The sequence below is a fragment of the Tenrec ecaudatus genome, chromosome 9 (assembly GCF_050624435.1).
Source record: "Tenrec ecaudatus isolate mTenEca1 chromosome 9, mTenEca1.hap1, whole genome shotgun sequence".
Taxonomy (NCBI): domain Eukaryota; kingdom Metazoa; phylum Chordata; class Mammalia; order Afrosoricida; family Tenrecidae; genus Tenrec; species Tenrec ecaudatus.
Window position 1 is genome coordinate 60,538,847 of NC_134538.1, and position 72,089 is coordinate 60,610,935.

The window sequence follows — 72,089 nt, forward strand, 5'->3', positions numbered from 1 at the left end:
GAGGTATAACTCCAGCTCCAGAGAGATCTAACATCCCCCACTCCCAAACAATTTTATCTATATAATTTGGATCCTACTTGGGAAAAAAAATGTTTTATGTTCACGAGGTCATGATAGTGTAAGGAGTGTCAAAGACTTAATTACTTCTGAGTTTTAGAAAGATGCTAAACACTGACTCAGGCAATTACTTGGAAATACATTTATTATTTGAAGACCGTCAAGAACAAGGAACTCAGAATGATCACAAGTTAAGATTTGGCATAGCCCAGGTCCTACAAGGAAATAAATGTGTGCCCCTTAAAGCCTCCTGATTTTGATATTGTTCCTCTAGCACCAGCTAAGACAAGGAATCTGTTATGCAGAGAGCATTATTTCCCTGTATTATGTAAAACAAATATAAAGAGTGTCTGTATCTTCTTAGGTACTCCGCTAGTTTATAAGCATCAATATCAGTATGGATTTATACACATTTAATTTATCCGTGCCTTCTAATACAAAACCATTAATAGTAGTAGTAATATTCTAGTGAATTTACTTTCGTTATAATTATTGATAAATATTTCAGATTGACCCTAATGTCCTTTATCCAGTGGTTTTCAAACTTCCTAATGCTGCAACCCTTTAATACAGTTCTTATTGTGGTGACTCTCCAACCATAAAATTATTTTCATTGCTACTTCTTAACTAATTTTGCTACTGTTATCTACCACGAGACTCCAGTGAAAGGGTAGTTTGACCCCCAAAGGGATCGGGACCCACAGGTTGAGAACCATTGCCTTTATCCTTTTTATCTATCTATTTATTTATTTTTACTCTTAGTGTCTTCCTATTTCTTACCATGACAAAATGACCTAGGATTTGGGGCTGCTAACCTTGAGGTTTGCAGCTTGAAACCACCTGCTAGTCCTCAGGAGAAAGATGAGGACTTCTACTCTTACAAAGAGTTAGGCTTGGAAACCCACAGGGTGAGTTCCACCCTGCCCTGTAAGACCTTTATGAGTCAAAATGGACTTGATTGCAGTGATTTTGGTTGGGAAAATCAGCCATTTTCCAAAGGTGCTTACTCTTCCTTATTGAAATACAACATTAGAAACCAAAATTAGGGTAATAGGTGTGTATATGCATTTCTTTAGAAGTATGGGTTACTATACATACATTGTGTTGTAGGTCACGGGTGTGCAACTGCTAGAATCAGCAGAGTAAAAGTTAAAACAGGTTGTATGAAAGCCGGGGTTTTAGGTTGGTCTAGATTTCAGTTTCGGTTTCGGTTTCAAGTTCCTGGTCACTGATGCAACACATCACCTGATTCACCTAACCAACTGGACATTGCCAGACATCACCTGATCCGACCTAACCAATGGGACACATCGCCTGATGACACCTTAGCCAATAGAGTTCGAGTGACAGCCCACCAGTGACCGACCAATCAAGAAAGCACGTGCGAACCTACTCACCAATCACCACTGGACAATGCTGGCGCCAGAAGTTTTCTCCAATAAGTTTAAAGAACAGCAGCCCTGGACTGCCCCTTGTCCCTGGCCCTATAAAAACCCGGAGAAAAAGGGCTCGGGGCTGATTCCCTTTTGGACGTTGGGTCCCCACTGCACCGAGCAGTAGAGGGAGGAGGCCCTAGCTAAAGCCACTTTTGCATCTCAACTGGTCGTATTCTTCCATGCGGCCAAGGTAAGCTCGCCTTCCTTCCCCGAATCTAACCGTGTTAGGCTAGGTTTTCTAGAGAAACAAATCCAGTGACATTCACAGAGGTATAAGAAAGAGCTTTTCTTATCAACAAGTGTAAGAAGGCATCTCAGCCAAGTTCAAGGCAAACCAAGGCTCTCTTCAGACTCATGCAGCTACAGGTGGTTGAAGTAGAATAGTGAAGCAGGGAGCAGGAAGGTCGCAATCTGTGGGTGCAGAGTCATGAGGATCCAAGTTCAGTGTAAAAATGATGGGTTACTACTGAGAGCTCTCAAGGTGGGCCAGGCCACATCCCAGGACGCAGCAGAATTCCTGCTGGCAAGAAGGCGGAGAGGCAGAGCTAGGGTGGTTCCAAGGTTCCCTAAGGATCGGAAGGCCACACCCCCAAGGAGGAATCATGAGGTTGTGACCTGATTGACAGGTGGGATTCCTGCCTTAGCTTTCACACATCTTCAAGTTGACAGAATATCATTTAACTACCACACACATATATTTTCTAGTAAATAAAACTAAGACATATATGTGTGTCCAGTAGCTCCTATAACAAGGTTAGTGGGAAAGTATCGCTACTAGGGTTTCAGTTCATACATGCACACTATTGTTCCAAACAAAATGTGTCCAAATGCATCTCTGTGATTGTGAATAAGTTCAGACAAGTCCATTTAGCATTCACTTGTGTTATTCTCAGTAGAGTGGGTTCAAAAAGAATTTCCAAGCTAACCAGGGTTTCTTGGATTTTCTGGAATCACTAAATCTGAGGGAAAGAGAGAAGTTCCGAGGTTTGGGTGACTGTTTTTCAAATTCCAAAGGGATAAAACTTAAATCTTTTCTGAAAAGATAGAATGATCACTAGGACTTACAATGAAAAAGTTGTTAGAGACTAGAACACTGAATTGGTGAGAAACAGGACAGGGAAGTTGCGCAGAGGATTGGTTCCCCATCACATTGATGCACATTTTCATTCTTTAAGGGTAGCAGAGAAAGCTATTCTAAAACACATCCCATCCCCCCTCCTGCCTTGACAGTGTCCCTTCAGATTTCCTTTTGTTCCCCAAATTCAATGGTCATTGAAAAAGAACACACTAGGAGTCCCCCCTACCCTCCCAGGAGAGCATCCAGGCCTTGTGTCGGAATATAACTTGGAGAGCTCAGAGTTTTTCTTTCAAGGCGTAGAGAAATAAGAATCCCATCTCCAAAACTATATACATCAGAATGGAGGACATGTCTGTGTTGTGTTCATGAATGTCCTCTAAGGAACCCTCTCATTTCTAATGTCCATTACAATGGCTAGACAGAAACAGTCAAAATTCATGAGTGCACGGTCGAGACGTTATGCTGCAATGCCAGTGAGAAATTCTCAGGGTAGTTGTTCATGAGGATATGTTACAAAGCTTCAGGTCTGCTAATGCACCATGGGGCATGCCATTCTGCCATAAATCTAATGGGAACACATTCAGTTCACACTCTGGTGGATTAGCAAGCTCACCTTCCTGAAGAAAGTGCCAGGTGGCATCCCACTCAAGTCAGCTTCAGTCCAAAGGCACCCAACTTCACTTCTGAGGGTTAGCAAGTTCAAATACCCTAATTGTGTGCCAAGAGGCTCTCCACCCAGCAAGCCAGCCCCCCTGCACAAAAGCACTCATCCTAACTCGCTCTGTGAATTGGGAAGTCTATCATTCTGTGCCAAGATTTGGCTCCTGGTTCTGCTGCTGCTCCCCTGATGATACACCTGCCCTTTGGTTCCAGGATGTCCACTGGTCAGGGGTCCTGGCTCCACAGTACATGCTCCACTCCTGACTTTTCCTGGTGATGAGATACACATCTTTTACATATACTTGGATGGAACGCCAAGGAATCCAATTAACAATTACCCACATGTGAATCCTATCAGTATTATCCCTACTTTCTTAAAAGACCTTTGCAGGGAAAGGTCGTTTGGTGGGAATTTGAAACTTTGGCTAGAAGAGCCACCTTAAATAAGTTAATGCCCTTGCAATGTTGTAAAACAAGAGCTTTACATTTTGCTATTTTCATTTAATAAAGCTTTCCTTGATTTTGTAGGAATATTTTTGATGTACTCTCGTACATATTTCCATTTTATGTATGTCTCTCAGTATTCATGTAAATATATATAAATGTTTATCAATATTTCTAAAGGTAACTTTATAGTACACACTTTAATCTCCTTTTATTTATTTATTTTTATTCTCTTATCATTTATTATGTTTTATCCATTTTTGATATATAATCCATGTACCATGCAATTCAATGGTTTGAATATATTTAAAAAATGTAAAACCATCACCAAATCACTTTTAGATCATTTTTTTAAAAAAGTATTCTCCATATTCTTTGAAGCACATCTCAGAAATTATATTTACTTATTTTTAAGTATTACTAATCCTGCACTTTTTTCTTTTATAAAAGTATATTTCTTTAAAAAAATCACTTTCCCGGGGCTCATACAACTCTTATCACAATCCATACATACATCAATTGTGTAAAGCATATTTTCACATTTGTTACCCTCATCATTCTCAAAACATTTCCTCTCCACTTTAAACCCTGGCATCAGCTCCTCATTTTTCACCCCTCCTCCTCAGGTACCCCCTCCCTCATTAACCCTTGATAATTTACAAATTATTATTTTGTCATATCTTACACTGTCCGACATCTCCCTTCATTTTCATCATTCTTGTATTTATTATTATTAGCTCCACCTGTTATCCCAAATGTCCCTGCTACAACTGTACGGATCAGTTAATAATTGTTTCTATAGATTTACCTATCCTAGATTTCACATAAAGGCAATAATACCAAAGTAAACAGACAAATACCCCACACCAATATAAAAATTAAAATACAGAAAAGTCTCAATACCAAAAAAAGAAATACACCCACAAACAGAAAATAATAAAAATTAGAACAAATTAAGAATGGGTCAAAAGGGAAAACCGATGGTAAAGTGTTGAATGTTAACTGGAATATAGATGCAGTAATCCAATTTCCAATGGATTCTGTCTAAGGACATGGCTATTTACACCTGCAAGGAATGGTACAAAGGAGTTCTGTGAAGATGGTATCCATGTACGATCTCTGCAAGTGGATTTGGACCTTTCACTGCCATCCCTAGACTTCTGGAACCGTGGTGTTCAGAATTTAAGCTCTTTATCAGTCCCTCCTCTGGATTTGGATTTTATTACTTATGCTTCTTGGATCCACTAACTGGTGGACTTTCTTTTCATTGAACTTAGTTCACACCTCACGTGGACAGCTACTTTCTTTACACGCAAGCCTGTTGGAACCTAGACATCATTCTTTCTGAAAGCTGGGCTCCATGTTTTCTTCACCACTCTTTGATAAAAGTCCCATATTTTAGTGTTCACTTCATGAAGGCATGCCCCAGCTTCTTGTCGATCACTAAGGCCATGTTTTCCAACTAAAGTCCCTTCCTCTTTGTTGCATTCTATTTGCCATTAATGATCAATGCATCTTGACTGTATATTTGATTAATTTCAGACCGAAGACATTGGTAGAATTCTTCAACTTCTCCACCATTAACTGTATTGGTTGGTGCATAAATTTGAATAATAGTTGAATTGATTGGGTTTTCTTGAGGGCAGAGAGATATAATCCTGTCACAGACAGCTTTGTATTTCAAGATATATCTTGATATGTCCATTTTGAGGATGAACACAAAGCCATTCCTCTTGATTGTTCCAATTCTAGCATATTAAACAGTATGTTTCTCTCATTCAAATGGGCAACACCAGTCAATTTAAGTTGAATAATGCCTAGAATGTCAGTTTGTGCTCCATTGTATTTTTTTTACAACTTCCACTTTTCCAGGACTTATAATTCATATATCTCAAGTTCCAGTTATTAAATGATGTTTGCAGTTGTTTCTTCTCATTTTGATTCACTCCCTATCAGCAAATGAAGGTCCTAAAGGCCTTACTGCAAGTATACTGGTCTTCTCTAATGTCAGAAGGCAGTTCGTCGTAAGTCATATCTTGCGTCCCTCCCAACATAAGGCACTTATCTTCTGACACTATCTCTGACAATGTTCTGCTTCTTTTCGTGAGCTTTTCATATTCTGACAAGATTTTTATTCTGTACTAAGGGATTTCAGGGGCTAATTCACAGAAGTGGACAACTTGTTCCTTAGTCATGGTCTGTGACGAACTGACAGACAGGCAGTGGGAATATAATAGTATTATTATTAATCTAGCCAATAATATAGAATTTAAAATAGTAGTGAGAAAAGTAACATACCTATATAGAAAAGTTTATTGGAATAAAATACGTGGAATATTCATTTATACAGAGTAAAATTAAATGCCTGAACACTGCTTACTGAAACAAAGTTAGACACAAGGCAACATTTTGATAATGCTCATTTATTCAGGCGAAACTATGACTGCACATCTAATACATGTAGCAAAAAGCAAAGAAAATATATAAATAGCAAATATATTTTGGTGTTTAGTTGTCAGTTATTGAACAGCTTTTAAAGAAAAGATTTCAAAAACCAAAGTTCAAAGATTTCCTAGTCCCTTCATTTGGGATAGTCGACATGCAGGTGTTGTCATGCCAGAGTACTCCAGCATAAGTCTTAGGAGTGTTTCCGCTCCTGCGCTTCAGTGCAATAGACCTGTGAAAGTTAAAGTCCAGTTATTTCAGAGGGGTTTTCATTTGGATCCTTCTGATGTGTGCTATGAAGGACACTGCACACCTCAACAAGCCACAATCGAAAGTCCTGAGCGCAAAGTCTGAGTCTTTAAGGGCAAAGTGAACATTAAATTAAAATGCATGATTAGCAACATACGACCAATGAGGTTCTATACAAATAATATTAAGCATTTTTCCCAAGGGCCAGGTTGCTCCTTCCCAGTTGACCCACTATCTGCAGGTAGAGATCCAATTTTAGCAATACCATTTGATGAAGAGACTCTTTCCCATTTAATGTTTTGGTTTTTTTTTGGCCCCATGTAGAAGATCAGGTACATGCAGGTAGACACATTAATTTCTAGGTTTTTCTGTTCTGTTCCATTGGCCTATATACCAATCATTATCAGTATCAACTGTTTTAAGTACAATGGCTGTGCAATAGATTTTGAGGTCTTTGAGCCTATTTTTTTCTTTTTTCTTGCATATAATCCCATGGTGGAAATGATTATAAAAGTTTAATTATAGGATTAAGTCACATTATTAACATTTACCAGCCGACTGAAGATAAATTATTTAAAAATGTTTGTCAGTTTTAAAAAACTAAAGAACTGAGATTATATTGATAGAAGTGAAATATTCAGAAAAATTATTAAAATGAGAAATTCATGTACTATTGATTTTAATATCAATAGATATTACATAATATAGGCCCTCTTCAAAAAGACCTCACTCTTTCCAAAACTTAGTTTATTTTATAATCACATTTCTAAATATTTTCACTAGATCGACAGTTCAGTGTTCTGTATTGCTATTTTCCTTCTTTCTGTTAATGGAAATATTATCCCGTAATAAGGCATCTTTACTGAGGGGCTTTGTTTATTTCAGCAGAATGTCTAATACTCTGTACACTCTTATCTTGGCATAATTTTAAGCAAATTCAAGTGATAGGCAAAGCTGATGTATTTAGTATGCTTAGTGCGGTAGGCTTACACTTTTGTAAGCACTTTAATTGCATATGAACCATTCTCAGACGCATACTTATTTTCAAGTAAGGTAGATGGATTTAGTGCCTTGAAAGAAGTGATGTTGTGATTCCAGTTTGTTCTTTTCCATCAAATAATTACTGATGTACAACTTAGACCTTGACAAAATGCGCTATATAAAAGCCACTTGCTTAATTCACCTGAATAGATAAAGTCATTACGGAACAGATGTCCCCTGTCTGTGTGAAGCAGTCCACTTAGCAGTTTAAATGTGTCTCTGAAAACAACATGATAGGTAATGGCCCCCTGACTACAACCAAGTACCTTTACAGCGTGTCCTGCTCTTCCATCACCCTGTGGCAGCCAGAGGTCTCGATGCTCATAATCGGAATTCAGCATAAGGAACGTGAAACACTAATTTTAGATAGAAATAGAGCCTTTGTCCTTCAACATCTTCACCGACCAAATGGTTCTCATTAGATAAAGAATTCAAAATTCTCTATGACTTATATCCTTACTCGTGAGATGAAATTATTCATTTCTGCCATTTTCTTTAACAATTATGAGAGTAGACATTCTTACTATTGGTGTTTTATTATCTTCCCCATGAGACTAGATAATGTCCTTGCTAGTGATTCTTAGTTACATTTATCTATTTATTTTTTACATCTGGAAAGAACTACTTAAACGCTGACTATGGATTGACCAGTGGCTGTGCCGTTGGACTCAAACAAGAATAACAAGCGCGAGGAGACGGCACAGGCCTGGGCAGTGTTTCATCTGCTGTGCACGGGGTTACTATGAATAGGAACATACTCAACGGCACCTAACAACAACAATGATATTATTGGATAATCTTATCTCTATACACACACGCACACACACACACTTCTTTACCTAACATTATCTCTATATGCACACACATACACCTGCATATGTATTATCTTTATATATAATCTAACATGAACAGGTGTATGGGAGTGGTCACTGACCTCCTAATTGACAAAGGGGGAGGAGACTCAAATTCCTCATTAGCCCAAGGTAATGGAATCTCTGACACAGTGTTTAGGGATGCCTCCATCCTATAACCTTACCAATTCTGACACCAACTACCTCTCACAAAATGATCTCTGCATTGTACCTGGCGATAAATGCCTAATGGTGAAATAAATCCACCATTAGCTTCAGCTCCAAGGTCATTTGTTCTAACTCCCTGGCCCAGGAACCTGAGCTCACAAGTAATACCAGGCGGCACAGTATGGAGTAAGGGACTCCAGTCTTTTATCTCTGGGACCCAGCAGCCCACCACGTTGTGTCATGCTCTTGCCCTTGGTTCCGCTGCTACTGCTCCTCTGACCCTCCTCTGCTGGTTCTCTGGCCTCGGTTTGAGGAGATTCAGTGGACTAGTATCTCTGCGTCCCAAAAATATGCTTCATTATCGCTGCTTCTTCTTTGACAGTAGTTAGCCATGTAGTGCTGATATGGCTCATTTTATACTCAGCAGGATAACGAAATTGACCAATCCCCACATTAGAGTTCCAAAGCTTTATAACCACAATTAGGTATAAATGATCACAATTGAATTATTTAATCCATATCAGCGTCTACCCCAGACCCATTAAGAACACGCCATCTGCATTAGGCCTCCACTCAAGCACTTACTCAATGCAAGAACACTTTGTTCTATTAAATTGGCATTCCAGGATGCACACCTTCCCAACATGATAGCTGAAGAAAAATGTGTGCATAAGCAAATGTGGTGAAGAAAGCTCACGGTGCCCAGCTATCAAAAGATATAGCATCTGGGGTCTTACAGGCTTGAAGATAAACAAGAGGCCATCTAGCTGAGAAGCATCAAGGCCCACGTGGAAGAAGCACACCAGCTTGGCTGACCGCGAGGTGTAGAAGGAACCAGTTCTCAGACATCAAAGAACTAAAAATCATATCAGTGGGTGCTCACCTTCCTGATATGACCAAAGAAGACAAATGTGTACATAAGCAAACGTGGTGAAGAAAGCTAATGGTGCCCGGCTATCAAAAGATATAGCATCTGGGGTCTAAAAAGCTTGAAGATAAACAAGCGGCCATCTAGCTGAGAAGCATCAAAGCCCACATGGAAGATGCAAACCAGCCTGTCTCACCACAAGGTGCAGAAGGGACCAGTTATCAGACATCAAAGAACTAAAAATCATATCAATGGGTGCCCACTTCCCTGATACGATCAATAAAGATAAATGGGTGCAAAAGCAAAGGTGGTGAAGAAAGCTGATGGTGCCCAGCTATCAAAAGATATAGTGTCTGGGGTCTTAAAGGCTCCAAGATAAACAAGTGGCCATTTAGCTCAGAAGCAACAAAGCCCACATGGAAGAAACACACCAGCCTGTCTGACCACAAGCTGCCAAAGGGATCAGATATAAAGCATCAAGGAACAAAAATCATATCATTGAAACTGGGTAAGTGCAGAGTGGAGACTCAAAGCTCAATGGTAGCCAACTGGACACCTCTTACTGAAGGGATGTGGAGAGGAGATGAACCAGGCAGGGTGCAGGTTAGCAACAATGAAACATGTAACTTTTCTCTAGTTCTTAAATAGTTCCTCTCCCCCACTATCATGATCCCAATTGTACCTTACAAATCTAGCTAGACCAGAGGATGTACATAGGCACAGATAGCAATGGGAAACACAGGGAATCCAGGACAGATGACTCCTTCAGGAGCAGTGGTGAGAGTGGCGATGCCTGGAGAGTGGAGAGAATGTGGGGTCGAAAGGGGGAACTGATTACAAGAATCTACTTATTGCCTTCTCCCTGGTGGAGGGACAGCAGAGAAGAAGGCGGGGGGAAGACATCAGACAGTGTAATATATGACAAAATAATAATTATTTATGAATGATGAAGGGTTCATGAGGTAGGAGGGAGGGGGAAAATGAGCAGCAGATATTAAGGGCTCAAGTAGAAGGCAAATGTTTTGAAAATGATGATGGCAACAAATGTACATATGTTCTTGACACAGTGGATGTATGAATGGATTGTGATAAGAATTGTACGAGCCCCCAATAAAATGATTTAAAAAAAAGGAATAAGTCATCTGACTAAAATTACAAAGACTATATGGTTAGAAGTAAGAGAATTAGTGCAGTGCATATAGATTACCTTTATATATCATATATTTATACAGTTAATACATTTGCATATACATATATAATTATATTACCTTTAGAAATATATAACATATTATTTTTCCTAATATATAGTACATTTACATATGAGGATAAGTCAAACATATTTGTAATAAGCAAAGTTCTCTAGGGAAGCAAAATCAGTGCATTCATGAATATATATATTCCACTTCTGTCTATATATCATCAATCTGTATCATCTCGATGTATATCTTATAGCTTCACTTTCTTTTTCACAAATAAAGAAACTCAATATTCCTGTCATCTAAAAATCATATTACATCAATATTAAATTTGAACTAAAGAAATAGTTGCAACTCTCCTGCTATTTTAATCATTTGTTGTGTTAGGTGCTGTTACATCACCTCAAATATATAGTAACCCTATATTAAACAGAAGGAATTACTGGCAATGAATATATCATCCTCAAAATTTGGTAATGCATAAATCGATTGTTGCAGATATTGTTTCAAATAATCTCATTGATAGCCTTCCTCTTTTTGCAGATCCTTCACTTTAGCAATGTTGCAGCCCCTCCCCCTGCCCTTTAGGGTCTAGTCCCTCCTAACAGCATGCCCAACGTGTGAGAGGGCAAGTCTCACCTTCCTTCGTTTTAAGCATCATTCTGGCTGTACTTCTTCCAACACGTTTGCTCTTTCTTTTGACAGTCCATGGTACTTCTCATATTCTACATCAGAAATATAAATCAAATGTATCCATTCTTCTCTGATATTCCAGTTCACAGGATAGACTGCACATGAATTGGAGGTGATTGAAAATATGATTTAGTTCAGGCAATCTTAGACCTTAAAATGATATTGTTGTTCATTAACACTTTAAAGAGTCCTTTTGCAAAAACTAAGCATTTGATTTCTTGACTACTATTTCCGTGAGCATTGATTGTGAATCTATGTCAAATGAAATTTTTTGACATACTCTTTATTGTTTCAGTTGAGAGGATATTGTCCCCTTTAAATTGATATTTAATTTGTACTGAAGGTTGTAGTGTTCGAACTTCATCAGTAAACTCTTCAAGTTTGACTACAATTCACCTTATGTTAAAGCATGCAGCATCCCCTTGTTCTATTGGAATGACTTTCTCTTTTTGGTTTAGATAAAATTTCTGCATGAACACAATTAGTGTTCTTGAATTCCCATTCTTCTCAACATTCCTAGTATTTTATGATCCACACATTTGAATGCCTTTTCCTATAAAACATAAAACATAAGAAAATATATTTATATTATTTTCTGTTTTCAACAATATGTCTGTAAGGTTATCCCTCTATTCAGGACTTCTTTTTAATGAAGCTTGAATTTATGGAAACTCCTTACTGGTGGACTGAGGGAACCATTTTTGAATTATTTCCAGGAATTTTTACTTGCAATCGATATTCATTATCCTGGTCAGTAATTTCTCCATTCTCTGGGATCAGCTTTATTTGGAATGGGTGCACACACAAATCTCTACATGGTGAACCAAGTTGCTGTCCCCCAAATTTCTTTTGCTAGATTAGAAAGTAATCTCAGCACTGTGTCAGATTAGAAACATCTCAGTTTGTATTCTGTCAATTCCTAGAACCTTGGTGTGGCAGTTACATAATCTGGTGGCAATCTGGGATTTCAGAAGTTTAAGAGTGAAGAGGTGGCGTCTACTCTGTCAATCGGGTCATAGCCAATGAGGCTTCTGTGCGGGTGTGGCCTTCCACTGAGAATTCTAGGAACTCTGATATTTCCTCCTTGGAGGCGTGGACACACTCTCTCTGCTAGCTTCCTGAGAGAAATCCCTGTGAAGAAGCCACAGGGACCTACCCTGATGCTGCCTTGGATGCTGGAGAAGCCTTGTGGTGACCCCTGCCAGTGCTGAGATGTTACACCACCACGGAACCCAAAGACTTTCTACCCACTTATGTGTGATCTTCCTGTGGTTGGCATCATTGCATGTGTTTCATGAGTCTGTAGAGGACTTTATCGATTGGTATTGGACATATGGACTAATATCGACTTATGGGCTTGGACTGCACTGGCATGCGATGCTTTCTTAAAGTATATTACTTTTTGTATAAAACTCTCTCTGATACACATATGAGCTTCTATGGATTTGCTTCTTTCGTCTACCCAGACTGACACACTTGGGTTTTGTTAATGCTGCTTGAACTTCTTCCTTCAATATCATTGGCTCTTTATCCTGTGACAACTCTTGAAAGAGTTGAATGTCTAGTAATTATTTTTGATGCAGTGACTTTGTATTTCTTCTTCCTATTTTGATGTTTTCTGCATTTTCAATATTTAGTCCATCTTGAAAATTTTAGCATCATTAAAAATTTTTTTATCTGCTTGAGAAAATCTGAGTGTGCTTTCCTTTGAAAACTTTCTAACTGAAACCCGAGTACGCTGTGAGGTGATACTGACAAGCAGTTCTGTCCCTGGGTTCCTGTCTCTGCCTTGGATCTGAATTTGTTGAAATGAACAGTCATAAGACAAAGAACAGCAACAATACCTGCAGAATGCCTTTCACAGGCACAAAGAACTTTACGTGAAAGATTTTGTCTTCAGAGTTCACATAGTAACCTATTCGGAGTACAATTACCATTCAATCACTTAATTGAGCTGCTCGAGAGAACTGCAATCCATGGAGAAAATAACTCAGTTCTCATTATTGGACCCCGAGGATCAGGAAAGACAGTGTTAGTAAATCCTGCTTTAAGGGAACTCATGGAAATAGAAGACAGGAGTGGAAATATGTTACAAGTTCACCTAAATGGACTGCTGCAGATCAATGATGAAATTGCTTTACAGGAAATCACAAGGCAGTTAAGTCTGGAAAATGTAGTCGAAGATAAAGTTTTTGGAAGCTTTGCTGAAAACCTTGTATTTCTTCTGGAAACTTTAAGAATGCCTTGTATTTCTTCTGGAAGCTTTAAGACTAGCAGTTACCTGGTGGTCTTCATTTTAGATGAATCTGATCATTTTGTCGATCATAAGAACCAAACACTCCTCTATAATCTTTTTATATGTTTCAGTCTGCACAGAATCCACTTGTAGTTATTGATCTTCCATGTAGATTGGATATTTTGGAGCTCCTAGAAAAAAGAGTGAAGTCACAATTTTCACATCGGCAGATACGCATAATGAATTCTTTTGATTTTCCACAATATCTTAAAATATTTAAAGAACAACTCTCTGTCCCTCTAGAATTTCCAGACAAGCTTTTTGCTGAGAAGCAGAATGAGAATATTCCCTGTCTCTCAGAAGATAGAAGGGTACGGGAAGTACTACAGAAACATTTCAACAAAAATCTACGGGCATTACCTGTGCTGTTGATGGTTGCTCTAACCGTGTTACAACATCCCACCCATCTGTACCGACAGCAGATCTGACGCAGGCAAGTCAGCTGTGTAGCAAGGACTCTAAAGGAATATTGTGCGCGGTTTGTCACTCTTGGAAATTTGTCTTATAGCAATGAAACATTTAAATGAGATCACGACGAGGAGCCCTTTACTTTTCAAATGGTCCACGATGAGTTCCACAAGTTTGTTCAAAGGAAGACTCATCATTTATTACATTGAGAAACGTGTTGTCAAGAAGGCTTTTGAACACTCCGAACAGCTAGAATTAGTGAAGTATATGGGAAGAACATCAGTAAATTTGCATAGTACCAGCTGATGAAACTGCTTTTAGACAGCACTCAAATTATGAGTGCTCTACAGAAATAGCCCAACTCTCCTACAGATGTTAGGCAGTGGGCAATGTCCTCACTGAGCTGGTTAGGAATATTCACCAAGAACGTAATGTTGGGGCTCAAAGCATACTTCTCTGAAGAACTAAAAGCCATTGTTGTTAAAAAGATACATCTATTTAATTTATGTATTTATGGACATCTATTTTTGTACTTTCGGGAGACTTTTACCATGTAGAATCTTTGTGTCTTGCCTTTCAATAGATATGCTGTTACATGATTTTTAACTCTTATGATTTAGATTGTGTTTTGAAAGAATACACTTAGAAATTGGACCATAAAAATAAACTTTCTACCTCTGGATCTTTGCATATTTCATTATAATAATTTATTTTGTCTTCTAAATTTGATCTTTGGAATTTTCTACTTAGTTCTTTTTTCTCCATAATTGGCTCCATTCACTTTAGCTACTTTATGTTCAAAAACAGTTTCCAGAATTTATTTGGACAGTCATTTTGGTGTTTTCTATTTTTTGTCATTTTTGGGGGGTAGGGTAATTTTGTAGTATTTATTTATAACTTTTAGTGAGAAATATACATATGCTTCTTCAATTTATTAACCCCTGAATAACAAGTGATATGATTGTCAGATTCAAAAGCTTCAATATCAACCCACTTTAATCCTCTAATGCCTATTATATCCATCATTATGTGTTACATTTTATTTCTGAAGATTTTTGATTACCCTAGATGTATATTTTGTGCATTCTAGTTTCTTGCTATTAATGGATGTTTATTCTGCATCAGTAAATGAAGGTGCCGTAAGCTTTGTTCCATTACAATCATTTCTTTCAGGAGATGGCTCTTCCTCAGTTCTATTTTGTGTTCCAAGTTAACAGGACTCATCTTCTAGTACTATATCAGACAATATTCCTCAGCCAATCATAAAATTTCCAGAGGATAATTCTTCAAAAGTGCATTTCTCTTTTTTTTCCCCCTTTCTAATCTTCTTTGTTTGGAATTTCAGCTGAAACTTATCCATCATGAATGATCCTGCAGCTAATTGATATACCATTGGCATAATTTTCAGTATTATGGCAACATAGTGGGACAAACCAACACATGAACGATGAGTTATTGATCTAGATTTATAAATTAATTTGAGTATTTTTCAAGAATATTCATGTTTAGAGATAGTTATATGTTAAATTTTAATGTATATATGAACATATAGTTTATAAATAAAACTAATACCTATAAATAAAACTAAGACCATCTCAAATTGAGTATATTCTTTCTTCCGGGTGGATGGAAATTCATCCAGAATTAGCAACTTATGTTTACATTCCAATTATTATTATAATGTACTTAATACATATTTTGAGCTCTTAGCTGCCTCCAAAACAATTTCATTTATAAAATGTACTTCTTTTTCTAAATCTTGAATTTATTGTCTCAAAGAACAGACCCTTCCTTCCCAGCTTTTACTGTCTGAGTAAAATGCTGAATATTCCAATTGAACATCACAATAAGACAGTTTCTTAAAATGGATATTAAGTGATTTTCCCTCAAAAGTTCATCTTTCCTTTCTGATTTATTAATATACTCAATTCCAATCAAATAGGGTGGTATAGTAATATTGTGTTATTGCTTTAAATATCATTCCCTTGAAAAAACAGTGACTCTCAATTAGACAACACCATATATAGAAGTCAGGTTATATTGTATGCAGTGAAGAAGGCTAATGAAAATAGATAGTATCAACTAAAGTAGTCACTGTTTTCTTTTTTCCTGATGAATGAAACATAAACGCAGTGCCAATCAAGCACATTTTGTTTTTTGGTGTTTTGTTTGTTTGTTAGTTTGTCTCTCTTATGTTTTTAGTGAGCAAAGTAAGAAGTACCTTAGAACTCACTTGTCAAGATAAATCAATGGAAAGGTGAGGGTGAAAGGTAAGTATCTGATCTAAAGTCTGCTTGTTTTCATTACCTAAGTTACATAAGTAACTTATCGAAAGTGCTCACTAAGAAATATTAATGGTTTGGAAGAGACAGCTTCAAATATTAGCTTATTATACTTTCCCAGTTTATCCCCAAAGGCGACAATCCAGCTGTACTATATTATAGTAGTGGCGCTTATCTCTAATTATAATTTGTATTTCACTCTGTTGAAGGAACAGCCCATCATTTAATATCAGAACCAAGCAAACACAATATCTGACATTACCACTTCCTAAGCAGGGATTACATGTGTATGCAGGCAGAATGGTTTTGAACAAATCAATACTCTGATTTATATAGAGTTTTAGGAAACGTGGTGTTCGATAATCGATTTACTTTCAGAATGAAGTGAAATGCCATAGACATCATTTGTGAATATATAGTCCAAGGATAATATAATATGTGAAAGCCGTAATCTGATAAAGGGATTAAGGTTCTTATGGAATGAAAAGTGTTATTAAGTTATATTTAAGATGATTTGGAAGCCATTGTGAGGCGATTAATGAGGATTGGTTATTTGAGAAGTGAGTGACGAGCAGAAATGGAGCTACCTGGTCTTGGTTTGTATCTGGATGGATGTTAGTGTTCTTTACCACAAGGGAAAACATAAAGAGGAGGTTGTAGGGTCTTGGAAGGGCTAACAATTCTGTTATTAGGTGTCTTTGAGTCAGTTTAGACTCAAAGTAAGACCATTTACAGCAGAACGAAATACTGCATGGCCCTGCACTAGCCTCCCAAGTGTGGTTACGTATGAGCCCGTATAGTCACTGAGTCAATCCATGTAGATGGCTGTCTTCCTCATTTTCACTGAACTGCTACTTTACCAAGTATGATGCCCTTCCACAGGGACCCACTCCTGGCAACATGCGCAGGTTAAGTGAGACCAAGTCTTGCTGTGCTCTCTGCTAAGGAGCATTCTGATTGTACTTCTTCCCAGACAGATTTGTTTCATGATCGTTTCATGATCCTTTCCAGGTTCTTTGCCAACACCGTAACTCAAATAGAAATCCTAGGGTTGCTATTCTTTTTAAAATAAAGAATACCAAGTATACGTAATAAATAGATAGCTATAAACCAGGACCTGTACCTCAAAAATGAGTCCTATAGTAGAGACAATTTGGGCCTATACAATTACTACTTTGATTAGCATGATAGTTGTAATTTGCTTCCCCATCTGACCATGATCTTACCTTTCTTTACAAGATAGATTGTGACTGTGATGAACTTACAGTTGACATTAGTAAGTTATAGATGGGGATCTCAAAATATGATTTTCATACCCTGAGGCTATATCAAAGACAGACTTACTAATTCATTTTTAAACAAAAATATATGTAGTCAGCAAGGTCTCTGATTAAATAAATGGATTTAGAAATAAAATAAAGTCATACACCGACTATATTTATATCTAACAATAAAAGGCACTACGCATTCAAATTTTGAGTGAAATACGGAATTCTAAATGCCAAGTGATCTCCTAGGTAGTCTTTCAATATTCCTACAATTTTCTTTTAAAAATCTGTTAAAATTGTCAGTTTTTCATAGAGAAAATAACTTTTTTCATGGTGACATTTTTCCACCATTTACACTTTACAATACTGTCGTCAAATAAAGAAAGATATAAAAGTCACATATCACATCCACCGTGATGAATTTTCTACAAATAAATGCATTCATGTAGACATCAGCCAGTCAAGAAGAACAATAGCAGCACAAAAAAAATGTGCCACACTATTCACTACTCTGCATCAAGAAGTACCATGTACTTGGCCTGTAAGAGCTTAGATTAGTTCTGCCTCAAAACATTTATGCTTCCTATGTATTAAAAAAAGACGTATTCAACATAAGCACAAACAATACTCATTGCAGTATAAGAGAACCCCTAGTAGTTCAGTGACCCACGACAATTAACCCCAATGTCACTATGATGTCACAGTCAATGTAGATGTAGCCATTTGAACAAGATAACCATGCTGTGTTAATTAATCTGAGCACAGCCATTTTGTACTGACCCAAGAATGGCCATTTTACAGTCACCGTCATTCCTCTTGTAATGCTGTTTTCTGTAACTGCTGAGCTGTTGTCATTTAGTTTTGAAATTGTGGGTGATGTGTCTACACCCTCTGCTCTACTTCTGTAAGGTCCCATATTTTCCAATATCGTAACACCACCTGCCTTTGTATTCAAGTTCCCCTTTTCTTCTCTATAAGCCCGATGCCACCTGCCCCGCATGCCTTCTGTATTTCACAGCATAAAACCCTCCACTTTCAGCAATCAGGATCCTGAGAGGATTAGGCTCTAGTTGCCCCTTGACCGCCTAGCTTTCATTAAAGTGGTGTGTGAGCTAATTGATTTCATCCTGGCACAACCCTCATATGAAAAAACAAGACCCAAAGTCACAGAGTCAATTCTGACTCACAGCACCCCAAAAGGACCGAGTAGAACGACCACTTGGTTTCTGGGAGGGTAACTCTTTCTAGGAGTTGAAAGTCTCACCTCTCTTCTGCAGAGTAGCTTGTGTTTTAGAAGTACTGACCTTGCGGTTAGCAGTTCAATGGTAACTCGCTACACCACTAGAGATGCCTAACTAGGGTAAGCAAATAAGACAAATACTACTCTCCTAAGTGAACTTGCCTATAATTATCCTGTATGAGAAGAGCATTGGTGTAAAGTGAAGAAAAAAGCTGTTGGCCACTGATTAAAAATAAAAACTTAAAACATGTGATAAACCTGTCACATAAATATATTATACAGAGGGTAATATTGAATATAAAACTATTGATGTTGAATTTTTGGAGGAATCATTAGAATAGTATTTATAATATTCTAATCATTTAAAAATTAAAATAAAACAATGTAATATGAAAACTTTATTATGTACAATTATGTTAAAATAATAGAAAATAGAGTATGCAGCATCCTCAAGACTTGAGTCCTCAGAAATTAAAATGGTTTACAGAGGAAGACAGAGGAAAATAAATTAAAGCAGAATTTAGAACCGCTGGATTGACTAATGCCGCAATTACAAGATCTGGAGGAAGGCAGAGGGGAACTTGGTAGAGCGGAACATGAAGAAATCAAAACGGAAACCCTGGAGCAGCTAGATGAGTTTTATGATTCGCTGAAGAAAATCAGGTCTGGAAATTTGACTGGTAGATAAAATAGGTGAACTACAACTGCCTAGCCAGGCAGCTATCAGCCAGGCCTTTAAAACTCTGAGGTCATCAGGTTGCTTGCAGAAAACAACCAGGCCAGCTCTGGACACAGTCAGCAGAGATGGACGAAGATCTGATGGTGGGAAACCTGGAAAGAGACCTGTACACTCAACAGAAAGTACGCTCAACTAACAGCTGTCAGGAAACTTGGAGAGAATCTGACTGCTGCTGCTGAGACCTTCTTCTCCGCAAAGCAGGTGCTAGAGACTCTGTAGACCTAGACTCTGGAGACAATGTCATTGCTTTGGCAAGGTTTGAGGTTGATAAAACAAAAGAAAACAAAATGAAGTGTGGAATCTCGATCATATTTTGGAAATGGTATTTTGTGTTTTGTGTATCTCAAAGGAATCAAATGATCCTTGAACTACCTTAGCAACTGTGTTAGTCTGGATTGACTAGGGAAACAAATCCGGAGACATTTCTATGTGTGTAAAAGAGAGCTTTATATCAAAGAGCAATTGCATATTGAGAAAACAACTGAGCTCAGTCCATGAAGGGGAAACAGAGCGAGAATGTGCGATCTGCCTCTAGGTTGAAAGAGAGGAAGTTCCCAGAATTCTCATGAGAAGGTCATGCCCACAAGGAGGCATCATCAAGCTGTGACCTGATTGACAGGCTAGACTTCACCCCTTCACCCTTAATATCCTCGAGTTGACATGAGTTTAAGTAACTACAACAGCTTATGAAGACGTGACATAACAATGCACCGGTGGCTTCTGGGGCTGCCTTTCATCACCGTGTTTTGTGTAGGGCTGCCTTTGTGATTGATCCTGGACTTGTTGGGAAGGAAGGATCCACTGGTCCTGGCTTAATGTGATGTGTGTGTTTAAGAAAGAGAAAAATAAACGGTGTTTTTCTACCTGTGCATCATCAATGCTTCTTGTTGGCAAGTGTTATTGAAAAGCTTCAAACTCTCGCTTATTTCTGCTGACAACTTTACACCTTGTAGGGAATAGCATCACATCACAACATCATGATATTCATAGAACTTTATAGAATTCTACCAGACCGTAGACCATTTTCATTTGACAAACAAGGAAACTGAGGTTCACAAAGAACCCGTGACTTTTTTTTAAACATCACCTTAGAGGCAAATCGGGCATAAGCCTCTGTCCTAACGCTCAATTTAGCCCATTCAGTTTGTATTTCCTGAAACTCTTTTGTAAAAAACAACAGGTATTAAATGAAAGTCAGTGTGTATGGTCCTTGGACACCCCAGTGAAACGCTGACAGTACATCCAGGTACAGCTCGCTAGCATATGCGTTCTCCTTAGGAACCGAGCCCAGTGTGTTTCTGAATGTGCAGTCTGATCAAGGGCAGCCTGTTGAGTCGCTCCTGAAGGCACTTAACGACCTGCCTGTCTCAGGGGAAGCAATAGCAAAGGGCAGCTAGGGGCCCTCCCTGGGCGCCAACTTAGAGTAAAGCTACCATTCACTCTTCAGTTTTTGGAGAAACCCAGAAGTTGTGAAGAAAAATAAGCTTTTCCCTGAGTGTTTGTCTAGCTGAAAGTTCTGATATACAGATCTATTCCTGGGCTCTCGCCATTTTACATTATTATGTTTTATATACCGCGCTTTGCAGTTTATACAAATTCAAAATATTTTTACAGCTAAAAATTGATTATGTAATTCTCTCTCAGACAGTTCAAGTTCAAATAAAATTGGAAATGCATTTTTATTTATAAGGATATTGTCAGGATGCCTTCTGCTTGGCATGGCTTTATACAATGTAAAGGCTATTTGATGTTGGTGAAAATATATCAGAATGTCTGGGCTAATTTGTCACAAATTCTACTCCTGTAATTGACATCATCTTGAACATATCAATTCATGTCTCTAAACCATAGTTACCTCTGCAATAAAAATAAGGGATTTTGAAAACTTTAAAATAGTTAGTGCAGTCTCTGGCACAATATAGAAATATTTAAAATTATATTATTGAGAACATTTTAAATTATTTTGTATTGTATGATATGCATTTATCACATAAACTAAGTCTAATCAGAACCCAAATGGGCATTATGATTTTAGCACCTATGCATGTTAACTATTTGCAAAACTCACAGATTTTACTTCTGGCAATTGTATAATTCAAATATTTTTTCACAAACCATTTAATTTATGTGTCTTTCTCTAACCTCATGCATATTTTCCAAGAGGTAAACTAATTTTACAAAGAAGGTGAAGATCAGATCTGCCTATTCAAGCAGACTGTTGAGACTCAATCTATTATAGGTGTGCTTACTTAGTGGACGTGTCAGAAATATGAGAACATTTAGCCATGATTTAAAGAAACAGAGTCTTTTTAAGGACAAATGAAAAGCAAGGATTCTGTAGGACTTTATGCTAACTACAATTGATCTAGAAGGAATCTAATAGAGAAGCATATGGACTTTATCAATTTCCTTTTGCTCTGCTGACCATGAATCTGATTACACTTTAGCCAAGATCAAATTTCCTTTTTTTCATGGTTCCTTGATACCATTTCCCAACCTATTTGCCAGGCTCTGAAAGTTACACATCTTCACCAAGATTATCTTTCTGAAAGTTCTAATTGGTATAAAAACAGAAAGACTTGGATCTAATTTTTGTCGCCACCCTCATCCTTCATCATTATGTGCCCTAGAAAATATCATTTAACTTCTTTCAGCTTTAAAAGTGTCAACTATTTTGGAGAGAAAACACATTATCAAAGTTTGTGACAAAGTTGGAAATAAATTAATAGCACAAGCACATTACTATATGCCTGGACTCAGTAAAAATATGGTCACTATTTTAGTCCTGTTTTATTCAAGTACCTTCTAAAAGAAAGATAAGTATCGTTATTATTATAGTCGATGGTAAAGCATTATTGTGCAGAGACAGCTTATTAATCACTAATACATGAATTCATAACGTGTACATCTTCTAACTTGTGTGATTCAACAGTAGTTACATAAACCACAAGGACTGGAGAGATGATATACTTTCAGTTACGTTCACTTACGAAGGCAGGACCATGCCAGGCAGACTAATACATGTCTCAAAAAGGCATCGATAGCTTGAAAACAGCAACTATTTGTTGGCCTTGGGTCATCATCTGTTGGGTGCTCTCCAGGCAATAGGTCTGAACCCACCCATAGTCCAATGACCACCCGCCCCTCATCGTGGGTTAGCTTTCATTTGCTTCTTTTTGCTACAGGGTATTCTGGTCTTCAGGTCAAGAAAAATATTTCTGCTGCTTTGTTTTTCTACAAGTTTGTTCAAAGCCAATAGAATTACCTTAAGCCACATGGAGGTGATCTAAGTTGTACTACAACAAAATGATAAAAATGTATCTAAATGTGAACCAGGGACATAGAGAGACCATAGTTATATCCACGGATTTGTGCTCTCGTTTGACATCAGCCCTCATATAGAACACTTAGTTCTGGTGACATGCCCTTGCCTGGTACTCACGCTCCTGAGATCCCTGAGATGCTAGAACACAGTGTAGTGAAACAATCAGCTCTTAGAAAAAAAAAGCATCTGGAGTCTTAAAGGCGTGTCTCCAAATAAGCAGCCCTCTAAATGAGGAGTCAGCTAAGATCACACGGAAGAAGCCTAAGAGCACGTGTGACCCAAGGACTGAAAACAATACAAGAAGGAACAGTACCAGTGTTGCCTTCTAAACACCCAGTTTTCAGAATACTACGAATGACCGCGGAGCCCCAAACGCACTGACAGGTCCCCACACATATTGACTCCCGAGGGAATCCCCACTGCCCACAGACTAACAATGCGATTAGTCCTGACCTCAGGCAAAGGATATTAAAAAGAAGTTTTTAGTAATTGTACTTTAGACTGGAATGTAACACCTTAGCACTAAATCTCACTTTGTATCCATATTAAATTTATCCAAAATTGTAATATTCTTTTGCTTTTTTATATTTTTTGCAGTAAAGCATCATTGAAAGACACTATATTCCTCTGGTTCTGTGAGGCTTCCTCACCCCCCACTACCATGACCCCAGTGCAGCTTCCCAGTTCAGATGAGACTGGAACATGTACACAGGGATAGATAAGAGATGGGAGTTAACGACACACAGAAACGTTGCTTTTGAATATATTTAGGTCTTTCACTGTTTCATATCTTCATTGTTGCTGGGTCCTTCTTTCTGCTCTGTGTACTTGTTTCATATATTTTTCTATCCAGGGAGGCCAGAATTTATGAAGAGAGTACATGGGAACACCAAAGGGGAAGGCGGGGACAAGGGAAATCAACACCCGTGGGTACAAGAGGATGAAAATGTTTAACTTTGACCGCACAACCCTTCTTAATATGATTGAACTGTTGAATTGTCTGCTGTGTTTATTATAGTTCAATAAGACTAATTTTAAAAGGTAAGCATCAAAATTATAGGTCCCCTCCATTTTATTTCATAATTGTGTCCTTATTTTTGTGCGCCTATGTACAGTTTTATTTTGAAGGGCAAGAGACAGTGGGGTGCGAAAAGTGGAGGATGTACAAGCAATTTCATAGGCAGTTTTCAAAGTTTTATTTTACTGGCTTCAGGAATAGACTTACCATGAAGTCAAGAAAGCATAAGTTTTGCCTGATATATACATAAGATCTTTTAAAATGTACTTGAAACATCTAAGTCCCTCCTTGTCAGCAAAGTAATTAGATTGTGATCCTGAAAGCATCCAGGTCTCTACAGGAATGTGCTAGAAAACTTGAGTCTTAATGGGGTGTAGTCCTCTAAGTGCAGTCATTTCAAAGACTGCACCCCTTTTTCCTTCCTTTCTTTTAATCACAAAACTTACTTATATTCAGAGTAGCCATTCATTCTCCTATATCTGGGAAGATAGAAATCGACATAAAGTCTATGCTCATGGTTTCATCAGCAAGAATACTAGGATACCAATTCTTAACTTTTCTGAATTTTAACTTATAGTTTTTGGAGTGATATTGATTTTTGTGTGGCTGAGTGAGGCCTAAATGTAAAAATTCTAATTTTGCATTCAGAAAACCTGCTGGACATATGTTCAAATTTCACCTAATCTCTTCTGAGCAAGCAAATGAATACCAAGAGCCATTATTATTTTATGCTTCATGGACGGAATATTCACAACTGGAGATAATGAAATCATAGCACATTAATATAAAATGTGACCATTTTATATTAAAATATCTTGGTGAAGTGATAAAATAGACATTATGATCTGTTTCAAAATTGTCTTCATCAATCTTTGTCTTTAAAATGCTGGACATTCTAAGGACATTTTCATCAATATTATGGACTATCCCATTTGGGAGATTTGTAAAAAGTAGGATTCCAGATTTTCTTTGGTTGTATTTGCTCCATCCAACTTAGGATAAACTTTTAAAAGTTCAGTGTGACCTAAATTATTTTTCTCTAGGTCAATATGACTTTCTGAATATCAAAATTCTCAGTCACAAGGGAAACCTGCATGAAATCATTAGAAATCAATAAGAAAACTCCAGAGAGTCAAAGAGAAGCATTTTACATAATAAAATTTAAAGAGATTTTCCTAATCTAAAATAAAAATATATTTTTTTCTGTAATGCAAGTTCATTGGAGTTAATTAATAATACTATTATGAATAATAATAGTTATTTATTTCTTACAGGTTAAGCTCTTTTTAAAAATCTTTTTATTGGGGGCTCATTCGACTCTTATCACAATCCATATATACATACATTTTGTCAAGCACATTTGTACATTTGTTGCCATCATAATTCTCAAAACATTTTATTTCTACTGGAGGAGGGTGGATGAAGCCTGGTAGTGCTTGGTCATGGGCAATGTAACTGAGAGTAATTACTGAAACCCAAATGAAGACTGAACCTGACAGTGGGACAAGAAGGAAGTATAATGAAATAGAGGAAATAATATTTATTCATAGAGTACATATACTAAACTATCATACACTAATCTATGTAGCCAAATAGATATGAAACAAATAAAATACGACATCTAAATAATTATTTTAATTTTTGGCCAATGAAAGAAAGGTTTCATATTTTATAGGGAATTTGTGAAGGCCATAGAACGTGGTGTTTAAAAACAACACCCTTTAAATCTGGAATTGAACTTACCCCTTGTTAGAATAATCAACATTTTAATATCAAAAGGGTACCATTACTCAAGGAATGTCCTGCCATCCAGTTGATTCCAACTCATAGTTTGCGTATAGGATAGGCTAGAACTGCCCTGTGGGTTTCAGGATTAGGAAGCCTCATTTTTTCCAGCAGTGCCTCTTGTGGTTCTGAACTGAGACTGCGTGGCGAGTGGCCCAAGGCTAAGCTTTCAGAAAGGAAGGAGAAATGGAAAGAAAAACACTGGGTAGAAGTGAGATATGCCAAGGTATACTGAGATAATTTAAATGGATGTGTTGAAATACAATTAATATACATTGTAGAATGTGAAACTGATGTTCTGCTTTGTAAACCTTCACCTAAATCTCACACACACACACACACACACACACACACACACACACACACACACACACTTGAAAGCATTTCCCCAGGAACCAAGCTGCATATGTTCAACACACAACTTTGCCACGTATTAGCTATATGATATTGAATCAAAATACAACCTCATAAATCTTTATATGTAATAAGTGAAGTGATTATGTTTCATGGAAAGGTTTTTAATAACATTAATTGATTTTTAGAAAAGTTCTGTAATTATTTATTGGTAAGAATGAACCTTTTCTTATGAGCAACATCTTCTCCTTTTGCTACACAACAACATATTTGACTCTTTTTCTGTTTGTTATATTATAAAGGCGAGAGATCAGATGGTGAAAAAAGCAGTAATTTAAACTCTATGATAAACTTTTCTGTGTTATATTTTGACATGCTCTAATATATGCATATAATTCATGTTTGCTGCCTTATTCCTGCTGGTTTTCGAGTATTTTCTGCATATAAGATACAATGTTATAATACTCTTCAAAATGTGGCGTTTTAAAAATGAAAGACGAAATTATTTAGAAAATTACCATGTTGTAACTGGTATAACCGGCAATCTTTACATTCACTTGAAGTTGGCTTTTTATGGTGTTGTATATGGTAATGTCTGTATATATGTGAATGCATTATAAATATATCTTCTGTCACAAATAATGCCAGGCCTTATGCTTGATATTTATCTCACTTTATAAACACACATGTCAATACCTGCACCTATATCTGCAAAGCTTATTTTACTTGGTTTACTTGGTCCAAGAACACATAAGTCAGAGTGTAAGAACGTTTCTGGAAGCAAGTAACAGCCGATAATGAAAGGATAGTTGGAAATACTGATACACGACAAGCTGACAGATAAATGGTAGAGGTAAAAGTACATACTGTACAGTAAATGTTCTCGTGTATATGTGTTTCAAAAGCACATGTAATCATGTTATTATGAAACCAATCAATTATATTTCATATGACTGTCCAATTTCTCCAGCACATTTGTGGAAAATATGTTAAATCCCTTAAGCATTTTTGTTGCAAACCAAATAGTTAGGTATGAGTTCATGTATTCCTGAATCTTACTTTTTATTAATTGATTTGGATGACCATTATCACTGGTATGCATTTCTAATTCTTCATTAACCATATAATATTTATTTTTGAAAACAGAACTTTTTTAATGTATTTTATCACATTTTGCCTCACCTACTATCAAGCTCTGTTGCTATGTCTGTACACCTTTAGTTTTAAAATATTACTTTCAAAAATTGACAATTTTATCACTAAGTTTATCCTGTTTATCCCTGAACACTTCAATTGTTCTAAAGTCATTTTGAAATCACCTTCCCATCAGCTGATTCATTCTCTCATTGGATTCATATTCTTTCCAGATGCACAATGGAAGCATCACTCTGAGGACCATATGGGTCCAATTGAGGAATGTAAGCCTACAATTCAGAATATCAGTATCTGTCTGAATCAGCTCCACACACTAAATGCCATTCATTGGGAAGAATCTACAAACGGATGCAGAATTTCCTTCAGTATGAAGCCACCATAGTTTTATATTCTCACAAAAGGCTCTTCTTGGTTTATAAACAAATAGGCAATCAAAAACAATTGATTCACGATGGCTACATATGTTCCGAGTAGAGCTGCTCTTCATAGTGCTTCTAAGTCTGAGACCCCTGAAAGCAGCGCTCTCAGCCTTTATTATAAGGCACTGCTAGGCGGGTTCCCAGTATTTCACCTTGGGATCAGCAGGCACGTGTTTAACCCTTTGCACCATACAGGGACTACTTAGCCTTTACCAATCCACTAAATTGTTTATGTAATTTCTCTTCACCTACTCAAAGTTGTCATCCATTTCTCTACCATAGGTAATTCAGTGTTTAAACCCCATCTCCATAAAGAGGCAACAGAATTTTCTTTGATTTTAGGCTATTTAAATGTCCGGAAACTTCAGTTATTTGATATGTTTGAATAGATTACAAATTTCTATACCATTTAGGGTTTTTTTCATACTCTTTCTAGGTCTCTACATTATTAGTAGAAGCAAAAATTTTGACAATATTTTTCAAACTCACATTTAAGTATATTTTAAAATAAAAATATACAAAAGATTTATTTTTTCTTTCTGTTGGTTTCACCTTACTGCTCTTTTATGCTCTGATGTTATTTCCTAGGCCATCTTGTTTAAAATTAAACATCACTTAGACACACTTCAATTATAGAGACACCTAAAATTGTCCTGATGTGAGCTAAGCCTCAGATCCCTGGTGGCACAACGATTAATGCTTAACTGTTAACTAAAAGTCAGCAGTTCAAACTCATCCAGCTACTCCCGAAGAAAAAGGCCCAGTGACTTCTCCCAGGAAGATTACAAGCCAGCAAACCCTATGAGAGAGTTCTACTGTTGCACATGGGCTCTCTATGACTCATGGCACCCATCAATGACAAACAAGCACATGTATTTGCTACAAATTTCCTAATGCTTGGCATCATAATAAATGTCATTTTACTTTTGCTGAACATCACCCATCTCACCTATACTCAGGTCTTAACATTTCCAACTAAAATGACAATGTACAAACTCCCTAAAATAATTTTACATAACTCTCAGAATAGTTATATGTATCTCCATTGAAAATGTGAAGATTTCATGTTCAACTGTGTTTTGGATGCCATTTCTTATGTACATCTAGTCATGTACATTGTAGGCACTTAAGATCGCCTCCAAATTGGGGGCTATAGGAAAGGCGCCCAAAGAACAGAATATAGTACTCATGTCACGAGGCCTGGGACTCTACACTTCCCAAAAATATTTCTTCTAGGAGAATTACCTTTGTTCTTTTATTTATTTGTTAAAATTACTTTTAAATATCTCTATTTAAAAAAAGTATCTTTTGTCTTTAATAAGCAAAATAAATGTTCATATCTTTGGAGAATGCACTTAAATATACAAAAATATATGTAGTAATCCTATAAAAACAATTTATAAAATGTATAAAGAAGAAATATCAAGAAACTCACTGAAAATTGATTGATATAGAGATAGTCACAATGTATACACCTTAAAGGTAAATATATATGATGCGCATCAGAACAATTGTGAGGATGGCATAGGACCAGGTAGTATTGATTTCTGTTGTACACAGAATCTCTGAGTCGATACTGATTCAATAGCATCTAACAACATTGAGTTCAGTCTTCCACTAAACATCTATCTAAGTTTGTATGCATGCATGAAGGAATACATGGCTGAAATGATATCACTTCAACATTTCCTGCAGTTAATATTCAGTGACATTGATTACATACTTCACGTTGTACAACTTTTCTCCTTAGCCCCCAAACTATTCCACTATCATCATCTGGAACTCATTGTCCACAATACTCTCCAGCCAACCTTTTGAGTTGTCTTTGGAAATTTGATTTCATGTAGATAATTCTCTAAAAGAGCATGGGACTTTTTCCTTCAAAAAAGATGTTAGGGGATAGCTTTTGTTTAAGATTTCAAGTTCAAAAGTGATTTTAGGGCAGTAATTCAAGGATTCATCTAGTCTCCATGTTGTCAGAAAGTTCAGATTTTGTGAGACATTGAAATGCTGTTCTGTTATTTCCTCCTTTTGATCGGTATCTCTCTTTTAAGAATCCTTGTTTAAAATGTCTAATACCAGTAGCCAGACACCATGCACTGCTTCCTGTCTTTTGGAAAAGGAGGCATGTTACTCATGGAAACAGCCCGACATTTCAATTTTTGCTCCTATTGCACATTCTGTAGCTCCTTAGATTGCTTCAAATGAATAGAATTTTAGCTAAATAAAGAGTGTAAAATAGCTAAATATATAGTGTAAGCTAGATAAATAAGTAGATAAATAGTGTAAGCTAAATAAATAGTGTAAAATAGCATTTTAGCATTTAAGACCCTACCAACAGTATATAAATTCTGAAGAACAACTCATTGGGTGATCCCTCAAAACCCTGACCCTGAAGTCTCCAAAACAAGAAAGCAAACCAAGTGAGGTGAGCAGCCTCACATGCAGTTTCATAGATTCATTCATTCATTCTTTCTTAAATAAAAAGTATGCATTAGGGACCAGTTCTCACTACAACATTTTCAGGTATGTCACAGATCAATGATATCATCCACCCTAATCGGTTGAGCAGCCCTTACCCTTAATTGATGGAAAAGAAATTTCCATTACTTTAAACATAAATTCACTGTTTCTCAAAGAGGGGGTCCCATTGTTCCTCTCTCTCTTTCTACCACTGGTGAGCAGCAATACTGTATGATCTCTGTAAACTTGGTGATCCTTGTTCTTTTATTTACATGTAGTCAAATGATAAGTGAATATTTTTACTCTACTTGTTTAGTTTATTCTAAATAAACATGCTGGATGCTGCTAGTCAAGAAATACATTACTCTGAAAAGGAATTGAATTATAATTACATGAGCACTTAAATTGTAAGGAAACCAATTAATATACAAAATCCAATACAGTTGTAATTACTCCTCTCACTGGACTTTGAGCATCATGGTTTCAGTATACATGTCTCTATAAACTTGAGGAGCTAACTGGATACTTGGTAGTATGGCCTTGAATTTTGATATATGTACTCAACAGATTGAGGACACATAATCACATATCCTTAATTTTTCTTTAAAAATACACCTGGAAAGAATCTATTCTGATTCTGATTTCCTCAGAGACAGAAAGCAAGAACAAAAATACTTTCAAAACTATTTTAACTTTCAACAATTTTCTCTAATTTCTTTTTGTTGATATTTTTTAATCACCACTGATTTTGTTCCAATACATAGTGATTGTGTGTGTGTGTGTGTGTGTGTGTCCATTGTAGCAATACCCTGTTCAGTCTTATGTCACATTCATGATTGTTGAAATATATTTAATCCTTTGTTTTGCCCACTGGCTCAATTCATCTAACTGAAGGCTTGGCTATGCCAACCTCCACCATGATAGCCTTTTCTAGTTATCAGCCTTTCTAATTTCTTACCTCCTGATTAGTTTTGTTACCATCAGCTACAAATTTAACTTTTAAAAAAATATGAAAATTGTTTTATGCAAGGCTCATTTCCCTGATAGAGAAGTGCCTACATATTTTGGGTTTGACTTTCTGGAAATTTGGGGTATTCATTTATTACTTTTATTGTCAATGTACTTAATAACAGAGCAACCCCTCTTTCAGTCGTTTTATTTTATGAGATTGATAACAGAAGTGTACAAATTGATGCAACCTGGTATGTGTATTGTTCACTTGGAAATATAATCGAAAATCACACTCGTGTCATTTGGGCTGTGTCACATTCACCTAAAAAACATACAGATACATAACTGAAGGAAAGACTGCTTTCTCTGTGATAAAGTGCTTATTGTACAAGTGTGCAGCTGGGAATTGAAGCCAAGGAGAATCACGAGCTCCAAACCCTGGCCTGTCATGGAGAGCTTATAAGGTTTCAGTAGGAAAGCCCATTGCATTCAGGCCTCACTTGTTGGTAGGCTTATCCATAAAGTAGTTGACATATGAAAAATGGCCATATAAAAATAACTGGGTGAGAAAAGTAAATGCACATAGCTTTGATCAATAATGATAAAGAAATATCAAAGTGATGCTTAGTAGCAATAAACTATACCCATAAATGTAAGCCATTTTGATTTCTGATAAATTTGGTTTCTCAAAACAAATTTATCTCTGTCTTGCTACATAAATATGTATAAACGTGTATTTCGCATTTGAAAATGAAATAACCTGCTGAAAGTTCTTTTCACAAACTGAAATTTCAGAGTTTATTTTTATGTTTGTATTTACTTTTACATATGTATTTGTGTCAGAGTAGAATAAGTCTAAATGAGTGCTTAAATTTAAAAGTATACTTTCTACTAATGATGTATTACAAACACAATATTTTCTAAATTAAGCCTTATCTGGTTGGTAGTTTTATTGGAATACATTATGTTTCATTATATATTGTTGTTGCTGTTGTTGGGTTTTTATAATCTTAGCAAAATGGGCTTTGGTGACAAAAAGAGCTTTGTGTTTATGCTGGGTAGTCTATTTTACTGGACTTGTCTAGTCCATTTAGGTAATAAGCTTGAAACGTATCCTCTGAAAATGGGGGGAAATTCAAAGTATCTCTTTCTGGGTTGTTCTGATGATTAAATAAATGACCCCTGTCCTCTGGTGCTGTGTTTGTGCCTCATTCCCATCTTTGAGTTTCAGGGTGCATATCATATTTCTCTAATTATCACTCAATCGTCACCTGCCTGAATTTTTTCTTCTCTCCCTGAGTGTGATGGAATGTGGCTTCAGAAGCCTCACTGTGACTATTGTTGGTAGAAGCCGACCTGGTGATTGCTATTTTTATTTGAACTAATCTATCATGCGCTCTCATGTGTTCTAGAGAATTGTAGAGTCTAGAGCTTTTCTTGTTGTGTCAGTTTACCTTCAGATATAAAATATCTATAGCTGCACGTGATCATTTTAGTTCAGAATGCATAAAGTAACAAGTAAAATCTGCTTGTAGGGAAAACTATTTACTTTGGCTAGTGGATGTTAAAACCAGAGATGGACATCTCCACTGTACCCACATTAACCATTACAAATACTACTACTGTACCTAGTGGAAACGAAGCATAATTTTAAAATAAACTTGTAATATTAACATAAATTTGAGTATTATAAATTTTAATCTTGTCACAAACAAATCATATAAGTTATATTGCTTTTTTTTTAAGTTTTGTAATTGCCCATAGATGTATAATCTACATTTTACTCTATTCAAGTCTAGCTTTGGGAGAAAGACAAGGCTTTCTACTCCTGTAAAATCACAGTCCCAGAACTTCACAGAGGTAGTTCTATTGCCCTTTGGGGTAAAGAGGAGTTGCAAGTAACATTTGTGAGTTGTAACTCCTAGTTGACAGTGAATTTTTGTTTTTTTTATCTCGTATTGTTTTATTAGGGGGGAGGGGTCTAGCTTTAGGTAATGTGTAATAAAACAGATGTTTTTGTTGCTAGTTGCAATCCAGTAGATTTTGCAGATTGTCAAATCTGTCTCCTATGGAGGAACTAGAGGGGTTTGAACCAGCAACCTTTCAGCTTTCAGCTGAGCATTGAAAAGTTTGTACCACCAGGGCACCTGCACATGTAGTATAAGTAGGTGAAAACAATGTGTCTTCTGCTTTCCTCCTCCCATTATTTGTGGTATGGTTCTTTATATTTTATTTCTATGTAGCTTCTAAAATTCAGTCATAATAATTGCTTTTGTTTTTCTTTTAAACAGTTATTTTTCACGGAATTTAAGCAAGAAGACAAAGAGCATGTTGCATTTACCCACATAGATCTATTTTTTCATGCTCATCATTGCAGTTGGTAAATCCAGGTTTCTATTATATTTTCATTATATCTGAGGAAAATGTTTAAATACTTCTTTTTGGGTGGGCTACAGTGACAAAGTCTTGCAGTTTCTGTGCATCTGAAAAAATACTGCTTCCTATCTGTGCAAATTTTGTGCACAAGACCTCTTTAGAATGTTGAAAGCAAGGGTGTTAATTCGAGGACCAGGGTTTGCCAGATCCAAGCGTGGTCTTTTCAATCACCTCGCATGCTCACGAAAGTGGGGCCCTCACTAAGGGAGGACCAAAGCAGAATCCATACGTTTGAATTTAGGGTGCTGGTGAATATCAAAAGTACCACTCACTTCCAAAAGACAAAGAAATCTGTCTTGAAAAAGGTACAGCCAGTGTACACTGGTACATATGAGGGCTGGAGGTACAGGGAATCTAGGGTGGATGATACCTTCAGGACCAAGGGTGTGAGGGACGATGCTGGGAGAGTGGAGGGTGAGTGGGTTGGAAAGGGGGAACTGATTACAAGGATCCACATGTGACCTCTTCCCTGGGAGAGGGACAGCAGAGAAGGGGGGAAGGGAGACTCTGGATAGGGCAACATATGACAAAATAACGATGTATAAATTACCAAGGGCACATGAGGGAGGGGGGAAAGGGGAGGGAGGGGAAAAAAAAGAGGACCTGATGCAAGGGGCTTAAGTGGAGAGCAAATGCCTTGAGAATGATTGGGGCAGGGAATTTATGGATGTGCTTTATACAATTGATGTATGTATATGTATGGATGGTGATAAGACTTGTATGAGTCCCTAATAAAATGTAAAAAAAGAAAAGAGGAGAAAAAAATGATTAGGGCAAAGACTGTACAGATGTGCTTTATACAATTGATGTATGTATATGTATGAACTGTGATAAGAATTGTATGAGCCCCAATAAATTGTTAAAAAAAAAAAAGAAAGAAAGAAAAAGGTACAGCCAGAATGTTCTTTGGAAGCAAGGGTAGGTAGACTTCATTTTAGAAACTTTGAGCATGTTGTCAGGAGAGGCCTGTCCTTGGAGATGGTAAAGAAGAGGGGCGTCAGAAAGAGCTGCATGGACAAAGTGGCTTCACCAGAGGCTCCCACATGAGCAGCATTGTGAGGCCGACACAGGAGCTGTTACTTCTCTTGTGCTTACAGCATCACTGTGCGCCAGAGCTAACTCGAGGGCACCTCACAAAATCTTTAGCCATTGTTTCTGGGAAACATTTTGCTTTAGGAAGTTTTCGGTAGCAGTTTTTAAATGGCTTTGAGTCTCCTTTAACCTTGTTAAAGAGAGTATTCCACTACTTGCATTTGCTCATGAAAAATCTGTTTCTCTTTGCATAATATGTTTACTATTCCCCTACCTTTGGCTGCTGTCTTACTAGTTATAAGCGTTTTGTGTTTGATACAACACCCACTGATATCATGCCCTCATGCTTCTTTTGGCAGGGGTTTATTCAGTTTCCTGGGTCCCTGAGTTTATGGCTTTCTGCGAGTTTGAACAGATTTGAAAATGCTATGTGGATATATATATATATATATATATATATATATATATATATATATACATTACATACAATATACAATTTTATATGACCTTACATATAATTATATATAACAAAGGATATATATAAAATTATATATATACCCCCCACCCCAAGTCCCCCCGGAACGGTCGGTCCGTTGTTTTTCCTCCAGATAGTTCATCAAGCCTGTCCTATTCAGACAGACCTGTGGAGACAATAACATGCACGAAAACAAGACAGAGGAAAACAAAGCAACAGAATACAACCAGACAACAAAACAACAAAAACAAACCACTGACAAAGAACAAAACAAAACACTTCACAAAAGAAAAGCTTGTAGTTAGTTCAGGGATCCTTAGCTGGCCCTTAGGAGAGGTTTCCAGTCCAGTCTGTTGGGGCACCACGCCCTGGCCCCAAAGTCCACTTTCAGCATTCCCTGGGGACCTTGCCGCTCCATTCCCTTGCTGTTCCGCTGCACTCCCCCAGTGATTTGCCTCGGTGTGGTGGGATCAGGTCAGGTGTGATTCCCACACTGTGTCTCCGGTGCAGTCCCCTGTATCGCCCTTAGTCACTGATTGGCATCATTTCTCATAGTGGGGCCAGCCATGTTGTTCTCTCTGTGGACTGGCTGCTCTACTCAGGAACATCATCCTCACGGCCTCGTGGGCCAGGCTGTGCTCCACTCTCTCCTCCTGCCCCTTCATCTGCTCCCGTGTGCTCTGATCAGATATGTCCATCTCCCGGAGCTGCAGAATCAGTGTCATCCTTTGGAACAAATTCTTTTCGGGGGAGGGGCAGGAATCCACTTAATTTATGGTGCTGGGGCCAGCCTCCCAGACCTCTCCACTGGTTCCCTACTCCATGCCGGGATATTGCATTCACACCTTGCGGCACTGGGTTGAATTCTGGTCCCACATAAACATAAATCTTATCCAGAAATCGGGGGCTATGTTCATGCTTGGGTTTGAAATAATAAGAAATGTAATAAATGCTCTGAAAACCAGAACCAGTGTAAAAGCAGAAACATATCAGAGAATGAAACTGCAAATATTTTACACTGCACAGAGTAAATAAAAGAGGTAATCCTGCACCTTGCCAACAGGGAACACGAGCCGTCTACAGAAATACAAGCAGTCCCATTGAGTTTTGATTCTCACAAGTTTCACTGTGTATCTTTAATTATATTTTTTCTTGTTCTGTTTTACTGAATAATTGCGTGTTGTGCTGGTACTTTTATATTGTGATACTAGGGTTTTTGTTATTGTATTTTATGTTTTCTCAATTGTTTTACCCCACAGTAGTACATTTTTTGGCTACCTGAAGCTATGCATTTTGCTATCAGGTTTCTAAAATGTTACTAAGAGTCATTAAGAAGTAATCAGTATGGCAGGTCTCCTCTAATAAGCATGAACATCTTGTGTCAGTTCGACAATATTAATTACTTTAAAATGTCAACTTATAGTTCATATTTCTTCAGCTCTTACTTTGTTCCCTTTTCGTTCTTTTTAAAACAATTTGGCTTGTTAGGGGTCCAGTGATATTTTCTCCGTAGCTCAAACTCTAGTCTGTGAGACTTGGATATAGTCTATGAATGCAAATAACTCCAAATTTGTCGGGATAGGATGCATTCCAGTAACTTCTTGCGAAATACTAAATGATTAAATTCCAAGTGCCCAATCATTTTTCTCGTCCATTACCTCCTGAGACTAATTCATGGAAATTAAATGATACATTAACCGATGGGCCAAAGTCAAATGTGCCACCCCAGGCAGGAATTTTTGCTCAAACAGGCTATTCTTGTAGAAAAAAAATGTTTTTTTCTCTTATATCTAGGCAGCCTGTTGTCCAACTTCCAAGCTTTGTGAGATGCCCTTCAAATAAGTGACTTCTTTCAGCCTGAGAATCTTCTCTGACCTTCCCAAGAAAATATCAACTTCTTGCTATGCGTGCTGCCTATTATAAACAATGGATTCCCAGTAAACAAGAGAAAAATCACAAAAATGCTATTGAGATCAGTCTAGATAATTAGACTTATGATAATTTATTTCAAGTAGACATAGTCTTTTACATAAATTTGCTATGGAAAAAATGATACTGAAATATCACTTTTATTATTTGCAAGTTTTCTCTGGCTCATGGCATCTCTATGTACAACACAACAGAACTTAGCCTGTTCCCACATAACTTTCACGATCAGTGGTGAGTTCAAATGTCTTGCTCTGGCCACAAGGCACTTTGAGTGCCTTTCAAGCTAGGGGGTTCAATTTTAACCAGACAATAGCATACTATTGTTTATCATTATCAGACAATATCATGCTAAGATCGATAGTGTTTCCGCCAGTTAATTTTCAGCAATAAATGTCTTTGTATTTATTACTATTGTATCTAATTCTTGAAGTTTCACTAAAATTTGTGTGCCATGAATAATTCTGTGAATATCTAGACAAATAGTTACAGCTTCCTGGATATAGAAACATACATGTCACCACAGTATAACACACTGACAGATGGACCTTGGTCTCATAAGCATGCTATTGCTGTTGTTGTCTACCATAAAACAAACTCTGAGCCAGATCAAACTTTTGTACCACAGAAGGAGTAACTTCTGAGTTCTGTGTTGCATCATAGATCTAGTATGTCTGAGCCCATAGTTGCCGCGAACATGCCGCGAACATAGTTGCCGCGAACAGCATCAAGGGTCTCTCATGCGCCAGTTTGCCCACTATTGTGCTAAATGTAATGCCTTCCTCATGTACAACTACTAAGCCAATCCTTACATCCAGGGTTCTCAGTCCCTTATTGATCCTCTATTTTGAAAAATATGTTTACTCAAGCGATTGATACCTTCTGATAATAGTTCCAAAGTAAATGTTCTATTGGGATACATATGGTTTATATTGACTAATTTTTGCTATTGGATTGACAGACTTTTTCTCCTAATATGTTTTGACATAGAAGTACACTGAAACCTGTCCACTGTGAGTGACTTTAATGATATTTTAAATATCTGTGGCGTAGTTTTTAGGAAGGTAGCAGCACCCAGGCCACTGCAGTAAGATGAGAAAGTAGAACTTCTATTGTAAATTTTCAAGGCCGAAAATCTTTATGGGAGCAGAAAGCCACATCTTTCTCTGGTGATCATCTCATGGTTTTGAACTGTTGACCCTGCTGTTAGCAGCCAGCTCACTATATACCACCAAGGCTCCTTCTAACGTACAGAGTAGGGGTATTTTCAACTATATAAACTCTATAAATACATGGACTACATTAAATTACATACATGTAAATTTGGACATGTCTAACAATCACCTTATGCCAACATTTGTTGGTACCTTCTTATCAGCATCTAACATCTCTTACATGGTGGGTTGTTTTTTTTTTTTGTTTGTTTGTTTAGGTGCATTGAGTTGGTTCCAACTCATAGGGAACTTACACACCAAAGGTAAGAATGGTTGCACAACTTGAAGAATGTATTGTTGTTGCTTATTGTTAGGTACCACTGAGTCACTTCTGGCCCATAGTGCTTTTATGCCAACCAAAAGGAAACATTACTCAGTGCAGTGCCATCTTATAATTGCTCCTGTGCCTGAGGTCATTGTGACTGCCACTGTCGATCCATCTCCTTCAGGGCCTTCCTCCCCTTAGGCTGCCCCTCTACTTTTCCAAACATGATGTACTTCTCCAGGGATTGGTCTCTCCTGACAACATTCCCAAAGTATGTAAGGCAGGTTATGTCTTACCATGCTTGCCTATAAGAAACACCTTGTTTGTATTTCCAAGACAGATTAATTTGTCCTTTTAGTGGTCAATGGCACTTTCAATAGTCCTCTCCAGCACTGCAATTCAAATGCATCGATTCCTAGGTTTTCTTTATTCCATGTCCAAATTTCACATGTACATGGGACGATTGAAAATTTTGTGGGTTGGATCATGCACACATTAATCTTCAAAGTTACATTTTTATTCCATGTCCAAATTTCACATTCATATGAGACAACTGAAAATACTGTGGGTGGATCATGCACACATTAACCATCAAAGCTACATTTTTATTCCATGTCCAAATTTCACATTCATATGAGACAGCTGAACATACTGTGGGGTGGATCAGACTCACATTAGTCTTCAAAGTAACATCTTTGCTTTTCAAAATTCTAATAGGAACCCATGTATCAGATTTATTCAGTGCAATTCATTCTTTGATCTCTTGATTACTGCTTCGATGAGCACTGAGATCCAAGCAAGACAAAATCCTTAACAACTTCAAACTTTTCTCCATGTATCATAATGTTATCTATTGGTCTAGTTATGAAAGTTGTGGTCTTCTTGACATTGAGTTGTAATCTGCACTGAAGACTGCAAGCCCTGGTCTTTACCAGCAAGTGCGTAGAGCCCTCCTTGCTTTCAACCAGCAATTTGTGTCATTTGCAAATTGTAAATTGTCAGCAATCCTTCCTCCAACCCTTCTTCATATGAGCCAGAGTCTCTGATGGTTGGCTCAGCATTCATTTCGAGTAAGTGCGCTGAGAGGATCCAACGCTGTTGCACGCCGTTGCTGATTTTAAACCATGCAGGATGCCCTTGCTGCATTCACACCACGGCCTCTGGTCTAGGCACAAGTTCTGCATGAGCACAGGGAAGTCGTTCGTGATTCCAGTTCTTCCCAAGGTTATCCAGAGTTTGTTATGAAGCATATATTAAAGTCACAGAATTTTCATTTGGAAATCGTTAAAATTGTATATATTTAATGTTTGTGTTGTCAGCAACAATAAAACAGAAAAAAAATTAAAAGTAGCATCTGTGGAATACTGAAACAGATCCGTGATGACATCATGATGAGGGCTTCGTAATTGCACAGGTTACTGTCAGGAGTAGTTCTCAGCGCAAAAGTGCTTTCAGACCCCCAAATGTTAACTTACTATATATGGACCATTCTTTAAAAAATAATGGCCTCTAAACTTCTCCTGAAGCATTTCCTGTTTAGGCTTACCTTTGAGGATTTTCTTTTCAAACTATTCCAGTTATCAGGGAAGGAAATTCCTCATTCATGTAGAGATATCTGCTGAGCATACCCTTGCATCCTTGAGAGGATTTCTTGGCTAAATGAAAATTGAAACAAAACAAAACAAAAGGTTTGGTTATTTGTTGAAATGTACAAAATTGAAAGAAGGAGATAATATTGGGAAATTCTAGTAGTTGCAATAGCTTGAAAACTGAAGTGAGACACAGGAGATATGATTAAATAGATAGGGATAATAGTACATATGCCACTCTAAAGAATTTGTATTTTTCCATGTGTGCAACAGGAAGTCACTAGCAGATAATAAAGTTGGAATGAGAACAAAGTTGGAATGAGAATAATGCAATTCATACTTTAAAGACATCTATTGGTTACTTATGGATTTTCATCTATGAAGCTTTTTCTTATAAACAATAACAGCAAGAAAAACTTATGCCTTCTTACTCCTGTTTTCATGTCACATTGTCTGCCACAGAGTAGTAGTTCAATAGGTTTGGGACCTCAACACACCAATAAAATTTTCTGCATCATAGTATGGTGGTTGTCATGATTTGAACATGTCGATGTCATGAGTATAATATTGTATGGATCATTAGTATAGAGCTTGAATTATAACTTACAAGTTTAGTTTTTAAAAGGCATTGAAATATTAAACAGTTGTTTTTAAATATAAAATATGAGTCCTTAGGCAGCATTCAGTGCTTAAAATATATTCCCACGTGCTCAATGTTTTAAATTCATTGCAATAGCTTGTGATCCTTATGTCACTGCTAATTAGAAAATGTGTGTTTCCTAACATGATTATTAAATTTTAAAAATGCTCATTGCATGCATAATCCAATGAGAGGTGAAGAGGTCAAGAAAAAGAGACCCCAAAAAACCCCAAACTGCATATACGAAGTGTCACTAAAGTTGACAGAAAAAAAGGAATGGTTAAAGTTGTTCATTATTTAATAGTTTGAATTGTTTAAAATAACCACAGAAAAAATAGTTTTTTATTCAAAGTCAGAACCTCATTTAGTGTTAAACCTGGCAATCGAATCCAGTATAACTATAAACTCTTTCCTTAGAATTTTTTCATTGAAATTTCATCACAAGGATGACCAAGGGTGTCAGAAAACTCCATGACTGTAGTTCCAGAAGAGGAAGAATTTGAGAATATATCAGGGGGGAAATACTAAGGAAATAATGACTATATCCTTAAATTAGTGGAAAACAGCAAAATAAAAATCCAAGAAATTGAATGCATTCTAATAATAAAAGCAGGACAGTGCTATTCTCTTTTTCTAAAATTCATACATATTTTGTTTCATGTTTGTGTTAGACAGGGTTTTTTTGTGATTGCTAGTAATTAGATAGATAGATAGATGGATAGATGATAGATAGATAACACAAGAAATAAACAGTTAAATTATAAAGCAGTACAAATGGCTCAGTACAATTCAAATGTATTAGACAGTTGTGAGACACTGGCAGTGCTTCAAGTCTTGAGGGTCGCCAGGTAGTTCTCTGTAGAGAGATTTGGCTATCCTGGCACAGGCAGCAAACAGCAAGGCAGGTCACCAAGAGTCAGCCAGGTAACCAACAGTCAGTCCCCAGCTCAAAAGATGTAAATTCCAGTTGTGTGGCGAAGTAGGTCTTAAAGGAACCTCAAATTACAGCAACATAGTCCACGGGTTAGGTGTCCCACAGGTAGTGTAGCTTGCAAATTGAGGCACAGAACAAGCAAGGCAGCCACACACTGGTCCGATGATCAAAAAGCGAGGGACAACAAAGGTGAGGCTCTCTGAGTCATTTATCTCTCAGCCCTTCAATTAATCCCACATGTGTTTATTAGCCAGACTGGTACAATAAACTAACTGTTTACAATCTCTAAAACATAACATTACTTATCCCACTCTTCCCCTTATTTCCTGTTTCATTTAGTTTTTTTGTCCTGAACACTTTGAACTCCATCCTTCTGTAAATAACGCTCATATGAACTCAAATGTTTGATTATTCTATACTTTATGTACTTCCTCAGAGTTATTTTTACTTGTCTACAAATGCCTATTGTTTGTCTTAAATTTGAACCAGTGGGATGACTTCAGGTAAGGCTTGAAGAGACTAAAGGCCAGAGTCTTAGGGGTTCTGTTGTTGTCTATCAGATCAGTAAACGTGGCCATTTTTAAATATGTTTAGTTTTGTTCCCAAATTACTCTTGTGATATATCCAAGAGTTTTCAGTGTGGTCCCTTTCAGACCAGCTGATAGTGGTACCAGGCACCATCTAACTCTCTGGTTTCAGGATCATTGAAACCCATGTTCCTGTAGTTTGGTAGTCATTGGAACATCGTCTCTGGTGCCTTCAATTTACTTTACCTGTCTTTCATATGAACAGGGAGACACAAACGTTGCATTTCAGGTGAGTGCTCATGATATTTTATGATTCCAGGTGATACTCACTGAACTAGGATTTTAAAACAATGTCTCTGTGAACTGTATTATGCCCATCGACCTTGGTGTCTTCTGAGACTATGTTCCTCACAATATCTACCTGTGTCTAAGAGATTTTCATATTTCCAGACATCCCGCTTTTGGTGAGGCAGTCCTGATTTTTAACAATTTTTCCTTCATCCCGCGGCATTTTAAAATGTCCCAAGTTTTGGAAAGAATGCACGACAAGCTAGGGTATATGGTTTTGGGCTGCCATGTGGCTATTTCACCAGGATATGAGTTTTCTTATTGGTGTCCCGCTTTACCAATTTTAAAATCTGGTCACCTAATGTTGCCCTTGTTTACTCTATAAAATACATGGATATATTTTTAGCAATGGTAAATACGCATATGCAATGATCCTCTGTCCAGTTACACATGACTTTGCATATAGTCCTATTTTCCACCCCACTTAAACACAGTCTTCATATTCATCATTGCTGCTATTAATAAATCATATTATTGTAAGAGGGATTATATCAAAATATTTACCTCTGTTTCCTTTATCTCTAGAATTTTCCCGAATGTCTTCTGCCTCAATCATTTTTAAAAATTAATTTTCCTCTTTTATATTGATTTTTCTAGAGAAGCAAAACCAGTAAAGATTATATTTGTACATATACAGAGTCTTTTAGAGATGGGCAAGTTCTAAGTTCGAGGGTCATATTTCAGACCTGAGGCTTCTCCTTAGTCACACAGGTATGATGAAGGATACAATTAAGTTTGGCAAGTAAGATGGCGGGCTTCTGGCAGCAAATATAAATTAGTCCAAGGTGGTGGGTAAGATGGCAGGCAGTGATGACTCCCAAGCTCAGTCGACAACACAGCAGGCTGCTGGCCTAAGTCTAAAGACTGGAAATAGATACTCAGACGGGTACAGGATCCAGATACAGCAAAAAGGGCAACACAGATTTGCCAGAGCATTCATGTGTATTGGAAGCAGGCTCCACCTGCAAAGAAATGCCTTTTCTTTATAGCTCTTTATCATAACTCTCATTATAACTACCAAACCACTGAACTTCTTGGTCCAGCCAATTGACACATCTTCTTAAACAATACATAATCTCTAAATAAAGACATGTTCCCCTAGGTTAAATATGTACAGTTGCTTTTAAATTTTCCTCAACAACACTTTACTTATGTGAGATATTAGAGATGGTATTCAATAATATTTGCATACTATTAGATCATCCTTCTTTGGAATAGCACAAACAATGGTCAAGTTAGCTTTTTTTCCAGAATTTTTATATTCAAATAGAGTCTATACTTTAATTTTAATATCTTAATTGCTTTGGTTTGGTTCTGTTTGAATTCTTGGAGGCTTATTTTGACCAATGCCCTTAGTGCAGCTTAGACTTCTTCCTTTAATATACTATGCTCATGATTAGCTGCTGCCTCCTGAGGAACCTGAATATTGACCAATTCTTTTGGCGCAATGCCTGCTTTACGTCCTTCCATCTTCTTTTGATGCTTCTTACACCATTCAACATTATTCCGTTAGAATCCTTCAATATGTCACTGGGGGACTGCACTTTTTTCAGTTCTTTCAGCTAAAGAAATGCCAACTTTGTTCTTCCCTTCTACTTTTCAAACTCCAGGAGTCTACCCATTTCATTCCATGTTTCTAATGCTTTCTGAAGTCAGTCTGGCATCATCTCTTCAACCTTTCTACTTCAGAATTTCTGGCCTTCATTTTAATTATTCTATGTTCAAAAGCAGGTTTCATAATATATTTTCAATCTATGTCACTTTATTATTTCCTTATGTCATTTTAAAATATAATTTTGCTCTCTTCATGTATGATGTAGCACATACCATCACAAACTCCTCTGGTATTTAGTAATTAGTGCTTCATTTGTCAAAATGAATTCTTGCAATAGTCTGTGTATTCAGATGTCCTTTAAACACCATCATACTTTGCCCCATGGGGCCTTGTTTAAATTTTCTCCTGCTTGAACTTGAACTTACAAATGAGCTATTGATTCTCTGTTTTTCGTTGACCCATGGCTTTGATCTAACTGATGACTTTGACTTGAGTTTCTCTAGATTCTCTTTCCTTAGTTGCAGCCTGTCTGATTCCTATGTATTTCATTCCTCAAGGTCCATGTGTGTAGTTGACGTTAAGTTGTTATGAAAAGGTATTTGTGATGGATAAGTTCTTGGTATGACAAAATTTTGTCATGTAGTCTTCAATATTGTGCCAAACATGAAGGTTGTGTTATACAGTTACTAATAGTTTTTAGTCCAAACTTTATTTCCAATTTTGCATTCCAAATCATATGTAATTACCAATGCATCTTGAGTGTATTTTTGATTAGGCTTCAAATAGTGGTACATTTTAATATACTAATTGTTATTATTAGTTGTTGGTGCATAAATTTGAATGATTGACAAATTAACTGGTCTTCCTTATATGCATATGGCTATTATTCTATCATTGAAAGTGTTTTGGTTCAGGGTTGACCTTGATATGCTTTATTTTAAAACAATGAATATGATGTCATTCCTCTTAACTTATCATTCCTGAAATATAGATAAAATGCTTTCTAAATCAAATTCCTGATACTAGTCCATTGTAGCTCACTACTGCCTTGGATATTTATATCTATATGCTGTTCTCCTTAGATTTATAATGTGTATTTTTATATATTATTACTTCATATATTCCTCATTTCGATTACCAATGGATATTTTTGCCTGCTTTGTCGTAATTTGAGTGGCACCACATCATCAACTAAAGTTCATCAAAATTTTATTCCAACCAAATCACTAAAGTAAGTTCTTCTTGGAGGAGGTAGTTTTGTGTTCCTATCTGACCGGCTGAACTCCTGGAACTTCATCCAACAATGTTTCACTATGAGCCAGTAGGCTTGCACTATCTCCTCCTTTTCTTAAAGCAGATCACTGCCTTTCTGGAAACTTCACAGAGACTTGAATGAGAGTGATGGTAATTGAAACACTGGTCAGATAACTTTCAAGACCACAGCAACACACCAGCCATCCTAATACTAGACAATGACCAATTGGTGGGGGAGTAAAACTATACAGCATTTGAATAATAAAAATGAATCAAACCATTTAAAAATTTATAAAATACACCAAATTACTGTAGCATACATAAATTTATCAAGTGAAAAGGAAACATTCACGATGCTAACTAGTTATGTTCATTAAACAAGTCTCAGAGATTTTTAAAGAAATGATACATTTGTCTAAGTTCCTTGAACAGACAATAGAAATCAATACAAATATCTAGAAAGTTTTTAAATATTTAAAAGTAAAATGTATGTTAATAAATAACTCATGAGTCATAGTAAAAAGCACAGTGAAAATTCATTTTTAAAAATCCCAAATGAATGATAAATTTTAAGGCACAAATAATTGGAAAGTGGTTATATTTGGGTACTCATAATATTAAGAAAAAAAGGTGTACAATTAAAAACCTGAGATTGTGTTTTACCTAGCAAAGACAGAGTAAATTAAATCCAAATAAAGCAAAATGTTTTTTCCTCAAAATTGTGCTGAATGAAATACGCCTGACTTAAAAAGTAAATTAAATTTGAATTTAATAGAGTTTAAGAATGCTGTGAGGTGGTTGCCTGCAGCAAAGGATTGAGGAGTAGATGGATTGTAAATAGATCTGAGTGCACTTGATAGTTATGCTTTATTTAGAGAGGTGTGATACTTATGTGATTATATATGTTAATTAATAGATGCCAATAAAATAGGTATATTTCACAATATAAAAATTATTTAATTATGCTAAGTGAAGTAAGCCAAGCACAAAAGGACAAGTACAAAATGAGTCTGCTGAGGTAAGTTTATTTTAAAAAAAGAAAAGAAGAAAGAAATCCAAAAGGGGCACAGGGAAAAAGCTAATTTATACAAACATTCCAAGGGTGAGGTCCAGGTAGTATGGCAGGAGCCAGACCAAATCCAGTACCAAATCCAAGGGTACATATGGTAGCCAACTAAAATGGAGGGGGGGAGGGGAGGAGGAAAGGAAAAGAAAAAAAAGATAGAAATGTATAGCAGGAGCTCAGGGCACTAACCCACTCAAGGGGAGGATATTCTTTATATCTCCACGGGGAAAGCGGGACCACATTTCAATCCGGTGTTCCCAGATGCGAATGAATGGAGAGGAAAGCCAGTGGAGGGGCCTGAAGACTCAGTCCAAATCCCAGCTATGTAGACAATTGTCCCTCCCCCCAGAAGAATTTACTTTAGAGGACCGTACCTAAGCTGCAGCTAGGGGAGAGGGACATGTCTGATCAGATCACACCAGAGCAAACGAATGGGGAGGAAGAGAGAGTGGAGCACACCCTGACTCACCAAACCTGGAGGACAATATCCACACTCCAAATACCCAATGCAGAGTGGACCATATGGCTGATCCCACTGTCAGACACGACGTCCCTTGCTTACCCCTGCCCCTACAGGGGACAACACTGGAGACTCAGTGTGGGGATTGGCTTGGTCTGATCCCATCACACCAAGGTAAAGCAGTAAGGGCATGTAACAGCAGCAGAGGGAGCAGAGCAGGGAGCTCCCTAGGGAGTGCAAAGGATAGATTTCAGTGCCAGAGCATGGCACCCCATCAGAATCAACCGAAGGATATGCCTAGATATCAAAAAACAGACCTTGATCTACTTACAGGTTTTACTTTTTAAAAGTAATTGATTAATTACATTCGTGTTGTTTTCTTTGTTGTCATTATATTCTCTTTTGTCATTTGTCTTGCTATGCCTTGTTTTTTTGTGCATATTATTATCTCTGCAGGTCTATCTAGATAAGAGAGCCTGGGTGAACAGTCTGGAGAAGAAAACAATGAGACCAATGGTTCCAGGGGGACATGGAAGAGGAGAAGTTGGGGGAAAGGAGGTGGTGTTGACCAACCCATGAACAAGGCAACAACAAGTGATCCAAAATTAGTGGAATGGAGGTGGTGATAGGCCTGGTAGGGATTCAGCAAGGGCAATTTAACCAAGAGAAATTACTGAAACCGAAATGAAGGCTGACCATCATAGTGGGACAAGAGGAAAGTAAAGGGAAATAGAGGAAACAACTGGGAGTAAAAGGGCATTTATAGAGGTCTAAATACAGGCATGTACATATGTAAACATATTTATATAGGATGATGGGGAAATAGATCTACGTGCATATATTTATAAGTTTTGTATTAATGAAGCGGATGGACACTGGACCTCCACTCAAGGTTTTACTCAATGCAAGAACACTTTGTTCTATTAAATTGGCACTCCAATATGCACACCTTCCAGACATGATCGCCGAAGACAAATGTGTGCATAAGCAAATGTGGCGAAGAAAGCATATGGTGCTAGGCTATAAAAAGATATGGCATCTGGGGTTTAAAGGCTTGAAGATAAGCCAGTGGCCATCTACCTGAGAAGCAACAAAGCCCACATGAAAGAAGTGTACCAGACTCTGTGATCACAAGGTGTGGATTGGATCATGTATCAGGCATCAAGAACAAAAAATCATTTCACTGAACATGACAAGGAGTGCAGAGTGAATACCCAAAGCCCATCTATAGGTAATGAGACACCCCCTTACAGAAGGGTCATGGGGAGGAGACAAGCCAGTTGGTGTGCAGTGTAGCAACAATGAAGCATACAACTTTCCTCTAATTCTTAAATGCTTCCTCCTCCCAGCTATCTTGATCCCAATTCTACGTTACAAATCCGACTAGACCAGAGGATGTACACTAGTACAAATAGGAACTGGAAACACAGGGAATCCAGGAGAGATGATCCCTTCAAGACCAGTGGTGAGAGTGGTGATATTGGAGGGTGGAGGGAAGGTGGGGTAGAAAGGGAGAACTGATTATGAGGATCTCACATAACCTCCTCCCTGGGGGACGGACAACATAGAAGTGAGTGAAGGAAGATGCCAGACAGTGTAAGATATGACAAATAATAATGAATAATAAATTATCAAGGGCTCATGAGGGAGGGGGGAGAAGGAAGGGAGTGGGGGAATGAGGAGTTGATACCCAGGGCTTAAGTGGAGAGCAAATATTTTGAGAATGATGAGGGCAATGAATGTAAAAATGTACTGATACAATTGATATATGTATGGATTGTGATAAGAGTTGTATGAGCTCCCAATAAAATGATTTAAAGATAATAATAAATGAGTAGAAAAATATTTCAAAATGAAGATTTCTTTATTGTTGTAAAAAGAAATATAACCTCAGGAAAAGCTGAAAATAGCAAATGTGACTATTGAAACACAAGAGAACATGGGTCAAGGAGCACATTAACTGTTTTTGAATTTTAAGCATTATTTAACTGTGCCAATAAGAGTAATTATGATTTAATGATGCTAATTCATGCACAAAAATTTTTCTCTTGTTAATTGATTCTGCTTAAGAAAACAGGAAAATTAGCTAATGTGACATGTTGGAATAAGATAAAATACAATGAGCAATTTTTCAGCTTAATTCATATAAAATGTTCTAAATCAAAGTAATAAAATGAAAACTTTTTGTTAAAGGTCTGAAGATTAACGTAGTCCTGTTCATTATTTCCCATGTTTCAATAAAATGGAAATGGTCATAGAGCCTAAAATATTTGTTCATATAAGTGAAATGTAATAAAATAACAAAATGTAATTTATAGTATAGAAAATAAAATGAAAGAAAGTTAGAAGCAAGAGATAAACTAGCAAATCATATCAAATAACCAGAACAAATGCATAAATTATGGCCAGAGAGAGATGCAGAAACTGAGTGAAATTAGAGGATGGTTACAAATAATTGATAAGGATGCATGGTGGCATTGTCAGGTAAGCTTTGAACTACTTACTGTGATGATAGTGGTTCAAACCCAGCAGATGCTCCTTAGGAGAAAGATGAGGCTGTCTTTTCATGTAAAAACTTATAAAGCCTAAGAAACTTTACATAAGGTTGTTATGAATTGTAATTGATTCCATGGCAGTGGGCTTGGTTTTTAGTTCTTAAATATACGCCTTATAAATGTTTTTGAGTGGCTAACAGAATATGAGGGGGAAACCAGAGAGTTTTCCTATGTTTCTTCATCTTCAACAGCATTTGGGGACAAAAACAAGGGATTAATTAAAATAAAAAAACCCTGAGATTTAACTGGTTATACTTCTAATATATACTACCCTTCATCTAGTAATTCTAGAAGTTCCTATATATTTTTTTAAAAATCTATTCTCTTAGCTACTGTACTGCATCAACCATTTTGTTAGTTCCCTGATTTAATTTATTGTAGCACTAAGTTTCATTATTGCCAAACTAAAAGGGCTAGTAAAGCTCCTGACATCTGGTAAAGGCACTTACCATGTGTGGTGATGGCTGGTGAGTTAGATATGCTTACCTATTGGTTACCAGTTCAACTCTATGCAAAGAGTACTAACACTATGTTATTCAGGATAATTTGGAAGCTGCTTGTTCATGATATTCAAACCTCATTTGGATAACTATTTTTATTCCATATTGGGGAAATATTAGAATTTCAGCTTCATAGAGTTTGTCACTTTAAACTTGATATTCAATTTTTCAGTGTCATATACCATAAGAACTACTTATAAAATGCATTAACATATACTCTCTTTCAATGCTATTTCATATGGTGGGGATGAATTTCACATTTATAATGGAATTATGACCATCAATCAATTGTGCTAAGAGGCGCATTATGTACATGATGGCACAATGAACAAAAAGAAGGTTAAAAATACTATTAGAAGTTTCTTTTTGACAAATAATTTATGCTTATACTCACAGCATACAGTTTTAGAATTCTGTGGGGAGTCTATCAAATTTATTATGAATAGTGCAGAATCAAACTTCTTAGAGATACAAAAATTAATATGGCACCAGGCATAAATGCTCTCTGCATTTATTTTTAGGTAGAATTTGATGAATACCTGTTAATGAATATTTACATTTTATCCTCCTAACACTGATGGAAATTTTTAGGTCACATTATAAGTGGATTAACATGTATAATTTGCTTTTATGAGATATAACCAGTATTTCTCATAGAAAATGTAAAAGGTCATATTTTACTGTAGAAGCTATTGCCATTTCATGGATATAAAAAGATATATCAAAAAATATTTTGTACATATCCTACCTCAAGTTTTATTATTTCTAAATTTCAACCTCTTGTGTGGATCTGTTTTATAAAGGCAAGAATTTGAGCCCTAAATAATAGGGTCAGTTGTGTTAGACCAGGTTGACAAGAGAAGCAAATCCAGCGACATTAATGTATGTATATGAAAGAGCTTTATATTAAAGGGTAATTGTATGTCAAGTAAACATCCCAGCTCAATCCAGATCAAGTCCATAAGTCTAAAATCAGCCCATATGTCCGATACTAGCCCATAAACTCCTCCTCTTCAGACTCATGCAGCAAATGCAATGATGTGGGACGATCACAGGCTGGTGGTTGAAAAGTCTTGTGGATCCAGTGCGGTGTAAGCATCTCAGCACTGGAGTGGGTCTCCTTGAGGCTCCTCCAGTTCTCTGAGTGTGTCTTCTTAATAGGAGGGAAGCAGAGAGTGTGGCCCACCTCCAGGGAGAAAGAGAGGAAGTCCCGAGATTCCTCATGAGAAGGCCATACTCACAAGCAGCCATTGTCAGGCGGGGTCCTATACTTACTCATCAAGTTGACATGAAATTATATGGCTATCACAGTCACTCAAGGGGAAAAAATCCAACCTGCAACTGGTATACTTCCCCACTTACACACTTTAAAAAATTTGTTACTTTGAATAAATTAGCTCTTTAATCTCATTATAAAAGTAACCCCTTCCCATTCGTGGGCCATAGATCCTCTCCTTCCTTTTCCTTGCTGCTTCCCATCCCAGTTTCTGCTTGAATGGCTTCCAATTATGATTCCAGTCCAATCCATCCCTTCCAAATAAATGAACTATAGAAATATTCTACTTTAACAGTTAAGAAAAATTTGGTTTCTAAATCTTAAACTTTGCCCATAAATTCATTGGTTAAGTTGTAGGAAGATAGCTTTTCTGTCTCAGTAGTCCACATTTATCCTTTCATTGAGTCATCTAAATTATACTGTAATGAATGAATTTAATAATATAATAACGATAATAATATGAGTACTCTCTAAAAGGTTAAAGTGCTATAGTGGACTATGACTTAATTGCTAAAAGAAAGGTCAGCCATTCAAACCTGCCAACGACTCCAAGGAATAAAGATGAGGTTTTCTGCTTCCATAAAGATTTACACTCCTTTGTCTTCGGTTGTGACGGGAAGGTGAGCATCATAGAATTCCAATTTAATAGAAGGAAAATATTCTTGCATTGAGGGAGTACTTGAGTGGAAGCCCAATGCCCTTCTGTTAAATAAGCAAATGTAGTAAAGAAAACTGATGGTGCCTGGATATCAAAAGATATAATGTCTGGGGTCTTAAAGGTTTGAAGGTAAAAAAGCAGTCATCTAGCTCAGAAGCAACAAAGCCCACATGGAAGAAGCACACCAGCCTGTGTGCTCACAAGGTGCCGAAGGGATCAGTTATCAGGCATCAAAGAAGAAAAAATCATAACACTGTGTGCTCACCTCCATAATACGATCAATGACGACAAATGGGTGCATAAGCAAATGTGTCGAAAAAAGCTGATGGTGCCCAGCTATCAAAAGATGTAGCATCTGGGGTCTTAAAGGGATCAGGTATCAGGCATCATCAGAACAAAAATCTTCCCCAGAGAATGCTGAAGGTGGACTTTGGGGCCAGAGCATGGTGCCCCAACAGAATGGACCAGGAAACACTCCTAAAAGCCAACAAACGATATTTGAACTAACTACAAGCTTTTCTTTCTTGTTGTGTTATGTTTTGTTCTTTGTCAGTGGTTTGTTGTTGTTGTTATTTTGTTGTATATTGTTGCCTGGTTTTGCTCTGTCTTGTTTTCATGCATGCTACTATCTCCACAGGTCTGTCTAAATTAGATAGGCTGGATGAACAATCTGGAGGAGAAAACAATGGGACAGACAGTTCGCGGGGGGGACACACCAGCCTGTGTGATCACGAGGTGCCAAAGGGATCAATTATCAGGCATCATAGAACAAAAAATCATATCATTGGGTGCACACCTCCATGATACATTCACTGAGGACAAATGGGTGCATAAACAAATGTGGCGAAGAAAGCTGATGGTGCCCGGCTATCAAAAGATATAGCGTCTGGGGTCTTAAAGGCTTGAAGGAAAACAAGTGGCCATCTAGCTCAGAAGCAACAAAGCCCACATGGAAGAAGCACACCAGCCTGTGCAATTATGAGGTCTCGAAGGGATCAGGTATAAGGCATCATCAGAACAAAATTATATTACCATAGTGAATGAAGGGGGGAGTGCAGAATGGAGACCCAAATCCCATTTGTCGGCTACTGGAGATCCCCTTGCAGAGGGCTCTAGGGGAGGAGACGAGCCAGTCATGGTGCAATGTAGCACCAATGAAAAATACAACTTTCCTCTAGTCCCTAAATGCTTCCTCCCCACCCCACTATATGATCCGAATTCTACCTCACAAATCTGGCTAGAACAGAGGCTGTACACTGGTACAGATAGGAACTGGAAACACAGGGAATCCAGGGAGGATGATACCCTCAGGACCAGGGGTGTTAGTGGCAATAATGGGAGGATAGAGGGAGAGTGGGTTGGAAAGAGGGAAACGATCACAAGGATCTACATGTGCCCTCCTCTCTGGGGGACGGACAACACAAAAGTGGGTGAAGGGAGAGTTTGGGCAGGACGAGATATGACAAAACAATAATTTATAAATTATCAAGGGCCTATGAGGGAGGGGGAGGGGGGAAGGAGGGGAGAAAATGAGGACCTGAGGCCAGGGGCTTAAGTGGAGAGCAAATGTTTTGAGAATGATAAGGGCAATGAATGTACAAATGTGCTTTACACAATTGATGTATGTATGGATTGTGATAAGAGGCTTATGAGCCCCTAATAAAATGATTTAAAAAAAGAGAAAGGGTTGAAGTATATAATGTTTTGCAAATGATGATGGCAACTTGTACACAAATATGCTTGATGCAGTTCATGTATGGAATGTTATAAGAGCTCTAAGAGTCCCCAATAAAATGACATAAATAAAATAAAAACAAACAAAAAGATTTACAGTCTTGAGGGAGCAGTTCTATCCTGCCCTATAGGGTCCCTATGGAATTGACTTAATGCTTATATTTTCAAAAATTTATCTTACCCCCTCTTTTTTTCTTTGTGTGTGAGGTGGTACCCCAAAAACAGAATTGCTTTTTTTAAAGCTTCTTTTTTTTTTTTTTTTTTTACAAAAAACCTTAATACTTTCAAAGTACTCTCCATTACACTTAATACATTTGTCAAAACCGCATATCCATTCTTAGAGACATTTCAATCTCATCTGTTTGGGTGGATGAAAGTACTTCCCTCATTTTTTTCTTCACCTCCTCTATGCCATCAAATATCTGTCCTTTTATGTCCCTCTTGATTCATGGAAACATGAAGTCACACAGAGCAAGGTCAAGTGAGTCAAGTGCATGGGGCAAGAGAGGCATGCTGTTTTGGTCAAAAGCTGGTGCACTGAGATGGCAGGATATGAAGGTGCATTGTTGTGGTGGCAAAACCTGTTCCACATCCGCCACAAATCAGGCCTATTTTGTCACACTGTTACTCAGTCTTTTCAGAGTCTCTAAATCTAAAGCTTTATTAACAGTTTTACATGGTGGAAAAACTCCAAATGCATTATCCCCCTCACCTTAAAAAAAAAAGAAAGAAAAAATATGAGCGTCATTTTGATCTTTGACTTCACTTGTTGGGCTTTTTTGGGCGAGGTGATAGTGGGTTTGATTGATGTTTTTTATCAGAGTCCTAAGGATAGCTCCATGTCTTGTCCCCAGTAATGGGGGTGGGGGGAGTCTGGGTGGCTTTGTAGTTGTTCTTTAAAAACAGGGCATGTTTCCTCTAGAGGCTCTTTTGCCTTAGTCAGAACTCAAAGCACACATTTTGCAGCGACCATTCTCATTCCAAAATCTTCCATTGAGTTTAACTAAACCGAGTTCCAAGATAGGGCAGATAATGTTCTCATCTCTTCAATGATCTGCCATTGGGCTTCAAGCACAAGTTCATAAATTTTGTCAACATTTTTGGCCATTTGGGAAGTTAATGGACATCTAGAACGAGATTTGTTATCAATCAACATTTCACCTTTATATATATATATATATATATATATATATATATATATATATATATATATATATATATATATATATATATATATATATATATATATATATATATTTGCACTCATACACTTGAGTTTATCACAGTGTTGTCTTTGTAAGCTATGTTCAACATCACAACCATTTCTGCGGCACTTTTTCTGAGCAGAAAACAAAATTTCACAGCCGTATGCTGTTCTCTTAAATCAGTCATCACAAAAAAATGAGGTTTATGTGACTCTGCTTTCACAAAAATATTCACCGTGACGAGAGAAAACTTTCGCAGGTGACACCACTAACTTAGACCCTGCGGCTGGATGTCCACCTAGTGGGGAAAATGTGTACTACAAAAGCTCCACCCACTGGAGATTTTTTCCCTTTGGGGGAAGGTACTTCCTCATATATAACTCTTTTTTGATCTTGTCCATTCCCATGCCTTCAGTTGCTTCATAATATGACAAATTAATTTCAAAAGATATAACAATTCTTAGCAAAAGGCTATTATTCTTACGTTCCCAACTGATATCTCAAAAATGAAAATAAATTATTTTTCCTCTTAATCATGTCTCCTGTCACAGAGTGAGTTTTCTGACCAGCAGGAAGTAGGCAGAGAAAGAAGGATATGGATAGGGGGTTTCTTTGGGTTTCTACAGCTACGACTGCAGGAGAGAAAAGAGCAGACATGAAGAGAGGCAGAAGGTGGTCTGGGATTCTGGCCTTAAGAACTGCAGGGAGGGACTAAGGGGATCATATAACTCCTCAGCGCTTTTCTGAGTTGTGTCAAGATGATATGCTTTTTAGATTCCAACCACAAAAAGCCATTGAATATAGGACATCCTAAAAAGGAACATGACGCTGACCAAGATATTTTTGTACTAAAGAATTATAAGAGGACAGTTTAAAGCTATTTTCTAATAATATGCACAGCAATTGTGCCAGGAAGATCTGAAGAGTTCATTTTAATAGTGGAATAATGATACAGATACGAGATTTTAAAATAAAGTATTTTTCTGAGAACAGTTTTAGACCTACAGTAAAATTACAAACACAATACAGAAAAATTTATGAGCATACTCATAAATCTCTGTCTCCTTTATTATGAACATTTTCATTATGGTGGATTCATTAGCTATTATTAATGAAATTATACTTGTACATTATTGTTGAATAAAATTGATAATTTATTCACATTTCCGTAGTTTCTAACCTTGATTAATTTGTTTTGGTATCCTCTTCAAGATATGGCACCAAAGTAGTAATCATATCTTCCTCGACTCCTTTTGGATGTGACAGTTTCTCAGTTTGTCTCTGATATGTTTCATAGGTTTGAGGATTATTGATGTGACGCTTTACAGAATGCTACTCAGTTGGAATATTCCTGTTGCTTGTCTCATATTTAGGATGGAGTTATAAATTTTTGGAGGGGAATACGATCACAAACACAAAGTACAATTTACTAAGATAGCCTGATTGAGAGAGTGTTTCTACACTGTGAAGTTAATCATGTCCATGTCATTGTAATGCAGTTTGGAAGATAGTCACTATACACAATTTACAATTAAGAGTAAGGGCTTATGTTTAACCTCACTGAGAATCTAGTATTTACAAAATTATTTTAAAATATTCTGGCAAGGGTTTGACCCTTTTCATACATTTGTTTGCTGTTAAGTCATTAACTGATCTCAGTATGGACCACAGATAGTTATTTTGTGCCTGGACTCTAATTCAATATGATTTTACCTAGTTCCTTGTTCAGATCATACTAGCTTTGACCATTCAACAGATGCCAATTACTACTTTAAAAGTTACACAGAGCCTGGCCATCTAATAGCAAACAGAAAGGGGACATCTTCGAGTCTTGGGAACAGCCCAGCAGGCAGGGGCCCTAATTTTAGGAATCCAGACACTCAACCAGAAAACTCGGTACTCCAGGATGTTTTTTTTTTATTCCCTTTTCTCCCTTTGTTTATTTACTTGCCCATTGTTTTTCTGAACTCAGCAAAACAGACTGAAGCTCTCAGGCACTGCAACTATCCCCACTGGCATCAGCACCTGGTATGGATATGGGGTGTCCAGCACCCCTCCTCCTGACGATCAGCCCCATCCATGCTTGCCCACCCAGTTCCCACACACCACTGACTTCAAGGACCCTGCATGGAGGATGGATGCCGTAACCATGATGACACTCACAATACAGGTACTGTGATTTTCACTTCTTTGAATCCCCAGAGACATGTCAATCCATTTCACCCAAGGTTCTTCTCCCCAACACCAGCCTGACTCCCACACTGGGCATTCGTATAACTGTTCCCTGTGAGCCAAGGGAGTGTGGGCCACCACCAACAGGGGCACTATTTTTTATTGTTGTTGTTCCTCGCCTTTTGTCTTCTGACTCTATTATATAAACAGTTGAAAATGGCCCTTTTAGCTCAGAAGCAACAAAGCCCACATGGAGGAAGCACACCATGAGGTGATCATGAGGTGTTGAAGGGATCATGAGGTGTGATCATGAGGTGTCGAAGGGATCAGGTATCAGAATCAAAGAACAAGTAATCAGATCATTGTGAATGAGGTGGAGTGCAGATTGGGAACCCAAGATCCATCTGAAGGTAACTGGACATCCCCTTACAGAAGGGTCATGGGGAAGAAACAAGCCAGTCGGGGTGCAGTGTAGCAACAATGAAGTGTACAACTTTCCTCTAGTTCCTCAATGCTTACTCCCCACCTACCCCCCACCATGATCCCAATTCTACCTTACAAATCCATCTGAACCGGAGGATGTACACTGGTACAGATAGGAACTGAAAACACAGGAAATCCAGGACAGATGATCCTGTCAGAACCAGTGCTGAGAGTGGTGATACTGGGAGGGTGGAGGGAAGGATGATAGAAAGGGGGAACTGATTACAAGGATATACATATAACCTCCTTCCTGGAGAATGGACAACAGAAAAGTGGGTGAAGGGAGACTTTGGACACTGTAACATATGATAAAATACTAACAATTTATAAATTGTCAAGGGTTCATGAGGAAGGGGGGAATGGGTGGGAGGGGGGAAATGAGCTGATACCAAGGGCTCAAGCAAAAAGCAAATGTTTTGAGAATGATGATGGCAACAAATGTACAAATATGCTTGACACAATGGATGGATGGATTGTTATAAGAGTTGTATGACGCCCCCAATAAAAGTGTTTTTTTAAAGGAGAGAAAATAAAATGATCCTTTTAGGTTTATAGGAACTCTCATCTTGGTGCAAATCCACTAGCTGTGTCTCCTCTCAGGCAGACCATAACCCTTCAGTCATAGTCCTTTCTTGGAGGCAAAATCCACCAGTATCTCACATATGTCACACTTAAAGAATCAGCCTGCCCCACACCAGGGACAAGCTCTTGACTCCTGGCTTCCGCATCCCTGACTTTATTATTGGATGAGGTATCATCGTCTAGACCACAGATCTCACCTACAAACCCATAGCTGCTCTTCTCTGCATGACAGGAGAAGGCCGGTTATTCACTCCCACCACATTCCTTTCTCCAAGTGTATCGTAGGACATTGCTTCCTGCTCCTGAGAGAAGAAACCCAAATGGAAACTGAGAGTGCAGCCCTTGAACAAAGGCACTAAGAATTTTGGGATCAAAAAATTCCAACCACAAACTGGCACAATTTCGTCTATTTGGCCACTCAGCCTTTTCATATTGCTTTCATTCTGTCATTGACTGAATCGGTGTCCACTTTTGAACCTCTGGCTCTTGGCACAAGCCAGCAGGTGGATTCATTTCCTAAATAGGTGCTGGTAGGACATAGTCTCACTCCACATGCCTTTCCCCATGATCACAGTAGGGCACCACCCCCTGTTCCTGAGGGAAGAAGGCAGAGGTGAATGTAGAGAGTGGCCTCTGGCAAGGAGCTAAAGACTTTCAGCTCTCAGAGCCATGCACCCCAAACTGGCACAGGTCTTGATCTCTTGGCCACTCAGCACGGGCACACTTCTCTCATCCTATCCTGGGCTGAATCATGTGCCAGCTTACATGCTTTGCCCACCCTACTCACCATTTTGTCAAGAACCAATGCTCCATTTCCTAGTGAAACATACTGACATATTGTGTTAGGCTGGGTTGACTTGAGACACAAATTCAGCGACTCTCATATATGTGTAAGAGAAAGCTTTGTATCAAGAATTAATTCTATATCAGGAAAACATCCCAACTCTGTCCGGATCATGTCCATAAGCCAGATACTAGTCCACAAATCCCTCTTTGGACTTACACCGCCACAGGTAATGATGTAGAATGCAGGAAGATCACAGGATGGTGGGTGCAGTCTGATTGACTACAGCAGGGAGATGAAGAACACAGAGAAGGGTAGGATCCCAGGATGTTCCTTATGTGAGGTCACACCCACAAGGAGGCACCATCAGGCTGTGAACTAGATGAAAGAACAGACTCCACCCCTCCACTTCAAGTTGACATGAAATTATATAACCGTCACACATATGAACTAACAACACTACTACACCATTTAAAACTCCTTTTTTCCAACATACAAAAAAAAAAAGGATTTACCCAGAAGGCCACTTACTATTATCACTCTTTTCCTAATCTCTTACCCCCTCCCTTTACTTGCCCTACCTCCCCAAATCTATCACTTCTTTATCTCCACAGAATATGATATCTAACTCCCTTTAAATGTCTCTCCCATAACCCAAAGAGCTAACCTTCCCTACCCAATCCACACACCACTTACAGCTGCACCATCATATCACAGAAGCAATAGTAAACAGCATTGACCACAAAAAAAAATTAAGAAAAGCAAAATATAACGCCTGAACATTACCAACACCAAATGGAATAAACTGAGAAAGAAACCAGGGAACTATTAGTAATAGAAATATGAATGATGTTTTGGAATCTACAAGAGATCTGAAAACAAACGAAAAAATAGAAATAACAGAAAACTCACACCCTAAAGCTCACACCAGGAAGATAAACAATGAGATAACAGGAATTAAAAGTTCGATGAAAGAACTGAAGAACGGAATGAAAGAAAAGGAAAATTGAATCAGTAAACTCATGCTGACTACATCCAATGAGAGAAACAATCAACTTAAATATAAAAAGAATCTGAATAAAGCCTAAGAGTGATGTTGGAAACCATCAAGAGACACAACCTACTTCTCATTGGGATCCCAGAACAGGAAAAACAATTACATCTACAGAAAAAAATAGTAAGAGAATTCATGGCAGAAAATTTCTCCAATATCGCAAAGAAGCAGAGAGAGCCCCAAATAGGATAAGTCCCGGGGGGGGGGGGGAACAAACAAGCATCAAAGTATATAGAAGACAAATGATCCAAATTCCAACAGAAGGAGAGAATCTTGACAGCAGTTAGAGAAAAAGAATATTCAACCACAAAGGAAAATCAATAAGGACAACTTCCAACCTCTCTTCAGAAACTACACAGGCAAGAAGGCAATGAAGCAATGTATACCAACATTTGAAAGAAAAAAACTACTGTCCAAGAACTCTAGATCCAGCAAAAGAAGAAATGGATAAATACCTAGATATATACCACGTACCCAAATTAATATAGGCAGAAGTAGAAAGCCTTAACAGATTCATAAAAGAAGAAGAAATAAGGTCACGAAGAAAGTTTCCATAAAGAATATCTCAGGAAAGGATGGCTTCACAGGGGAATATTACTAAGAAACTAGCACTAATTCTACACAAAGCATTCCAAAATAAAGATATTGACAACAAGTTCCCAAATTCTCAATAAAATTTTAAAAAGAGAGCAAACAATGCCGAAGAAGCTGTCGTGAGATTAGATTGAAACTCTCCCACACTGCTGGTGGGTTTGCAAACATGGACAGTCTTTCTGGAAAACTAAATGGCATTCTCTGTGATACCATGTGACCCAGCAATACCAATGTAGGGCATACACCTCAAGGAAGTAAGGGAAAAAAATCTTTTCAAAACCTCTAAATATAAAGCTTGATTAGCAGTCTGACCTGGTGGAATAAACTCCAAATTCACTATCCCCTGGCATAAAAACAAAAAACAATGAGCATCGTCTTGATCTTTTATTTCACTTGATGAACTTCTTTTGTTGGGGGGTGAGGTGAGGATGGTGTCTTCCATTGGCTTCATTGATGGTTGCTTTCAAGGGGTTGTAAACATAGCACTATGTCTCCTTAATGGTAATGACCTTTGAAATAAAAGCATTGGTCATTTTGGAGCTGTCCTTTCAAAGCACAGCATGTTTCCCTTGACACTTTTTCCTGGACAGTCGGAATCCAAGGTTCAAGATCTGCAAAGACCCTCCTCATTCCCAAATCTTCCATTAAAATTCACTGAAATGAGCTCCAAGATAGTCCAGATAACTTCCCTATCTCTTCAATGATACTTCATAGGTCTTCAAGCACAGGTACATGAATTTTGTCAACATTTTCATTCATTCAGGAAGATGAGCGACATCCAGAACATGGTTTGTCAGCAATCAACATATAACTTTTTTGGATACAAGAAAATCACTCATACACTGAGTTTTTGGAGCTGTCTTTGTAAGCTGTGCTTAGCATCACACCAATACCTGCAGCACTTTTCCTGAGCAGGAAACAAAATTTCACAGCCACACACTGTTCTTTAAATTGGCCATCACAAAATACAAGGTTCAAGCGAAACTGCGTTTATGAAAAAAAATCACTGTGACCAGAGAGAATTTTCCCAAGTGATGCTACTGTGGGCACTGACTCAGAGCGGGTTGCTCCATGCTCAACTAGTGGGGAAATGAGTACCACGAAAATTCCGGTGGTAATGGGGATTATCTCCTCCTAAGCCATCGCAGAGATGGAAAGGGGTATTTCACTCTCATCAAGGAGCGCCAAGATAGAGGCTATCTTTTGAATTTCAGATTCCTGCATGAGCAGTCTCTATCCAGGAGATGGAAAGCAGTAACTGTGAAGAAGGTGAGAGGTAGCCAGAAGCAGTGGAAGAGAAACGGTGCCAACAGAGCAACAGCACCAAGATTCTGCCACTAGAGGGCACTGGGGTTTCAAAAAGGGAGGTTCGGTAACAGACTGGGATACATCTAGGCATTTGTTGGAGCTAGTGTCGCCTGTTCACCGAACTACCTGTTATTTATTGGTGCACTTCTGGACACTTAAGCAAGAGAGTTAAATGATCAGGGTTGACCATAGTTTACAGGATTTAGTTGAGCTTCCAGATTAAGACAGACTAAATAATCAACTAAGATAGACAATAATCAACTTCTGCTAAATTAGCCATGAAAACAGTTTAAACATCAGTAGAGCATTACCAAATAGACAAGAAGAGGAAAGGCCCACATTGTAAAGCAATCAAAATACAGCTGTTCACCTGAAAGACAAGAATGGAGGCATGGATGGGGCCTTAACTGGATGATGTGGTGTGACTCAAAACAAGGAGAAACATCTGTAACTATCTATTAATAATGAAAATATAAAATTAAAATATATGAATCCAGGGAAATTTAAGTAGTTAAAATTGATATATGACATATGAATAAGAATAACCTAGGCATTAGTGAGCTGAAATGGACTGTCCATTTTGAATCAGACAATCATATGCATACTTTGCTATATAAGGAATGATAAGTTGAAGGGAAATTACATCACATAAATCTTCAAAAAGTACATTTTAAGAATTATCTTGAAGTGAAATGTTGTCTCTGATAGAATAATATCTGTATACCCAAAAGTAAGGCCAGTACATACAACTAGTATTCAAATTTACCCACTAACCATTAGAACAAGGGATAATGAAATTTAATAATTGTATCAATTTCTGTAGTCTGATAATGATCAACAATGGAACCAAGATTCATTGATAATTACTGGTGATTACAATGCAAAAGTTGGAAAAATATGTGGGTTGAGTAGATAGAAAATATGATCTTAAAGATAGAAACTATGCTGGAGATTTCATGGTAGAATTTTATAAGACTAAGGAGTTATGCATTAAAAGACTATTAATAGTGATAAACCTCAGCATATTCTGCCAGTTTGCTGTCCTGTGGTGGTTTGTGTGTTTCTGTGAAGCTGGAAAGCATGTCTCTAGTATTAAAATACCTGCAGGGTCACGCAAAGGGAAGACTAAGGACAGACTACAAAGAAGGGACAGACTAAACACTTCAGGAGGATTAGCAGCACTCTTCAGACAGTGAGCATAGTATCTCTTCCTGGGAGCTTAGTTGTAATGTTTTCTTTTGTTCCTATTTTATGCTAGAAATATGAGCTTTCAAACTAATAAAAAATGAAATAAAAAACCAAAATGCAGGTTTCCTTTATTTTTGCATGACTATAACAAAATGTTTCACTGTTATTTAACTCTTTAAAAGAAATAATTTTAGGGGGAAAAATGAGGAGCTGATGCCAGGGGCTTACATGGGGGAGAGCAAATGTTTTGAAAATGATGAGGGTAATGAATGTACAAATGCACTTTACACAATTGATGTATGTATGGATTGTGATAAGAGTTGTATGAGCCCTGAATAAAATGATTAAAAAATAAATAATTTTGGATTAATTTTCATTTAAAACAATTTCATCTACTCGTACTTCCACTATTTCCTTCCTTATGATTTAAAAGAATATTTTTCCTTGCTTTTCTAATTTCCTAAGGTAGAAGTTAGGTTTTTGATTAGGGATTTTTTAATGTAGACATTTAACAGTTTTATTTTTATGTTTAAATATTCATTTAGCTATATCCCATACAAGTTGAAGTTTTTCATTTTGTTTTCTCTTATTTATTTTTTTCAGCCTCAATGTACTTTATTATTTTTTTAAATCACTTTATTGAGGGCTCTTACAGCTCTTATAACATTAAATATATCGATTATATTAAGCATATTTGTACTTGGGTTGCCATCATCATTTCCAAAACATTTTCTACTTCAGCCCCTTGTATAAGCTCCTCTTTTTCCCCCTCCCTCCCCAACCCTCCTACCTTTGTAAATCCTTGATCAATTATATATTGTTATTATTATTTCATATCTTACACTGTCCATTGTATCCCTTCACCCACATTTATATCATCCATCCTCCTGGGGAGTGGGCTATATATCGAACTTTGTGATGGGTTCCCCCTTTCTCCTCCTCCTCCCACCAACCCCCGCCATCCCCCTACCCTCATGATATCTCTGCTCCCACTACTGTTCCTGAAGGGCTTATCTGTGCTGAATTCCATGTGTTGAGAGCTCTTATCTCTACCAACGTGTGTTCTCTGGTCTAGCCATATTTGTAAGGTAGGGTCATGGTAGTCTGTGTGTGTGTGTGGGGGGGAGCATTAAGAAACTAGAAGAATGATGTGTGTTTTGTTGGTGCTATACTGAAGCTTTGTTGAATCATCCCTTCCTTATAACCCTTCTTTGGGTGAATATTCAATGGTCTACAGATGGGCTTTGCATCTTCACTCCAAATCCCCTTATTCACATCAATATAGTTGTTTGTTTTGGATATTTTGATACCTGACCCCTGATTCTATCGATACCTCATGATCATACAGGCTGATGCGCTTCATCCATGTGGGCATACTTGCTTCCATACTGGATGGATGCTTGTTCAAATTTAAGCCTTTATGATCCCAGACACTATATCTTTTGATAGCAGGACACCTTCTGCTCTCTTCACCACATTTGAAGATACACCCATTTTGTCTTCAGTGATCATGTCAGGAGGTATCAAAGAGTGCCAGGTTATTAGAACAAAGTGTTCTAGTGTTAAGGGAAACATTGAGTAGAGTTCTAAAGTCTGTCTGCTATCTTAATACTTAACATGCAAATATATGTACATTGGTCTCTATCCCTTTCATTATAAATTAGTATATTTACATCTATACATGCCTATAGCCATACCACTCTAAATAGCTTTTGCCTCCTATTTCTCTCCTCATTTCTTTCACCTTCCTTTTAGCCCACTATCATGCTCACCCTCCATTCAACTCTGAGAAGTTCCTTTCAGATACATTACACTTTATTAAACCCCACCAGTCATTATATTCCCTCCTTGCCATCAATTTTAGATCTCTTGTTGTTCCCTTATCTTTAAGTTTATTGACTATTTTCTCATCTTCCCCAACCTCTCCTCTCCCATGTCCCCCCAGAACCACTGGTCCAGTTGTTTTCTCCTCAGAATTGTTCATCCTTCCTACCTTATATAGATAGACATAGGGTGAAAGAAAAACAAAAACAAATTTCTCTGTTACTTCATATTTCACTATCTGGTTATTTAAATATATGCTCAGTAGTACTGACGTATTTGAGGTGTTCTTAATTTCATTCTGTTAATTACTTTCCATTTCATTCTGTTAATAACATCGTGGCTACTATGACTTATTTCAATTACTTTGAATTTGTGAGGTCATATTTTATGAATTAATATGTGAATATTTAAGTAATATTCCATATGTGATTTTTCAAAGTGCAAATTTATTGTTAAATGGGGTTATTTACATATACTTCATTTATCTAATTGGCTTAATGTTATTTGCTGTTCAAATCTATTTCCTTTAGTTATTCCACCTAATTTTTCTAGTGTTATTCCAGTACACAGTTAGTGATTGATATTTCATCTTATTATTTTTAGCCTTAAGGATTAAAAAACATGTATTATTTTTATCATTTTAACTCATAACCTTGACTTTTCCTGCCTTTCTCTGGCACCTGGAGTTTTTTTATTCTAATGGACATATATCCAAAATATCTTTTAATGGTCATTCTATATAAATCCTATAGGAAAATATGAGTTTTGACTCATAATTTAGTTAGTTGTTATGAACTCAGATAACTGATAATTAGTTGGCATAATTTATAGATTTACTTATGGAATTGAAAAGTTAAAATATTTTAAAACTTATATGAATGATAGTATTTATCATTTTTGAGTTCTGTACTGCACATAAAACAGATTATTGAATCAATAACATATTACATTATGTAACACATTTGATAAAGGTGATACTTGTCCTATACAAGATAAGAAAACAGAAGCTGGGAGAGATTGTAAACTTCTGCATTTTTGCATAAATAGTAAATATGGAAGATAGAATTTAATTCTGATCTTGTCTGACTTCAAAAGACAGACTCAAATAAATATTCTTGACTGTCTTTCCAATGATAATGACCTCTGCTTTCCAAAGAGAATTGTTTGTAGTAAGAAAAGCTATTGTTTTGTTCTTTTTACTTTAATTTACTTAAATCCATACTTAATGATTAGCATATGCTGATATAAGAACATATGAAGGAGATTAAGGAAATTTCTTGCCAAATGGGAGTCTGAACAGAAAAATGGGGTTGTACACATTAGAATGAATAACTAACAAATGAAATTTTAAAGAAGTCAGAAAAAAATTCTTTCTTGAATATACTTCAGTGAAACAGAACTTTCTATTATCAAGTTTATTCAATTTTCACCTTTTCAAGAAGTGTACAAATGGTTTTAATTTTTTTCTTTTATCTAAAGAGCTCTACTATTGTGTTGAATTATAAAATAAATCAACAGACATCAAAAAGGATTTTGCTGATTAATTTTAGATAAGATGCAATGATATTAATGACTAATTAGAGGTTAGACACCACATGAATATTTTTAAAAAGATTTCTTAACTTTGTGTCTTATAAATCTGGAGTGTCTGTGTATTTCTTAACTTTGTGTCTTATAAAGGTTTCTTAACTTTTTTTCTTATAAATCTGGAGTGTCTGTGTATATCTTAATTTTAAAGATTTCTTAACTTTGTGTCTTATAAATCTGGAGTGTCTGCGTATATCTTAGTTTCTTTCTTTTTAAAAAACAACAACATTTTATTAGGGCTCATACAACTCTTATCACAATCCATACATACCTCAATATTGTAAACCACATCTGTACATTCATTGCCCTCATCATTTTCAAAGCATTTGCTCTCCATTTAATCCCTTTGTATCAGGTCCTCTTTTTTCCCCCTCCCTCCCCACTCCCCTCTCCCTCATGAGCCCTTGATAATTTATAAATTATTATTTTGTCATATCTTGCCCTGTCTGATGTCTCCCTTCAAACCCTTTTCTGTTGTCTGTTCCCCAGGGAGGAGGTCACATGTAGATCCTTGTAATCGGTTCCCTCTTTCCAACACACTCTCCCTCTACCCTCCCAGTATCGCCCCTCACACCCCTGGTCCTGAAGGGATCATCGCCCTGGATCCCTGTCTTAGTTTCTTTCTTCATCTAGGTAAGAATATAATGGAATTTAGTTGTAATCGCATTCAAGAATTTTCACTTAACTCATATCTAAATATGTGAATGCATGTATACAAAAGGGGGCACCTACACCCCCCAAAAAACAAACAGAAAAATGCCCTGCTGGGCTGAGAGGAGCTTTCATAGTATGCACTTGTCCCACTGGGCGTGCATCAAGCAGCTCACTCTGAGTTAGTGTATCCAGTGGTGTTGTCACCTGGTGTGGTAGTTACATAATCTGGTGTCAATTTGGGACATGAGAGGATTAAGAGTGAAGGGGTAGAGTCCAGTCTGTCAATCGGGTTACAGTCAATTAGGCCTCTCTGTGGGCATGGTCTTCTCCTGAGGATTCTGGGAACTCCTATATTTCCTCCATAGAGGTGAGAACACTTTTATCTCAGCTCACTCCCTGGGACAAGACACATGGAACTACACTAGTGCCCTAAGCTGGAAAAGACACATGGAGACCCCTGCCAATGCCGAGATGCCTCTACCACCACCGGATCCACAAGACTTCCCACCCACTGGCCTGTGATCTTCCTGCATTAGGAGTCATTGTATGTGCTTTATGAGTCTGAAGAGGACTTTATAGTTTGGTATTGAACATATGGGCTAATATCAGACTTATGGACTTGAACTGGACTGGGTCTGGAATGTTTTCTGAATATTCAATTGCTCTCATATGTAAAGCTCTTTCTTATACAAATATGAGTGTCTATGAATTTGTTCTATAGTCTATCCAGACACACCTGGAAAGGTTCTCTTTGATCACAACAAATTTTTTCATAAAATCAGTTTTGCTTGAATCTCTTTTTTTGTGATGACCAATTTAAGAGATCAGGTGTGTCTGTGACATTTTGTTTTCTGCTTTGGAAAAATGCCACAGAAACTGTTGTGATGTTGAACACAGCTTATACGGACAGCACTGTGGGAAAAACTCAAGTGTACAAGTGGTTTTCTCTTTTCCAAAAAAGGTGACATGTCGATTGATGACAAACCTCATTCCAGACATCTGCCAACTTCCCAAACAGATGAAAATGTCTACTAGTCGTGCATTTGGAGCTCATTCCACCAGGTCAGACTGTTAATCAAGCCTTCTATTTAGGGGTTCTGAATAGATAGTGTAAGAGTATACAACAAAAAGGCCTGGTTTGTGGCAGAAGGGAGAGTAGCTTGCCATCACGACATTGCGCCTGCTCATGCAGTCATCTCAGTGTACAAGTTTTTGACTAAAAATAGCATGCCTCTCTCTTGCCCCTTGCACCTTACTAACCTGACCTCACTCCATGCAACTTCTTTTAGTTTCCGTGAATAGAGGGAGACATGAAAGGACAGGAATCTGACGATGTAAGAGCAGTGAAGGAAAAAGTGAAGGAGGTGCTGTTGGCCATCAAATAGATAAGTTTGAAAAATGTTTCCAAACATGGGATTGCAGATTTGACCAATGTATTAAGTGTAATGTATTAAGTGTACTTTGATGGTGATAAAATTGTTTTGTAAAAAAAAAATTAAATACATAGCTTAGGAAAAAAATCTGCCTTTTTGGGGTAACCCCTTGTCTATATGTAAATGTGTTTATGAATATCCTTGCACTACAAATTGGCCATCCCCTCACTGAAGGGACACAAGGGAGGGAGGGGTCAGTGATGGTGCAGTACAGCACTGATGAAACACATAACATTGCTCTAGTTCTTTAATGCTCCCTATCCCCTCTTATCATGACCCCAGGCCTACCTCACAAATCCAACTAGATCAGAGCATGTACCAGGGTACAGATAAGAGCTCTCGACACACAGAATCCAGGACAGATACGCCCCTCAGGAACAATAATGGGATACCATGAGGGCAGTGGGAAGGTGAGGAAGAATGGTGGAGGAAGGGAGAACTGATCACAATAATTAACATATTAACACTAGCACACCCCAACCAGTGGGGAAGAAACAACAGAAACAAGGAAGAAACGACAGAAACATGGGTGAAGGGAAACAGCAGATGGTGTAAGATATGAAAATAGTAATAATTTATCATTTATCAAGGAGTCACAAGGGTGGGGGTAAGGGGGAGGAGGGAAATAAGAGTTGATACCAAGGACTCAAGTAGGAAGAAAATATTTTGAAAACGATGATGGCAACATCAGTACAAATGTCCTGGATACAATTGACATATGGATTGTTATAAAAGCTATAAGAGCCCCCAATAAAATTATTTTTTAAATAAAAAAATAAAGATTGGAATGTTTAGTTAGCACTGTTACTTAGACTAGTTAGAGGCAGAAAACCTGAATAAATTGCATAATAACTGTATAGTCTATAGTATGTCTTCCAAATTCATAAGTAGTAGCCATATTATTCACTATGTATTGCCTCCAAAACTATGTATTGCCTGTCCAGGTCATATTTTGAGACTTAGTCTTATGTAATTATCTTCTAATTGGTTACCTACTGTAATTATATCATGTACAGTAAACACCAATCCCAGCGCCTTGGTGGTATCGTGGGTTACGGGTTGGACTGCTAGGCACAGCTTTTCTGCAGGAGAAAGACAAAGCGTTCTATTTCCATTGCAATTCCCAATTCCAGAAACCAGTGAGGGCAGTTCTGTTCTACCACAGGGGTTCTATGTGTCAGAATTGACTTGGTGTCAGCGAGTTTGCAGAAAATCCTTGCCTGTATGGTTTGATGAGGTAGGATTAGAGACATTTATATTAATGAGTCAGCAGGGGATTGACAAGGGTAGTTTGTATCCTTAGTCAATCCCTAGTGAAATATAAAAATGATTAAACAAACAAAGATCAAAATGAACTCATTATCACCAAGAAAGAAGTAGCAGTAGTGGAGCTTGTCTTTGGGCCTGGGTCCCTCTGCCAAGAAACTCCTGGACCCAGGGGAAAATTGATTATCGGTACACATGAAGATCTACCAAGAACATTAGTCACAGAGATGTTGAAATATGATGCGGCCATTTCTTCAGAGCTAACAGAAAGTGAGCCTTCCCTTAAAGATAGTGCTCTGAATTTGGACACATGTCCTCACATAAACTGTGAGGAAGTGTGTTTTGTTTCTTAAAATAACCCTTTACAATATATATTACAGCAGCCATAAAGAACTATGTGAAGACGCTGCATCTATCCTACTTGGGCTTTACCAAAGGAAAAATAGTCAAACTCAGCATCAGCCCCAGGTCAATTCCTATGAAGATGCACTGAGACACGTGTCCACTCACCAGCCGTCTATACCAATTATGACATTGCCTATCTCTTCCACAGCACTCTCTTTTTCTCAGCTGGGGTTAATAATTAATTGCCACGGCACACAGAATTTACAGGCTATGCTCATAATTACGTGCTTTACTAGAAAAGCTGACAGATCAGGATCAAAAGTGTTTATTATACAGTTATTTATTCAGGATAGCTTTTTCCCAGCCATGCTGTAGGCAAGCCTCATTCTGGACGATGGATCTCTAGCAAAGTGGTCACTTGATTTCTTCCCTTTTCATAAACTGTGACAGAGCTCTATCAATGCTACTTCTAAATATGCAAATGGTACACCACTTCACCACCAGCCTCTTCAACCTCTGGCACTCAACAATAACTCCATGGGTCAGCAAACCTAGCTCCCCAATTACATACCTGGAAGACAGCCCATTCTGCACACAAGCCACCTACCTCAAGGCACTTAGCTTATTTGATCTGTGCGATGAGAAGCTCACTGCTGTATCTCCCGCTTTTGGTTCTGCTACTGTTGCATGTATGCTATTCCTCTGCTACTTTTTTATTGTCATAATTATTTCCTGGATCATAGAGATTCCTTACACGGGGATCTAGAAGTCCAAATAGCATGTCCCACTATTGTGTCCTCTTTCTTTCCGTTTCTGAGTTTGTTCATTTTTTACCCAGAAAATGGCAAAATTGACCAACACTGACAGTTTCAAGTTGCTATAATGGCATTCAATCATGTTAATAACTACTCACAATTGAGACAAATAAGAGTATCAATATTTCTCCTTACCGTCTCTTGTGCAGATTCACCAGAAAAAAATTAATGAAAAGAAAATGGGCCCGTTTTTTCCTGATGGCAGTGTGTTATGCATTGGGCTACTAAATGGTCAACTATTCAAAACCACCAGCTGCCTCGTCTTTCTGCTCCTGTAAAGAGTTACAGGTTCAGACAACCACAACCACAGAGGCAGCTCCACCCTGGCTGATAGGCGACAACGAGTTAGAATCAACTCAATAGCAGTAAGTGATACCTGGTCATTTGCTTAGAGTTACAGATACTATGGTGAGAAGATCCATATTATATAATCCAATGACCTGGAGCAGCACAAGATAACTAAGACAGAATTGACTTAATAATAGTATTTTTATATGCTGATTGCATTTCAAGCAAATCTTCAATATATCACTATTACAGAACCCATTATGAGATATATAAATCTATGCCCATCTCACAGATCAAGAAATTAAAACCTACGTAATAATGTGTTCAAAAAGTTTCAATAGTACTACCCAAACTACCGGTATATATATTCAAGAAGATAGAAACATACATACACTCCTGTACATGTTTCATTATTTTGCACATAATTAAAATATACAGACCTATAAACTATACATATGCTTGCATTGATCCTTTTCATCACCATTATTCAATATATAATATTGTGTTGATTACTACTGCTAGTTAGAAGAGGCAGGATTGCTATTTAAGTAGAGGGATGAAACAGAGTGCTAGAAAAGAAGAAAACATTTACACAATGGCGTGTGTTCTGGTACTGTCTGCAGAATGTCACTAGCATGAGGAGCTTTGTAAATGAAAGAGTTATGAACAAATTCTCTAAAATATGCAGGGGAAAAGGTTTCCAAAGTGAGAGCGATTTAAATGAACGAAGCTATTATGTCCAAAGCAGTTTTGCTATGGTGCAATAGGGAATTGTTACAGAAACTTCTGAGTGCGTACAACCCTGTGGTTTGAGGAACTTGCACATAAAACATTTTACATTAGCCTTACATGGCTTATGTAACAACACTTTTGAGTAAACCAGTCTATCGCTTATTCCTTAGTACAATTTTTTATCATTGTTAGTTTAATTTGCAAATATATCTGGTGGACAAAATCAGACTGAATTTATTATTTAAAATACTGTAAGATATGCCACTTTAAATTGCTTTAAATATCTAGAAGAGCTACATTAAATAATTTTCTATTAATGCTTTAATAATTTGTCATACAATATATTTGGGGACGTCATTAAAATAAAATAATCTGCAAAGTAAATTAATATGGAGCAAAGATAAATTTATAATAGTAGACCACTTTCAAGAGTGGACAGAAA

The 72,089-nt window shown here is 37.4% G+C and overlaps 1 pseudogene; it reads left to right on the forward strand.

The window, feature by feature from the left end:
• The first annotated feature begins 12,995 nt into the window (after nucleotides 1-12,995).
• On the forward strand, nucleotides 12,996-19,796 carry LOC142455991 (origin recognition complex subunit 4 pseudogene; annotated as a pseudogene).
• Nucleotides 19,797-72,089: the final 52,293 nt, after the last annotated feature.